The 56958-nt window shown below is 40.0% G+C and overlaps 2 protein-coding genes across 3 annotated transcripts in view; both read right to left on the bottom strand.

Moving 5' to 3' along the window:
• col14a1a (collagen, type XIV, alpha 1a) overlaps positions 1-7547 on the bottom strand; it is a 151009-nt gene extending 143462 nt beyond the window's left edge. The window contains exons 1-2 of the mRNA XM_039619618.1: positions 7393-7547; positions 5746-5861 (exon numbers count right to left, since the gene is read on the bottom strand). Coding sequence (XP_039475552.1) covers positions 5746-5839 — 94 coding nt within the window. The 5' untranslated portion in view covers positions 5840-5861; positions 7393-7547. The remainder of the gene's footprint in view (positions 1-5745; positions 5862-7392) is intronic.
• An 11107-nt stretch (positions 7548-18654) lies between these two features.
• deptor (DEP domain containing MTOR-interacting protein) lies at positions 18655-56504 on the bottom strand. 2 transcript variants are annotated; one of them, XM_031752140.2, is made up of 10 exons: positions 56054-56504; positions 55793-55882; positions 51272-51450; positions 48080-48203; positions 36688-36866; positions 31114-31296; positions 30174-30326; positions 26544-26614; positions 26076-26180; positions 18655-22355 (listed from the first exon to the last, which is right to left on the bottom strand). In XM_031752140.2, exons 1-10 carry the CDS (start codon positions 56065-56067, stop codon positions 22233-22235), a joined length of 1221 nt encoding a protein of 406 aa, XP_031608000.1. In that variant the 5' UTR covers positions 56068-56504; the 3' UTR covers positions 18655-22232. The 2 variants fall into 2 exon arrangements, with proteins under 2 accessions (XP_031608000.1, XP_031607993.1); XM_031752133.2 differs by having other exon boundaries at positions 55793-55885; positions 56054-56499.
• Between the last annotated feature and the right edge of the window lie 454 nt (positions 56505-56958).

The raw sequence follows: 56958 nt of genomic DNA, 5'->3' as shown, positions 1-56958 counted from the left end.
TGTGTGTGTGTGTGTGTGTGTGTGTTTCCTGTTTTATTTTGAAGGTCTGTCTCTTATGTGAAGGTGTCCTGCTTTGCTTCCCTGTCTCGTCAGTCCTGATTTCTCCCAGCTGTGCCCTCCTTCTGTGTCTCATTCCCCTCGTTACTTCCCAGTGTATTTAAACCCTGTGTTTCTCTGAGTCTGTGTCGCGTCGTCCCTCAAGCTGTGTGTTTCCTTGTGTGCCTCCCCGTCAAATGTAAGTTTATATTTCCCAGTTTAGTTTTGTATGCTTTCCCCCTGCCAGCAATAAAGCTGAGTTTTGAGTTCACCCTTCGAGTCTGAGTATCTGCACCTTGGGTCCTACTCCTGCCTGCCACACAGCGTTTCATGACAATTTCTGTCAAAGCAGGACCTCATTTACAGACCGCAGTATGTGAGTATCTTATCTTTATGTAAGTAATTTAGCAGATGCAGGAAGTCACCTGAATATGTAGTGTATACCTACAGACCACCAAAAGAAGAAAAATCCTCATTAACTCAAATTAAGATGCATTTACAATTTATTTATGTACAATCACGGAATATGATCTACGTGCTCTGTCGGTAACGAGGAGGTAAAATTAGAAAAACTCCAGCGAGTCACATCTCCTACAATCCAATGCTCCATTTAGTCTAAAGTGGCTGATGATTATGACAAGCTGGATTACCATCAGCAGCAGCCGCAGCGGAGTGACAGGGTGACAGTGGCCTTGGTTCAGATAATTTAACAGTTTTTTAAATTCAAAACAGGTTGTTCCATCTCATCCTCATTTTTTGTTTATGAATAAATGATTTCTCATCATTGGCTTCTCTCCCTGTTCATTATTTCTGAAATTATTGGCCCGCACTTTCACTCATACTAATTCACCAGGCTGCCCTCTAACACACACACATGCAGAGAACCCCTACACACATTTAGCATCTTTACAATGACTGGCTCACCCATCCACGACTGAATATAATGAATAAATGCTCGACTGGCAATAATTCCTATTTGTTCTAAAATGAGGTCAGAGTTCAGATTTAATCATGGCAGACATCCACCATCAGCACCATCTTTCCTCCATCTATTCTGCTTTTGCTGTACTGGAAGCATCTTCCCAGTGTCAGGTCATGGCTGGCATCGTCTTAGTTGGAGCAGAAAATAAAGTTTACATTTCCCTTTTTGTTACGTCTCAAGGTCAAGGAGAAAAAAGAAAGCCAGAAAAACAAAACAACAACAACAACCGTAATCTGCTTTGTTGCACACTTCTGCCTTTCTTCATTAGAAACAGTATCAGATGCTTTTTGTAAGTCTGACGGATGAGCATAAATCTACTATGTGCAGCAGAGACTGCATATTGTGTCCTAAAAACATACATTAACCACTAGGAAATAGTATGCCATCAAGAGGACATCTTTCAGCTCAACACCGGATGACAATGTCTGTGAGAGAGATTTATCTGGTCCTGAAGGATTAGTTCAGGTTAAATTTCTCTCAGTTTTTCAGACTTGCTTAGCGTCACCAGCAGGGCCCGGTGGTCATTTAGAGAAATGAAGTGGTCACCAAAACTGTTGGACAGACTGCCACAAAACAGTGAAGACAATATTTATGGTCCTGTGAGGAGAAACTCAGATGTTTTGGATGATCTTGTTTGTTTTCCTTTAGTGCTACCACATAATTAATGTCTTTAGCTTATAATGAAACATTTTCACTATGACACAGTACTTTGTGAATCTCTTGAGCAACCTGTCCTGGGTATATCCCGCCTCTCACCCTGTGATAGCTGGGAGAGACCCCAGGCCCTCGTGACCTTGAACTGGTTAAGCAGAAGAGGATGGATGAATGGATGGATGTGTGAGATAGATGAACCAATGTTGTGTTTAAACATAACAGAAAATGTATTTAAAATTTTAAATTGTGTCTTTTTTGATACTTTGTTACAAGAACACAATTTGTTTCCCATATTTTTGCAAAAGATAACACGGTTTGACAGACATAAATTAGTGTTTTAGCACCAACAAGATGATTTAAAGAGCTGAAAACTTGGCATATTGTGGCACAGTGTGCATTTCTCCTCGAAAAACCTGAGTAATTTGGACAAGAGGAGGACAAAAGAAAAAGCAGCTGGCCTAAAAACTATTTACAGCAGATGAAAAGTATCTGAAAGTTCTGTCTTTTAAGAAATAGCAAAAAGAGATGCATCTGGCCCTTGAGTAGATCCATCTAGTGTTCACTAAAGCCTCATCAAAAATGGTCTCAGTGGATGAATGGCTGTCAAGAAGCCATTCATAATGAAGGCGGACAGGAAGAACAGGATGAGGTATGCCAAATTACACAAGAACTGGACTGAAAATCAGTGGCAATGGGTCTGATGGAGTGATGAATCCAAATCTGAAATTTTTTATTCAAATTATCATCAATATGTTCAGACGAGGTCAGGAGAGAGGTACAACACTGAGTGTCTACAGCCATCTGTGAACAATACTGTACTTACAGAATCTACTAGAAAGTTTGCCTGAGAGGCTGTGTTGAGGACTAAAGGTGATCATAGCAAATGTTGACTTTCAGCGGATTAGAATTGTACCTCTCTGTTTTATATACCTTATATACTGTATTTCCTGGCTCAAGCACAGTGCCATACTTGTCTAAATTCTCTAACTGGCCTTCTAGTGCAAACAGTAGCACAAGGTTTCTATTTATCAAATCAACTGGTTAATTTAAAAAATAGCTGCAAAACTAAAGACATCTCCCAGAACTTCAGCTAAAAACTAATTAAAAAACCCAATATTGCTTTACAGACATCATCAATTTAATGTTAATGTTACCAGTAAGTACAGAGTAAGCCTACATCTGGACAACAAATGTGACACGTAACTCTTATTGCCTATTCACTGGATACAAATCTTACAATAAGCATATTTTTGGAGCAGACTTGTAGCAGACTAAAAAATCATGAGTACATAATTTACACCATATCAGTTTCAGCAGTAAGCTGTCATTTCATTGGTCTCAGAAAAAGTCACTTATGATGTAACTGACACTAACTTTTTTAAAATGTAAAAACAAGCTATACAATCACTGATATTAGTTTTATTTTATTCCAAAATAATAAACTAATATTAAGCAACAATGAGATTAGAGTATTATTTTCTGATAATACTGTTGAATGTTCAGTAATTTTCTATAATTCTTGCAGAAAAAGAAAAAAAAACTTGGTGGACCGGTGCCCTCATTAAAGGGACTTCCTGACAATATCCAGACGGTTGCTCTGTACATACAGACATCCTGCATGGGAAGGGCACATGCTAATCCTCAAGCTAAAATCCCCTCTGACCAGATGTTGCAGCTTACAGGGACAGACTGGGCACAAAATTAATGGCTATCACATGCTCCCTAATGAAGGGATTGAACAGGGCACAGTCCTGTAGTGTCTGGGAGGTCGTCCATGTTCTGCTGTGGTTCACTGGCATCAAATTAATTGTGTCCCACTTTTGTCTCAACTCTTATTTCTGTCCGTCTGCAGTGAAAAATGTGACCTATGGAACTATCGACACTGCAGAGGAAGATCTTTGACAAAAGGAGGCGGCGGTGGGGAATGGGTGAGGCTGACATAATGATAAACATACAGAGCAGGATGATGGAGAAGGTGTGGGAGAAAGAGAGCATAAGAGAAAAGAGTGACAACTTATCAGCAAAATTCCTGTTTTCATTTTAAAGTAGTTGCTATTTATTAGGGATTCCCAATGGTCAGACACAAATAGCCACGTGCTAATCAGTTCCAGCTTTAAAAGATGAGCTTTTAAGCAAAAGCTATGTAACCTCTGGAACACCACCCAGTGATTGACGCATGTTTAAGGTGGAATTCTTTTAATGTAGCTGTAAAAAGCAGATCGATAAAGGGATCGTGACAGATGTGGCTAATGAATTTTGAACGTCACAACCTGGAAGGAATATGAGCGGCTCACCCATACACACACACACACACACACACACACACACACACAAACAAAGAACATTCAACTAAATATTTCATCTTCCCTCAGGGTCATTTGAATATGATCACTATCTTGATCGTGAAAGGTCTGACCATCTGTACAAGCTTGCTAAATACACATAAACAGAGCCAACTTATGCACAAAATCCACTTAAACACACACACTGGCACACACACAGGCACACACACACACACACTCATCCACTGCATCCATAAGACTGAGTATAGAGCCTCTGGATCCATTAGTCATAATAAGCTGAAATCTACCAGTAATGCATCCTACAGCCATAGAGGAGATATCAGGTGGTAATATTTACCATCTGAATACCAATGAAGTACCACAACATGAATAACCTCATCGAAAAGGACTGGCTATCTTATAGACATGTTTAAATGTTTTCACAGGACCACACAGAGTTGTGTGAAAAACAAAGTACACCCTATGATTCAGCAGAATGTAGAGCCACCGTTAGCAGCAGAATATTTTTTTCACTCATTCTGTTAGAGATCTGCTGCTGTGCTTGGGATCATTGTCTTTTTTCATGACCCATTTTTATGCTTAAGCTGTTGGACAGACGGCCTCACATTTGACTCTAGAATACTTTGGTATACAGCTCAGTGACTGCAGGCTGCCCAGCTCCTATGGCTGCAAAACAAACCAAAATCATCACCCCTCCACCACCGTGCTTCAGAGGTGGTATGAGGTGGTATGCTGGTATGTCAAAAGGACATTGTTACAGAAGTTTTGTGGTTCGTTCAGATGCAACTAAAACTAAAGCTTTTGTTGTTGTTGTTGTTCTGTTTGTTTGGGGGGGGCTTGCAGTTTCTTTGAGAATTGCACAGTCGGACTTTGGGGTGAATTTACTTGGAAGATTGTGAGACTGATTGCTCCAGACCAGCCCACTGCCAAAGCTTCTGCTTTTATAAAGGTGCTCAGACTTCCTGATAGTCACTTAATGAAATGTATTTGGTTAGCGGGACCTTGATGATATTTACCATCTTAATTCCTGTGGTGTACTTAGTTTTCACATGACAGCGAAGAGTCCTGTGGAAACTTTCTTTCTGTTTGTTTCCCTGAAGCCAATGAAGTAAATGTATCAACAGATATTGGGGAGGACGAGCAGGAAGAGTCTCAGTATCATTCAAAAACACACACTGTTTCATTTTAACACAAATATGCTGATATATCCTCATAATGATAATAATAACACATGTTCAAGTGGATGCCATTCAGATACTTAATGTGATCAAAAATATGGCACAAATCAGACAACAATGCACATTTTGATGAAACTCAGGTTTGCTGAGGTGAAGATAATTGCAAAGCACACTAGAGTGTTATATACTGTGCAGCACATCATGCAGCAAATCATCCCAGCATGAAGCGCACTATTACAACGCTTTTATTAAAGCCCCTCTGAAGCGTGGCAGCATCAGCAACGGGGTGGCAAGTGTTGCCATGCTGCCAGGGTGAGTCGGCATGATGATATGAAGGTGATATGAACTAGAGCATGATGTGATTGGACTGAGCCCGCACGTCAAACAGCGAGATGATGAAGGGGGGGATGAGGGAAGAAAGGCGGAGGATGAGAAAGCACAGAGAGGTCAGGTAAGAGAAGGGGGGGTGGGTGATGTGGAGATAGTGGAGGTCAAACAGGTAAGAGTAAGGGGATTGGATGGGGTGACCTGATCGGGGGGATAAGGGAAATGAGAGAGCAAGGGGAATTGGAGAAGAGGAAAATGTGCTTACCTTGTCCCTGTGCCTTACTGGGGTAATAGGAAACAAGGGCCACTAACACCAGTGGAGCCCACAAACACCAACTGATCTGCCCCATTGACAACATCCTCACAACCAGCAGTCTAGACCTGCAAGGACAGAAAACAGATCAGCAAGAAAGAAAGAAACAAGAGGGGAGATTTAACTCCATGAATGTCACTCGGCCGCGGGGCGACTCAATGCTTCAGTTCACTGATCTAGAATCAGTTATTTTGTTTAATATCAACTTTTTTAACAGTTACAGAGCAGAAGCTTCACAGTCTACACTGACCACAGAGCTGCAGCTGAGCCTCCCGCCTACACAAAACGAGCCAGAGGCAAAACAGTGGAGCACTTTGTTGAAGAGAAGAGAAGAGAAGAGAAGAGAAGAGAAGAGAAGAGAAGAGAAGAGAAGAGAAGAGAAGAGAAGAGGTCAGACAGAGTGACAGTCAGTTTGATTGACAGTCCAGAGAGGGAACATTTCACAAAGCCATTGTTCAACCAAAAGAGCAAACACTTCTTCCCTATCTCATCTCCTCCTTTCACCCCTCACTTTTTTGTTCTCTCTCCTCCACATTACCCCTAACCCCTTGCCTCCTCTCCCACCTCTCTGCCACTCTTTAGTATGAGCACTGATGGACACACACAGATACCTTCTGATTTTCTCTTTTAGACCCACCTCACTACAGTCACACGTGTAGCTGCATGGATTAAAGGACATGTGAGCGAAAGAAGAAAAAAGTTCTTTGATGATGATCGATCGCTCTGTGGTGTTGAATGAGCAGCAGGTCTTTCATTCAGACATTGTCACAGAAGCAGAAAAATTACAATGCAAATTAATAAGAATACCTAAGAATGGGGGATTATTTGTCCTAGTTTTTCACACTTATGGAGAGGGATGGAAAAGTGAAACGACTTAACTTATAATAAATCTTTCACACACACGTACACACACATAGACACACGCTGACAATGCAACATTTTACACACACAAAAACTTCGTCGGGGCTGCTAAAGTAAGATGATTAGACTCAGAGGGAGCTTAAACGGTCCTCCCGCGGTCCTATGAAAAGCAAACCTCAGGCACCAAAGTTCCCCTTGTCTCCGTATTGGATTGATGGTGATGATAAACCGTCTTTTAATTCGAGGGGAAATTTTGCAACCGGTTTAATGCTTTAATTGAAGACCAGACAAAAGGCGTCAACTTCAATAAAATCTAGCAATTTGTTGCTTGATTTTTTTTAGACAAATACTAAATATAATAGGAAAGACCGAGAAAGACACGCGGATCAGTTAAGAGTAAATAATTTTAACACATCAGGAGTAAAATACAAACTGATTGTTTCGTAGGTGAAATTTTCCTTAGCTTAAGATATTGTTTTTAAACATACGGCAAATTACTTGTCTATTTTCCACCTGCCCTCATGCCCGCAAGTTTGATTTCATGACCGCAGCATGAGTGCGTCCCCGGTGATCATGCTCAAGTGCTCCCGACTGATTTAATTTAAGTTTCTCAGGCAGATTTCACTCAAACTATCAGACCTATTCAAATTAACCGATTTGGTCGAAATACTCCAGCGCCAGCAGCACACCTGAGACCGACTCAGTTGCCCGCACAATGAATGAAATCGCCTTTCATACCTCTCCAGTCATCAATTCAAAGCGTCCTTTTATCCCCCAAAGGAAATCCCGTGAATACCAAAGACCGCTCCTGCTTCTGCCTCCCAAAGGCTTCCTCTTTCTTCTCACTCTTTCTTCCCCTCTTCCTTTCTCTCACTCCTTCTCTCCGGATACAATTCGTTCAGTCCGGAGTGGGTGTTTCTCTCCTCGTTATTCAGTCATCCCTCCCTCCGGCTATTCCTCCCTGTCCCAACCCTTTCCTTCACCCGGATTCATCTCATAGAGAGAAAGAGAGAAAGAGGGAGACAGAGAGAGAGAGAGAGAGAGAGAGAGAGGAGAGAACCAGTGGCGCTGCGCAAAATCCTCCGCTGCCAACCTGCAGGTTTTAAATCGGCTTCAGCCCCTCAGGGTCCCTTATGTGCGCCTCCGCGGTCACGACGGGACTTGTCGTGGAGGACGTATCTGTAATCTGCGGCTTTAAAGGACCCACACGGTTATTGTGTGTGCGCGGTCTTTTTTCTTCTTCATACTTGTAGGGGGGGAAAAGTCAGTCTGAAAAAGGCTCTGTGCGCTCAGAGCAGGTGTCTGGCCATGCCCTGCTGCGCTGCCAGCTTTGATGTTGAAGGCACAATGACACAGGTTTTCACCTCAGCTCAAAACTGGAGTTTAAAAGAAAGAATCTGACAGGAACCATATGGAACATTTTAGTTTCACAGTTTCACTTTATTGCATCCATAGGCCTAAATGTTCAGCTCTGGGTTCGTGAACAAAGCTTGGAAATCACTTGAAATTCTCAAATTCAAATATGAGCTCAAGTTCTTCTGTGTCAGAAATTTGTATCTAGTACAAAAGATTTTCAAATAAATAAGTGCACAATGTTGGCTTAATCTAATTATAAGATTCTTAATTGTTCCTAACCTAAGACAGCGTCTCCCAAACCTCTGGGTGTTGACTTAATTTCAAGTTTGTAATGTATTATTATTCAGTCAGCTAGCTATTGGAATTAGTTATCCAAAATTGGATCCAACTTTAAAATGCCAAATTTTGTAGTTCCTCTGATGGCCACTTGAGGCCGACTACAAAAGCCATTCTCTATAGACTCCCATGTTAAAAACCCTAGTTTTATCGAATTTCAAGCAAGTTTACAAGCATGGTACAAAATAGTTTTGGCCTCTATAAATTCAATTCAGTTCAATTTTATTTTATTTTATACCACCAGAGTAAAGACCCTACACTCATACAAATAATCATACAGAGAAAAGTTCCAAGAGTCAGATAACCCCCTTTGAGCAAGTTCTTGGCGACAACTGGAGGGAAAAACTCCCTTTTAACAAGAAGAAACCTCTGGCAGAACCAGGCTCAGGAGGGCCAGCCATGCGGTGGCCATTCTCCCCTCACTCCCAAACATTTGGGGTTGAGGGGAGGAAGACAGGACAAAAGACATGCTGTGGAAGAGAGCCAATGTCTGAACTCTCAACTATGAACTGTTGGTGTCATTTGAAGCATTAGTTGAGCTATTATATGACTAATATTATGGCTTACTGTAAGGTACTGACCTTCCAAGAAGTTTGTGCTTCAGTTTTGTTGAGTGCAATTCAAGTATTTTAGTCTTTTACTTGGAACTAATTACTAATTTGGAGTGATTCTGTGAATTCCAACCGTATGGTTTATGACTGGCCTTCCAGCTTAGCAGATAGCATAGCACTACACCCTCTTGTGTCATACAGTGGACTTTAAAGCAGACCACAGTCCACAGTGTGCAGTATGGGTTTTTTTTTTTTTTAAGTTTATTTAACAGATATTCTTGTCAGCAGGGAAAGAGTGTGAAGCGGGGAAATCACTGGTGAGTAACAGTTCACTGAACGGGAGCGCTTTAAAAAGAATTCTTGTTCCAGTGAGCAGGAGAGAGTTGCAGACTGGGGTTTTCTAGAAGGTAAGGCAGTGGAAGGCGGACAGGTGAGCTTTAACTAGATTATTCCTTTCACAAAAACTAACCAGCTCGGGATAGCAGACGGTTTCTGGTGGGAGAGCTCCTTCAGCCGACTGAGAGAGTCATTAGGAAGCAGAGGGGAACGAGGCGTTTGTGAGGAGAATTCACAGGGAGCTTCAACAAACATCAGAGAGCCTGATACAACAACAATCTGGCGAGAAGAGTGGGCTCGAGCTGGTCCTTAAGTATAGGAAGGTAATGAGCTGACAGCACACAGGTGCAGAGTGGAAAGGCAGCAGGCTTCACTTGCAGGGTGGGTCTGCCCAAACTCCACCTGAGGGCAGGGGAAAGGAGAAGAGTGGATAGTTAAGAGAAAGAAGAGACGAGGGAAAAAGCCCTAACCAGCCCTGGACATGTAGTCCAGCTATGGTAACATCTATGGTCCAGTGAACCAACATCGCTGTGGTCAAACATAGAGGCTTCAGAGTGCAGCGTCTAAATCCAGTGGGTGACGCCTACATATACCTTTTATAAACAGCCTATGGTGCTTGATGTAGACTCTCAAGCACTTGAAAAACCTGGTTTCAGATAGATGACTGCAAATTTTTTGCCAGTTTACACAATGCTGTCCAAAATGTGACACATTTAGGTGACATTTTTAAATGAATCCTTTAGTTTTGACTTTCTTGCTGAGAAATGTGAATACTGATGCACGACTAATGTTGCTGACTAATGTTGTTTTGTCAAAGTCTGTGGTGGGTCACATTTATCCACATTTATGCATTCAAGGTGTCCTTTGAGCATGATGCACAGGATTATGGCAAAAGTCAGACGGAGTAGTCATCCCCACCTGTCATTTTGCAGGGTTCGGGATGTTTCCTGAAACCACAACCTTTACCAAAACCTAACCAAACAGTTTTCAGGGCCTAGACCTAATCAGTGAGTGAAAGTGAAGGCAAAACGCTCAAAGTAAGAATTAGCCATACCTGACAAAACAGCATTATATGATGAGAACATTTTGTGTTCTTCAACAAACTATTCTTTCAAACTAAATGAGCATTATAATGGATTAGCCAGCACCACGGGTTCCTCCATCAGGCTGAGAAAAAGACTTGAGCGCACTTTGAAATCCTGTTTATGCACTCAGCTCTGCTGCTCTTGAAGAAACTGAGGAAATTTGCCCTGAGGGCGGAAGAATGGGAGTCATGGGAAACTGAGACAGGTGAAATGTGCCAGTGGCTGAGTTGAAACGCTGAGCAGCTACACTCCAGGTGTGTCCCTGGGGTACATAAATACTCTTAGCACAGACATGCACGTTTTAGCGCCAAAGTACTGTCCAGATGTCATAAACACTATAATCAGGTGGATAAGGATTCTGCGTCCACGTCCCTCTCTCCCGTCCTCCCTTCCTGTCCTTCTGCTGTCCCCTCTCCCTTCATGTTTTCTGTTTGTAGAAGACCACACAGCAGACAAGTGCAGAGCGTGTAGACACTGCGCCACAGTGTCTGCTGTCATATTCAGGGATTGAGGTTAAGACATAAGGATAATAAATCAGTGGTACTTCTATAACTAAAAATTCCACAATATATTCATTATATATTCATATATTTATGCTTAAGGGGATAAAGTGCTTGCATGAACCTTTGTGTGAATGAGGATTGTAGTATAAAGCACTGTGGTTACTCAAGCTGAGTTAAAAAGCACTATACAACAACCAGTCCATTCACCATGTCTTTGTTACTCGTGTGAATAATTCAGAATGGAAAAGGAATTTGACAAACTGGTTTATTTACCAGATAAAGAGGCACTAAAACCAGATAAATCCAGCTTGGCTGTGATGTGTAATCCTTATTGATGTCACTTTATATTCCGAGTCCTTAGAGGGATCTGACTGACAGCTCTGCTCTACTGACTTACAGGCCAACGGACCTGAAGACCTGCCCGATGTATGAACCACAGCACTGTCCTCACCGCAGGTCCCTTTCCTTCTATTGATTCCTCTTGATGTCCTCTCTTTATTCACCTTGTTATCATCTCCTTTTTTCCCTTCCTCAATGTCCTTTTCCATTTTTTTCCTCCCTTTTCACCCCCCTTACTGATCTTTTCATCCTCCTTCTGTCTCCTCCGCCATCACTGTCCATCCCGACTGGGGCTTTGTTGAATAAATAAATCACTCACGTGGTGAAGTTGATCTGCAGGTCATTTAGCTCGGTGCCATATGGTCCAACTGTGATGCTTCATAAAGTTTTTAAAGTCACAAAACAGCTACTGATATCTGTAAAAACTGCATACACTCTACCTTGTGATAAGGACAGAGCCCGGGAGACTGCAGCACTGCAAGAAATGTTTCGTTATAAACCAAATAATGTCCACCAAATCGTCTACTTGTGGACAATTGCATTCAGATGGTATGTGAGAGATGTCATATGTCATAGTGTTATTCACACTAAAAACTGTTTCTTTTATAAAATAAAAGTGTTCATAAGGCACACTTAACCTCCAAGGTTTGTAATCCCCATAACAGCTGTTTTCTTTTGGTGATTCCTTTGGTCACTCGGCTGGTGTTTAAGACCTCCTGTTTACACCTGGTCGATGTATTGTAATAAAAACTGATTAAAGTACACCACGGTCTTTCGCGGTTCCTTTATTTTACTGTAATTGTTAGGAGCAAGCCGCCATTGTTGTTTAGACAAACAGAGAAAGGCTCACTTCCAGTGCTGTGGAGGATTTTCCCCAGGAAACACAAACCCCCTCATTTATGTGAATCAGCACATGTTTAAAGCTCGACGTGTGTGAAAGACGAATGTTCATTGTGTGGCATCAATCAGCAATGAGTAAGAGAGCCACGAATTTACTCACGCCCTTCTTTCCGAAAACAAAAACAGAAAAAAGAAAGAAGAAAAAGCTGGTTTCTTGAAAACATCCCTAAATAAAAGCACAACCTTTTTGCAGTTCAAAAGCTGCGACAAGAAGTAATGCTCATTAGATTCTGCATGTCAGGTCACACGCTCACACAATGCATAATTTCAACAACATTCATTCTCGTGTCTTTTTTCACACACAAACGGTGGCAAAAAATCTACAAACACACTCAAATTTAAACAACCACTTCCTCCACTTAGTGCTCTCTTTCCATTTCACACAAACACACACCTGAAGCCCGCTGGTTGACATGTTTAAGATGCAGAGATAACCTGAGGCATTGGGTCTTTGTTCTCTACCCCAGTGAGACAAAACAACTCATTGTATCACACACACACACACACACACACACACACACACACACAAAGCTACATTTAAACCAGCAGAAGAGCTTAATTTGTTAGTCTTATAGGCTTAAGCTAAAGACCAGGACAAGTTCAAATAGAGCTGACACATTCAAGGCCAAGCTTACGCACATGCAGATGTGTGAACGCCGGACACACACATTGCTCTTGAGCGTTGTGTTAATGACAAGCAGCAGGTTAATATGAGGGCAGCAGGAGACAGAAGTGACCACAGCCTACTGATTAGTCCACTAGCCACAGTTATTAGCAATCTTGTCATCTGCTACCAAGCCTGCCATTCTCAGTGCCGCTAACCGGACAGCTCATAAGGTCACAAAGCAGCACTTCATGGTGCAGCTCGCAGATAGAGGTGATTAACTCGTAAAGTTATTTATTTGAAAACTCTGGGCAAAGGTGGCTGTTTGAGTGCCTATGAGCTGAGGTATCTCATGCATGCACATTCACCAGAGCTCCTCAGTTCAAAGCTTTAGCCATGGTAGCAATTAGCATGAAGTCAAGTCCTAGCGCATGCTAAGTGCTAGTTAATAATGATGATATTCACTATCCTCACTGTGCATCATCAAACAGCCCAACAGAACTTCTAGTGTGGCTGCAGATGCTTAGGTTCTTTGAATGTCCAATTCCAGAAATGGAAAAACAACACAGACTGATATTAAAACACTGCATGTTACAATTTCACAAGAAAAGAAATCTGCATTTATAGTCAATCGTAGCAACTAAAAACAGTGTCTAATATATTGATTTCACTTCTCTGCCATTAACTTGTTAAAATACGTTTGAAATAGGAAATTCTGTGTGAGCCAAAGGTGACTTCTTGCCAGAGTAGCTAGCCAAATTCACAGAGCTTGCAGCCACAGCCCAAGAAGCATTTGGCAGGCAGCTAACAGTTCTGCTTGCTGTGACTTGTCCTGAGCTCATCCTGTGAGAAGAGAAGTGGAGGACAGGAGACAATTCACTTGAAAACACTGTAGTCATGCCTGAAAGCCATTCTGCTCATTAACCTGAGCAATCACTGAGGCATTGGGGTTTTTTTCTTCTCCTCTTTTCTTTCCTTTCTAAGTAATATTCAAAGGTTCCTTATTTCTCACACGATAACACAGATAACCTTTATTTAATTAAGGCAGTAGTCACACTCTTTGGCGCTCTGTGTCAAAAAGCTAATTAAACTGTTCCAATGAATTTTTCTGCTTCATTATTTCCACTCTCAGAAAGCAAAAAACATACAATAAAAATACTAGAAAAAGACTACATAGCACAGCAGATATTTATGGTTTATTCAGAGGAAATAAATTATTTACTAGACGTTTTTATATTCTTGGATATATTTTTAATTTCAAGGTATTTTGTATGCATTAATGCATTGAAAGCAGGGGTGATAAATGTGCAATGAATAACTTGATACACATAGGTACAATTAGTACAGTCATGGTAAAAGAATATTAGAGTACAGCCTCTTTAAATTCTAACCTTATATGAATCAGGACACAATACAAATAATCTTAAAAGGAGTTTTTTAACCTGAAATTAACAACAACACATGACATGTTACAATATGTCATTAGTTAAGCCAAAATACAGAAACAGTGTGTGAAAAACATAGTGAAGTACACCCTTATCATGGCTTCCATAGGAATTAGGAGGGTAAATAGCAGCCAATCCAATGAACTTCATTAAGTGGTTATTAAGTGATTTGAACACCTCTAAGAAAAACAGAACAAAACAAAACCTGAAGTTTTGGCAGTTAGCTGTTGTGGAGCATTTAATGTGTGTGCTAACACAGTGCCAAAGTGGAAATACATCAGCACTGAACTTAAGCCCTGAGAAACAGCAAAATACCCAAAAGACACATCTCAGCCTCTACAGGCCACTTAACATGTAAAATGTTAAAGTTACATTTTGACAGTTTGAAAGAGACTGAACAAGTACGGCTTATTCGGAAGAGCTTCCAGGAAAAAGCCTCTTCACTCTGAAAGCAACATGCCAGCAAAGCTTAGGTTTCCAAAGTTGCATCTAAACAAACTCCAAGACATCTGCAGCCATATCCTTTGGACGGATGACACCGAAGTGGAGATGTTTGGAATCACTGCACAGTGACATCTTTGGCAAAAACCAAACACCTCATACCAACAGTCAGCACGGTGGTGGAGGGGTGATGATTTGGGCTTTATTTTTTAAATCACAGGACCTGGGCACTTTGCACTCACCGAGTCAATCAAAACCTCCCCTATATACCAAAATATTCAAGGGTGAAATGTGTTCAACAATTAAAGCCTGGCTGAAACTGGGTAATGCAACAGGACAATTAGGCCAAACACATTGCCATCATTGTCAATGTCATTAAGCAAATCTACAACAGAATAACTAAAAAAAGGAAATAATCAAGGTTTTGAAATGGCCTAAAGTCCTCAACCTGATTGAAATGCTGTGACCTTAAGAGGGCTGTGAATAAATGAATGCCTACAAACCTCAAAGAACTGAGGCAACGTTGTAAAAAAAGAGTGGGCCAATATTTCTCTCCAGCTGCTTCACAGACTGATAAAGTCAAACAGAAAACGATTACTTCACATTATTGGTGCTAACAGTGGTTCTACAAAATACCAGATTATGGGGCATACTTGGTGTTTCACACACTACTTTTGGTTCAGTTTCCGTTAAATAAATATTGACAGGGTGTAACATATCATATGTTGTGTTCATCTGAGGCTGTTTTTACACAACTTTAAATCCTGATAACTACTAGACATATTTTTATGTCCTAATATGTAAAAATACTGAAAGAGTAGTTTCTCACTATTTAAATCCTAGAACAAAGTGAGAAAAGGCTTCTGGTGCAACAAATAATCCCAACACTTCATTCAATTCATTTTTTCATAAACCCAGTTTTGGCCCTTGCAGGATTTTCATCACTTTTACTCATAATCAAGGACACAGTGTTATAAAAAAAAATACAGTCTGAAAAGAAATATCGTTAAAACCAGCCCAGCAGCTTTCAATATGCTTCACATTTCTACTTAACTTTCCTATTTTGGATGCTGTCACTGTCACAAGAGAGATTTTTTTTATATGTATTAATGATTTGATTTTGGCTCTTCTGCTCTACCGGTGTTACTTTAATTGGACCAACTGGGCTTTTCAAGCCTGAATGTGATCTTATAAAGTAATTTAGACCACAGAGTGAATAAGTTAATCTCAGGATCTCAGAGGACTTGCATTTTTTTGTGTGTTGGCCCCAGCTGGACTCCCAACTTTGGCAGTACGACTGCGATCCTGCATCCACGATCGACGTCACGTTGTGTCAACACATTACTCTCCAAGGCCTCATGAACAGAACATAATCTGCCAATATAAATGTTCACCTCCTCTCCAAAAACATCACTCCTGTTTGCCACACATTTCTCCCAGAATAGAAACTTATACAATCACTGCGGTTTGTAAAAGTCGACCGTTTCAGATCGACTCTGTTAAATGAACACATCTGACGATTCCCTGAATCGCTGGTTTAAATGTTCTTACTCTGATCTCATTCTTTTTGTCTCATCCCCGGAGTAAAAATAAGTCCAGGTGGTTCTTAGGTTTCTGTGCCATGGCTTTTAATTTCCTGTGTATGTATCACTCTGTTTACTGACCAGATACACAGACAAACAGACACACAGTCAGAAGATTAGATGGAAAGATGAATGGATGGTGGAAGTGTGAAGGCTGGATGCCGAGCGAATCAATGGACGTGTATAAATGGGGCAGATGAATAAATGGGTGGGTAAGTGAAAGAAGCCGTAGTTGTCAGCCAGATTAGAAATAAGGGTGTTATGTGATGACAAAACTGTGGTGTAAGCAACATTTTTTTAATAACTCGCCAACATTTTTGCTTTATCAGATGAGGCGGAACTTGCAAAGAGAGAGAGATGGGAAATTTCACTCTGGAGAAAAGACTGAGGATTGATCGTTGATGGGATAACATGAGTCTGACTTAGGATCCAGAAAAAAAAACTATTTCAGATAAATTTATTTACATATAATAAAATAAGAGCAGAGGTTTTTAGGGGGGTTGGGGTTGCTCTTTTGTTTGTTTGTTTGTTTTTTAAATTGAGCGAGATGAATAAGAAATGTGAAAGAGGAATGAGTAGAAATCATCCAAATACTCTTTGTCTCCGCCCACTGCATTCACATATTTGACAAAGTTGTAAAAATTGCTCTACACTTTTAATAAAGTTAAACTTTCTTTCTTTTCGAAATCTATGAACATCCCCAAAAACGAATGAACATAATCAGGAGCATGACAGCGTACATGCTGTATAGTGTGATATAATATTACCCCCTGCTGGTGGCCTCTGTCAGTGCAGCTAAGAGAGGTTCAGTTGGATTAAAGAATAGATTTGCTTGTTTCAGATTAGTTTTTGTAGCTTAAAATTTTTACTCTTAGTTTAATTTAGTTTTAATCATTAGAATATGGATGGTATTTGCCAGGGACAGTCAAGAAGTTATCTCGAGATAACTTCAGGTACTGTATTGTAAACACTGCACCTTTTTGAAGGTAGCAAACAAACATCGATGTCGATCTACCATGTAGACGTCCCAGTCTCAGAAAACATTTGTACTAAACCTTCATCAGATGGGTGATATTGACAAATTTGATCAAACTGATAAAAGACCGAACCTAAAGGCTTTTTTGTATTTATTATTTTAGACAAAACAAACACTATCTTTAGTATTTCTTTCTTTAACTGTTTACACAGAAAGGTTGGGGACCATGTACTGCAATAGGGCATTGTGTGTGCTGACTCTGAGGCATGAAGGAAAACCAGGTCAAGTGTGACAAAGAAATACAGAATGTGACTTTTTTCTGCCTTCCAAGTTAAAGCTGGTATTTCTATGCAACCAGAACACATTCCACACTAGAAATTAGGCTATTAATAATAATGCAATTAAAACAGCTTTTAAAGAAAGATATGAGGTCAGCTAGTGTTACAGCCACTTTGTTGGGTTTACTATTTCACCTGCTTTTAAACTCAGATAACTAATCAGCCAATCACAAGGCAGCAAATCAGTGCATTTAGTCACATAGACATGGTCAAGATGAGCTGCTGAAGCTCAACCCGATCATCAGAATGGAGAAGAAAGGTGATTTGCGTGGCTTTAAAATTGGCGTGGTTGTTGGACTTGACAGATTGGTCTGAGTATTTCAGAATCTGCTGGGATTTCTCACATATCTCTAGGATTTACAGAGAAGACAAGTTCTCTGAGTGAAAATGCCTCGATTCCAGAGGTCAGAGTAGAATGGCCAGATTATTTTAAGCTGATATGAAGGGGAAAGTAACTTAAATTAGCAACTTATTACAACAAAGGTATGCAGCAGGGCACCTCTGAATGCATAACATGTCAGACACTGATGCAGATGGGCTATAACAGCAGAAGACCGTACTAGGCACTCTTCTTAGATTAAAACAGAAAACTTGGCAAAACTTCACCTGGTTTGATGAGTCTCAACTTCTGCTGTGACATGTGGATTGTAGGATCGGCATGGATGCATTTTTTTCTTGGATTAATGGCTCAGGCCCCTTAGTACCAAAGAGCATCATTTAAATACTACAGTCTACCTGAGTGCTACTGACCATGTCCATCCCTTTATCCTGCCAGTATGGACCAATATGTTTCCAGCACCTTGATACATTTTTAAGGCAGTTCTAAAAGCAAAAGCAAATCCAACCCAGCAAAGGAAAGGTGTGCCTAAGTGATCAGTGAGAGTATTTTTCAACACATGTGTAGCCAAACTAGCCAAAATGTAAGTTTAACTCTTAACAATGACCAGTAAACTACTCTGCCTCCTTAAGAGCTATGAGGTTTCTTTTTCCTACATTGCAGTGACACCTTATTCAGCCTTATTTGTGTAGTGTAAAAATAACTCCTCAATGTTGGATTAGGAATTTTTGTTTCTTCCAACAGAGGAAACAAGAAGAACTGGGCATATATAGCTTTATCTTTATTAAAAAGGTGATATTTAGTTGTAGTGAGACTAAGTGCATGAAGATGTTCAGACAGTCCTGAGGATGAAAACACAAGCACAATGAATTAGTCAAATTGGTTTATTTATTTAACACTTGATCAGCTCTTTAATACATTCGAACTTACAATGAGATGTACCTTTTTGTGAAAAACAGACTGCTACTGTCAGCTTTTGTTGTTCTAATAACAAACATTCAATCTCAGATAGCAGAGAAAAAAGAACAAACAGCTGTGCTGAAAATGTGTAACCTCTCATAACCAAGAATCCCCTTGATCTTATTACACATTAGAGTTTAAGTATAGAACCGGCAACAGCAGAAAAACGAAGACAGCGGTGATGCACGTTCTGTCAGATCAAATGACTGTGCATTTGTTATCTATACAACACTGATTGTCACTAAAACCGAAGCTGTGGTGACTTGGAGCAACCACCTTGCAAAGTTGCAAATGACTGAACAGAGAAGAGAATGAGAGGGGAAAAAAGAGGAGGAACAAAGTGACCACCATCTGTTATCGGCAGCAAAAACAGGTCTTAAGGCAAACGCTTTCGGTTAACAGTCAGCAAACTCATTTAAGCCAACCTGGCACACACAACCCCTTCAAGACTCAACACACATGAAACTTTCTTCTCCACCAAAGTGAGAGTAGAAAAGCGCTATATAAGAACCAGTCCATTTACCGTTACCATTTACCAAACTGTCATCTGCTTCTGTCCAATGAAACTGCATCAAACATTATCTACAGAAGAGAATCACAGATCACTTTGCAGATGGACAAAAGAAGAATTACTAAGTTACAAACTGCATAAAGATGAATTTTAATGAGAGAAAACAGAGAAAAATTGAATCCATACCAAGTGTAGATATTAACATCAAATATGAATGAAATCGCTACATCAGACTAATGAAAACCCAGAGAAGAAATTATTTTGTGCTTTGAGATTTTTTCTTTCTAATAAACATATTGTATGGTTGCAGGGTAAAAGCAAACTGCAAATACTTGAAAAAGTATTGGACAACATTAATATGGTACATTAACAGTACAATATATGGCATTATCCATGTAACAATGTGAGCGGATTACAGATTTTGAGGCACAATTCTGTAAATCTGAGGAGCTCTAACATATTCTGCAACAGCATATTCCAGCTGTTTAGATCATTGAATGAGTTAGGCCTAAAATCTGCTGTTGTACCTTAAATGATTTGCCAGATAAATCAGATCTATGAAGGAGTGCTTTAGATTAGAAGATAAAGCTAAATAAGCATGTATTTACAGCATTTCACTGCCTACCACATCCAAGCACATTAAGATAAATCAATGAAACATCGACTGAATTAATTACGTAGGACATATTTGGAGGTAGTTCACCAGGACATATTAACTCTACAGTTTGGCTGTAACAACTGTGAATATACTGTGGTAGAAAACAAAGTTTACATTTCTGCGTCTGTGTTTTTTTGCAGTAATAATTTCCTCCTCCGGACATGGAATACAGTTTAGTCTAAGACAAAACAAGGAACAAGTGTTGCTCAGGACTACAAACACATTGTGTATGAACAATATGAGTATCACTTATCCATGCTCTGTTTTTTCTAAATTCATGCTAGTATGTATAAACACAAGATGGCACAGTAGTAACATACGCGTGATCCTCATAATATTTAGAGGCTATAATTCAAGCCTGAGCTAATCCACTTAGCTTTGAGCTACATCAAGCTGATTCAAGGATTTAAAGATTCATTAGAACCAATTCTCTTATTTACCTTTTTCCCATTGAAGCACAAATAAAAGCTTCAGTGAAGTGATAAACCTGAAATCTAAAGAAAGAATTCCAAAGCAATGTTATTAAAAAAGAAAAAGATAGCATCATAAACAGTGAGGCTCATGTGGATACTTTACTCACGTTTCACATGTTTACTGGTTTACATCACAGTAGGAATACGATCAAAGTGTTTTGGCACAGAGCCTTCATTAGAGCCCGACTCTTATTTCTCTCAGTTTGAAAACTAATTTTGGATAATGAGGCTGTTTTTCGTTCTGAGTAAAGCCTGTAGGGTCAAAAGCTTGTTTCCACTACTACGAGAGAATTAAAAAGTGTCATCTGTAAGTCATAAATCTGTCTTATTATCTCAAAATTCAAGTTAGCTATCTCATAATTTTAACCTACTGACTCAAACTTATGAAAAAGTTCAACTGAAATCTTCCCAAAAAGCTGGAAAAAAGCCCCCAAAATGAACAAATAAAACGACTCCGTGGACCACAATAAAGGCAAATGCAATGTTCTTTGATTCTTAGGAAAACTGCTCTGTTTATTTAAAATGATTGAATATTCATTCATTGATGTGTAACTGCTTCGCATGTACAGATAATAAAGGAGAAAAGGATGTGGGGGAGGGGCAGGGGAAGTCATTCTTCCGCATTAGTTTCAAATTAGGGATGTCTGATTGAATCAAATTCCCCCCCAAAAAGGAAGCTTTAGTCAACCAAGTGCGTTGGTTGTTTTCTTCTTATCTTTATTATACACCAAACATCACATGATATGTAAAACTTAAAAGCTCAATCAAATGTTCTCTAAGTTTACATTAAGGCTGGTTGGTATGACTCCAATTAGAGTCATTTTTATTTTTAGTATTCCCTCTTTTGGCAATTCTTAATGGTATGTAACACACCTAGTGTTCACATCTAGTATAGGCAAGTATAACAGAAACCTCCGAATTCTTTTAAACAAACAGACAGTGACATTGTCGGTCACTGTCTATTTTCTAGGCTGCATATAAGGTTAAAGTGCCTAACAGAGAGCTGTCACGGGTAATCAGAATAGGTTACAAGGTTTTATGGGAGACAGCTTTTCTAAAGCCGGACTTCTACACTTTGTGTCTGTAAGTCTTTAATAGCTTTTCTATATACAATGTGCTTATTAATGTAGCATGTAAGTTTATCACCTTTATAACATTCTTAGCAGCTAGGAAAAAATCTACCTCAACATCGATTAAGTTGGTATTTTACATTTTCCATATGGCGACTGCAGGTGTTTGTCTTTTCCCGTGGAACATAATGGTTCCATTATGGCACCCCTGAAAACCCTGAAATTGCATGTAGTAGCAGTGTGAAGTGTGTCTTCCTGTCCTTCTCAGCAGAGGGCAGTGTCGAGACACCAGGAACAGCTCACTGGAGTAGCGGTTGCTTTCATGGCGCCATGAAATATTCTTCCTCATTTTCAGCTTTTTACTCTCTGATCCACGAGTTATAATGACAAAACTTAATTTCACATCTTCTCACATCCTTTTAACACTCAGGGTGAGTTTTCTTACTCCAAGCTCTTCCATGGTCTCTGGTTTGGTTCTGTGTGTCAGTGTGTGAGTGCGCGCGCCACGAAACCAAAGGAAAAAATCCAAAACAACCCAGTTTCTCCAAATATTGACTCGTTTGCTTGACTACAATAGCCTCATTTTTAAGCACACACACAGTTTCTTGGTTATCCACCTTGTTCAAACAATGCTGGAACAGAGCTAGTGAGACGTGGTTTCAAGTCTTCAGTGTTTCGCTCTCCATGTGGTTTTGAGGTTAAGTACTACTTCAGTCCCCACATTTTTTCCTGCATTACTCTTCTGAGAGGTTTCCTCTTGGAGCTCTCTTTAATGCTTACACCTCCTCCATCACTTCCATGACAATCGTCCGCGGACCAGTCAGGATCAGGTTGCTGACGGTTCGGTAGTCGTGACAGAGGACATTCAATCCGTTCACCGACACCACGAACTGACACACCTGGAGAAAGTAGACAGAAACGGGAGACGTGCTTGATCACCTTTAATGCCAGTCATAGAGAAAAAAGAAAAGAGGCAGATAGCGACATATTTAATTATAGCTGCAAAAAACTCCCCAGATAATTACAATACAGCCTGCAAGTAAGTGCACAATGCTGTACTTTCTGAGGCATGACCCGTATAATGGAGTGGATTAATCCTTAATCTTAATTTTTTTTTACATCTTTATTTAATATTCACTGTATTGATGTGCTATTATTCAACTGTATTTTTATTTTATCAACATAAATGTGATGAGGACTGTTCTCCCTTACCAACTTACAAGAATAAATAAATCCCATCAAAATTTGCAGCCCTATGTGATCTGATAATGGAGAAATTAATTCACCTACTTCATAATACAACCCACATGCTGAAAACTACAGTGCACTTACAATGAAAGTTACTCATACATTACCTAAAATTACTCACAATATAGTTATTTCTTTGTTTCCTATAAAAACCTGACTTTTTACCACATTATTCTGGCATATCTATCTTTAAGGGCTTGTAGGCAAATATAATTATATTGTAATTTCAAATAAAGTACATTGAAATTCCTTTTAATTACAGGGAAATTATACCCTCATTGCAAAGTTTTACAAAAAGCCATCAAGCCTACAGAAGAATTCGAATTTCATTCTACAAATCCAAAATCTACTTTTAAATCAGTTTTTACTTCTGTCCTTGAATGCAGAGACATTTGCTGCAATGAAAGACAGCCTGCTCTACTTTATCAAAACTGTGCTTCTCTCTGTATCACGTTTTCATCTGTAAAGCTCTGCTGTCAAAGCTTTTAAGTATAATCTAAAGCTGCCTTACAGTTCTTTGGGCTTTAAGTTGGGAAAGCACATCACTGAGGGGATAGTGTGAGTGCCCTTTTGTCTTGTTAAGTGTTCACTTATTAACAGACTTATTAGTAAGTCTGTTCTGTTCTTGCGTCAAAATTATAACAGTGAATCAAAGACACATATTATTAATAACCTGCCCCAGCAAAAGCTAATAAGTCCCCTACACTCTCATCTGAATACGTTTAAAGCTTATTTTAAAACACAAAAACAACCTAAAAAAAACTCGGAAGCTTTAAGTTGTGAGCATTCAAAGCAATAGGTGGCCATCTTTTATATACAGTCTATGAACAATTATACAAACGAGCATCTGGTCGTCCTTCACTTTAACGTGCAAGATTGCAAATGCTTCTGGGTTGTCTTTTTTTAAAGCTCAGCACAAGTTTCAGTGTCAACAAATGTAACCTAACACAGGTGTCAGTGAGCACAGAGCACAGTCATAGCTCAAAACTGTGAGCTCACTGATGTAAAAAATATAACTGAGGTTGAATAACAAGAGGTACAACATGATTGCCTCACTCCAAACCACTCCTGTCACGCCTGAATGCCCCCTATGTTATCGTCTAACCACTTCTGCAGCTGCAGATAAAAATAAGGCGTCTTTTCAAAACTGCCTTTTAGCTGCCGCTCTTGCAACATGATCCTGCTGCTGTGTTTTTTGCAAACTTTTAAACCACATACTCACTCACATAAGCACTCCCTGCTTTACTGGCCCCTAAAAGTTGTTTTTTTCTCTTCACGATGCCAAAAAAGATCGATTAAGAACAAAAGCACCTCATTATTCTGATATTTTAATAGCCCATAAATCAACCAAGTGCAGACAGCCGAGGGAAAATTGAAGAAAAAAAACTAACAGATAGTTTATTGACTGTGCATACAGGAAACATTATGCATGTAGAAAATTTCTTGGAATGAACAGCTACCTAAACTTGCCTGTTACACAGAAAAGTGAACACATGCAGAGAGAGGCCACTAGGAATATTCTCACGGCAATCGCTGCTCAGTGTTTTTCCAGCACTCCTAAATGTTTCCGTACTAGAAAGCTCAAAATAGGCAAAGGAAATAAGAGGAAAGAGAGATTAAGTGTGATGAAGAAGAGGGGGGGGGGGAAACGCCAGGCTGCTAATCCTATATAGCAGAGGAATTTAAGACCCTCACTGTAATCACACCCAGATCTCTACGGGCAATGCTGCACTATTTTCAGAGCCAAAGCAATCTTCTTCGTTCTTCTTTGTTTGGCCATCTCATCTTTATCTTCGGTTCCCTTAATTCCTCTCTTTAGTCTACCTTTCCTTCCAGTATCTTTAACTATCTTCAAACTACTCCCCATCTTATCCCTCCTCTTTCTCCCCTATCAAAACATTCCTTCTCTTGGACTGCAGGGTTGTTAATCTTGGCTGGACCTTAGCTGGACGAAATGTTTCCCCGTGCTGAGATGGTTAAAATCCCTCTCACAAAGTGAAATGACAGAAATAGGAACACATGCAACAGGTTAAAAGGCATGTGAAACGACTCGGCTGTAATCTGAGGACAATGACTTGCCACTTTTTTGGCCTTTTGCCTGGACTGTAGTTTCAACACCTTACAACATGACGGCCCCTCTCAGGACTGCGATCTTCTTTCATTAAACCCCAATAAAAACACTCAAGTGAGGTGGAACCTTCGAGGAAACGCGAGGAGTGCGATTAACTCCACGCAAATAAACTGGTGACGATGCTGCACACACCGCTGCACACGAGGAACTTAATGTACAAACCTGACACGATGGAAATCAGATAAAGCTAACGTAATAATCTGGTTTTTGCCGTGGTATTTATTGACTTAATGGGTATAAAGTTTGCTCAACACAAACAGATCATGTTAAATGTTTCATAAAGATTCCACATAAGGTCTTCATATTATGTCACAATTAAGTCCAAAATAAGTTTAACACACATGAAACATTCTGAGCGACGACACCTTTATGACTGACTTGAACCTGATGCATGTTTCTATGGTAATAATCAGCCGCCAGAGCAGAAGTGATATTATTTCCAGAGGCCGTTTCCTCTTTTAGTGCTAATACTCAAACTCATCTCCTCTACCTACTTCCTCCCCTTCCAGTTTTCATCTTCAGCTCATGTGTCTTTGCTATGGCAACCTTCCTTTCTTTCAGTCAGTTACACAAATTTTCTCCTTTAATTAGTTAAAGAAAACATCCCTGTAACAGAACAACTAAATGATGTAAAGAAAGTGATATGTACACAAGAAAGCCCTTTTGTTTCCATCGGTGACCACCCTACATGAGTAACACGCTATCAATAATTAATTTCTTGTTTTTCAGGCTCCTTCTACAATTTTTTCAGTCATTGCACTCTCTCCCCCCTCTCCATGTTGTGGTAAAGTTGCTGTGCTCTGCATTCCCAGGATTCCTTGCTGCCATTCTGTTGACATACCTTCATGGCAGCTGTAGCAGCACAGCTACCATTATCCTTTCATACTCCTTGATTTTTTCCCCACCCCTCCTACGGCACAATTGTGCCACTCTTTCCTCCCATCCTAGCATCCTCCTCCTGCAGGCTGAAGCTAAAAAAAGAATCCTTAAACTCTTGTTTAACATTTAAATGCTTCTCTGACAGTCTACAGACTTAAAGGAGCTGCCCTCTTGAAATCAAAATCTACAGCAACGATAATCCACAGAAGTGCAAAAAGCAAGTTTATGTCTCAGATTTCACCAAGAAGTGCGTGTAGTACATCTGACTTGTTTTCCATTGTTCTTCTCTTCATTGCATCTGATAATAGACGCCTGCAGGGGTTGATCATTCTTTCAGTTCACACATTTCTACCAGTCTTACCTTCATGCCAGCAGCTGCAGCAGGTCCACCTGGATCCACAGCCTGGATGTGACAGGGTTTGCTTCCTCGCACCACAAACCCCCAGCCCACAGCATCGCCTACAATCTGAGGACAACAGCAGCAGATGAGACGCAGAATACCTCACTTCTTTTCAATCCCATGCTCAGTGTTTAGACTGAATATGGGATTAAAAAGATAGCTTTAGATGGTGAAATAATGTACTTTAAAGTATTGCATGCACATTATACTTTGGATTTTTGTCATGTGATGCTCAGCTGAGACTCTTTGGTGATCACACTTAACTTAGAAAAAGAATAGGGAGGGATGTATGTGTGCTGTCTGCATACGCCCATGAATCATGGGACCTTTCACATATATTAGCATGTGTCTGTGTGTGTGTGAGGACATGTGTGATTGCTCAAATAGTCTCTGTTAGACCTCAGCTCTCTGTGTCTGTGTGTGTCATACAGTGAATGTCTTCTTTATAAAAGGTCCTCCTGGTCTCTGCAGCTCCTCTGGACTCACTTGTCTCTTCAGGACTGTTGAGAAAGACACATTAACACAACACACAATGTTACAGCAATAAGACGACACACTGGCATGGGCATGCGCAGAGGTCTATTTTTGGTTAAAAATGTTTGTGTGTGTGTGTAGAAACTATGAGTGTTGGTCACATGCTAATAATGTCTTTGAGGCACCCTGCTTCCTGAAACAGTATAGCTTTCCTTCCTCTAGTCCAACTTCCCCTAACCAGTACTCACATCGACATGACTCTCCACAAGGATCCAAAAGACTTTTGTGTCTTATTGATTAATTAATTAGATTGAATTAATTGGAAATGTTGTCATTTTAAGGAGGAAAAAGATCTTTCAATGCTCTTTACTTAATAACTTTTCTTAGGCTTGGTGATCGCATTATTACTGACTGGTGTGATTTATGAGCATTTGTGATGAGTCTGTGAATGAAGCTATAGCTGCTTTATGCTATGTAATGGCCATAAGTAATGATTTCCCCATATATCTTTGGTAACAATGTGCTTGTGAGTTGAGTATCAGCTTATAGTATGTTTAAGGAAAATTCTATTTAGGACAAAAATTACACACTGGAAGAAAAATAAAACATAAAAACACTTCAATAAAACCAAAGATATGTGTGTAGCTGTGCTTTTTAGTACATTATACAACAGATGGTTTAATAAACTCCATCAATCCTTTCTACCATTAATGAAATGTGTTTCTCTTAAGTCGCAATTCAGCAATTTTTTCACTAATGTTGGTGCTTCTTCAGACAATTTTGTGCTTTGTTCTTTAGCATTACTCTCTCTCTCCCTCTCTGTTTCTCTCCCATGAAGCGTCTGACCATAGTTTTCCAACTAAAGCCTCTCCAGGACATTAAACTAATTGATTTCCCTCTAGCTTTTCCCACTCATCTATTGGACATTTCCTTCACTTTATTGTTTTCCTTCCTTTAGGTCAGGTCCATTGACCTTTTCCATATCATCTTCCTTAAATATTTTATCAATATGGTGTCTCAGTCATCAGTCAAAGAAGCCCTGATTGGCCAAACCAAAGTTGTTTCTTCCAGTTTTGAAAGCTTTTTTATTGAAGATTAAGTCTAGACAGGTATTCATGCCTCACTCTGTTTGCTTTTTTCTAGTTTATATCCATGTGAATGTGAGTGCGAATGGTTTTCTGTCTCTATGTTTTAAGTTTTCTTATGCAGGGTGGTGTTTCAGTTCCTCATCTCCTATAATAGGACCTATCATAGTGCTGCATATGTTTAGCTTTTTTAAGAATAGCCAGATCTCCTTTACCACTGGAGAATTGGAGGGTCTAACAAACTCTTATGTCTATAACTTCTGTAAAGTAGAAAAATACAAATAAATACAAAAAAGTAAGCATCTTTCAGCCTTTGTGTGCACATTGAATTCAGATTTCAACAGGTGCTTAGTATTTAATAACAAACTATAAATTAACTCGATATGTGCAGCAAAAATCACTGACCAACTCTCAAAAATATACAGCAAAAAATGCAAACGTAGCAGGACATTCCTTAGAAAGCCAGTGGTCTGTGCTTGACAAATCACTTATGGTCTACATCGCAACACTTAATCTGATAAAGAAGAGGAAGTGAAAGGACCGCTAATCCTCTTGAGCTGGAAATTTTCATAATCTCTCTGTGGAATTCCGATCTGATCAGATATACAGGACAATTTCTCTTAATATTCTGTTATCTGCCACCTTTGTGTCATACAGGATGACAGAACCTTTTATTTAATGGTGTGACTTTAGAAACAAAACACTGGACAAAGTTCACCCCATTCATCTTATATGGAGTTTCTTCCTCCTCGTCTTCCTGTGATATGATGCATAATTACCAAAGTTAATGCGAAGCAAAAGCGAAATACCCTTACTCTGTGTGTGTGTGTGTGTGTGTGTGTGTGCCTTCCTCTTCCTGCTCATTGTGCACCATGAGCGAGTGCTAATGTAAAAGGGGGGGCTGCTGGCACAAAGAGACTCTTGTAAAGGACTCTGCTTGAATCAAACACATCAAAGGACACCTCAAAGTAGCCAAAATAAAACACTCAAAAACACACACACGGCTCAAGGGCGTCACTGCCAAGTTTTCAGATCTGCACAGAGAATTTAAAGCCGTTCATTTCTAAATGACAGGTATGATTGTCACTTTCCTGTAAGCAGTGCATATCTGTTTTCCACTGAAGTAAATGTGCGCCCATTAGGATTTTTCTTCAGCATGTCTTCCCACACAAAAACAAGCTAATTCACAGTTTGCGATAGAATAAATGTGGGTTAAGTAGTCTGTAATATGACCTGTCGTGAGTCTTCTATGTGTTTAGTTTTCAAGTTTGTAATCTGGATATTTGTCACTTTAAATTATATAGGATTTCAACTTGTCCATCTGACGCCTCTCTCACTGACGGCAGCTGATTCTCACGCTTCGTTTCCCTCTTTCCAACTGAGCAAGTCTGTTGCCTAATTTAGTAACTTTAATTTCAAAAAACACAAAGTAAAATATCTAGTGAGAAACCTGCTGTGCAGTGGAGGTCTTGTGTTCCTGCTACACAAACAGCTCTCTTTCTGTTTTTTTGGGGTTTTTTACCACAGGGGTGTCAAACATACAGCTGGCCTGGCCCCATGAGCGAAAAATGTGAAAACTGCAAAGAAATTTATTTTATTTTATCATCTTCTTACTGACAAAGACATCACCCATGACCTGGCTTATTGCAGCAAACTAACTAAGTATGAGATAACAGTGTTTTGTTTTAAGTGTTACATTAAAGAACAGAAAAGTTACAATTTTTCAGCATTTACAATAGAAATGTTTCTCTTTTTTGTTACAGTGAGTCACTGGTTAAAAGAACAGCACTACAACCTTTTCTGTCATTTTAAGCATTTAGTCATTAAAGTTTACGTCAGGGGACCTGTGCTGATTTTTTATTTATTTATGAAATATTTCTTTTTAGAATGTGGAAAAACTCTTTTCAAAATTTAATTTATTTTTCTTAAGAAATCTTATGGAATAAACATGTGCTTGAATTTCTTTACACTAAAAGTACGGGGAACAGTTTGTAGATCCATAAACGGTTATCAGGCAGGTTTACATAAGCTCAAACATGGCTTTGTGTGCACCACTACATAAAAAGGGTTTCGACACCTCTGGTTTACCACGTGACAGAGCTGCATGCAGCAGCACACAGACTGAAGCTGTCCACTGTGTAGGAGAAAAAGTCAGAAGTTCTTTGCTTCTCTGAGTGACCGCTTTAAAAATCCAAAGTAGAGCCATTATATTAAAAAATAACTTTACAATTAGTAAATAATATGAATCTGTCATTATGAACACACGACAACTAAAATCATTTGGACTTTTTCCCATTCAGTAATGAGGTTAGTTTAAACTATTATAATTGCCACTGTCTACTGAAGACTTCATTTAACTCTATATGCAGCATCTTTAAACCACAGCTTTAGAAAACCTGGCAGTTAAACTAAGATATAGTTCCTGCTCCATAGTTTTTTATGTTTAGGGCTGTAAAGTGGGGCCCATTACAAAATACACTCTATATCTATGTTATCATACCAGATTTAGGGTTGCAAAGGACAGGCGGACTGCTGCTGAGCGTAGGACTGCTGCTGTAATAACCACTGCTGCAATAACCGATGCTGCCACAGCTGCTGCTCATGCTGCTCCGACGAACTCCGACAGACACCTTTATCTCTTTTGTGGGACTCACTGAGACAGAGAGACACAACAAACTGAGTTGTTAGTCTAAAAGACAGCCAGAAAAAAGAGAAAGAAGGCAAAGCAGAATAAAGGCTTGATTTACAGTTCACCAGTGTGGCCTCTGGAGCTGCAGACCAATCTAAAGACAGGAAAAACCAGCACTACACGGAGCCCCTTACTTCATTCATATAAAATATTGAGCCTTTTCTCATTGGAATATATTGTGTAACCTCCTAAGTAGGTTAGACTTTTAATAACCATTCAGTATAGTTTTAAATGTGCATGCTTAACTTTCTCTTTGTTTTGCCATTTTTTGTGCCACTTTGGTGAGACAGAGACTTTTTGCTCTGCTCTTATGCCTAGTAACACAAACAGGGCTGCTCTGTTATCTTTATAAGGCAGACACCACCAAGGACACAGGTTATTGAGTGTGAATTTGGGTATGTGTGTCAACAGAAGATAAGACAAACTGGATAAATATGCCACTGAATCAAATAACCAGGGGCAATATTTAAACTGCTTAATAAGAGTAATGTTTCATGAACACATGGACACAGTGAAGGTTTCCTATGAAAGGTGAGAAACTTCCCAAGGTCTCTACCAAACATCTGCAAATACTCTCACAGGAGGAGCTGGGGTTCAGCAAAAGTTTGGATTTTTTAAATGTATTTTTTTTTACTTTTAAAATGACTGAAAGGAGGGCACAGATTATTTAGCTGATCTGTCAGTTTAGAATTAAAGGAAATAATGAAGCAAAGCTTTTATACAGTTACTGAGAGTCAGATGGAGTGTGCACCTGAGAGAAAGCTGGTGTTGCCTCCGTCAGAGCTTTGTTTCCGGAGACAGAAGGGACTGTCGTGGCTCTCGGGGATGCTGCGCCCTCGCTCGTGAAGAAGTTCCATCAATCGCCGACGTCGCCGGAAATTCATCCTGAACTGGTAGAGGAGCGGCCCATCAACAAAGTGATTCTTGTTGGTGACTAATAACAGGGAAAATGGATATGGAGATCATAAATATGTTTTGTTATGTTCTCTGGAATGTATAATCTTACTCCTATTAAGCCATGATCTAGAACCTCAAACACAAGTAACAATTTCCCTGGAGTTGAGCTAGAACACGATGACCACTGAGAGCACTGACCTCACTTATTTTGGCTGTGCTGATAAGATATGAGATATGAGTACAATTTTATCAAATTTTATCAATTTTATCAAAATTAACAAGCACGCCAAGGTGAAATTAACAAGCACGCCAAGGTGAAACTAATCACGTAAACCGGTCAAACTGCTGTCAATGTCACTGCTCTTACTGTGGTTTCAAAAGAGGTGAGATGCACAGTTTGAGAGAGAGAAGAGAAGCTGATTATGTCTTCTTCCTGGCTGAAGAGTCACATAATGCCCGTGTGATATCTTTGTTAACGCCCTCATAGTATTTTGGGGTTTTTAACCTTTTCAACCAACCAGCTATAGACAGAAACCCACTTTGAAACCCAATTTCCTGTTCCAGGTTATGTAAGTTAACCTATTCAAGCCAGATTATTGTCGTCTAGAAATGATTTCCTGTTAATACTCATCCACAAAACAATGCAAAACAGCACAATACTGTCAGGGCCTGGGTCTGTGACCCAGTGTTTTTGAGGTTTTTTTGTATGGTTGATTTCCTATGTTAAAATAATGTTAAATTCAGGTGTTATTCTTAAGTTAAGGGTGTAGTTGAGTTTTTTGTATTCTGTATTACTAATGAGATATGTTAAGTTCTAGTATTATTACTTCGGTTGAGTTTTTAATCTGGTTTATGTTTCTTCTATGCCTCCTCGTCTACGTAGGTTCTCTTTGTGTTCCGTGTCTCCCCAGTACGTCATGTGTTTCATGTCTGTGTGTTCCATGTTGTCAAGCTCGTGTTTTCATGTCTATGTCCCATTGTGTTTCTGGTTTTATTTTGAAGAGTCTTGCGTTCCATGTGCATTGTGTTTTGCTTCCCCTGTGGCATTCAGGTTCATTTATGCCAGCTGTGTTTCCCCAGGTGTTTCCACTTCCCCCATTACCCTTCTGTGTATTTAAGTCCTCTGTCTTCCTCTGTTCTTTGTTTGGTTGTCCCTTGTCTCAACGTCAAGTCACGGCTGGTCACAGAGTTTTATTTCTATTTCTTATGTTCATGCTCATGTTTTGTTTTTCCACATTCATGTTTCACATGTAACTGTTCTGTTTCATGTTATAGTTATAATAGTAATTTAGTCTTTATCCAGTTTAGTTTCGCCTCAGTACATTTTGCCTTCTTTTCCGTTGTTGACATCAGCCCAAAATAAACGGCTCGCTTTTTGTTAAAGATTCAGTTCCGTCTCTCCCTTGTCTGCTTTCGGGTCTGCTCCACAAACACACCGGCCGTGACAAATACAGCATTACTCCACACTGAGATAGCCAGACTATTAAGGTTTTAGTGAACCTGAAGTATATTTAAATAACTGATGTTTCTCAATGTCCTTTTACGGAGAAATAAAATGAGAGCTGTAGCAATCATTACAATTATGTCATTCCTCGTGCTACAAACGTTTTTCAGTTCTGCACGCGGGCAGACAGAATGTAAAACTGTAAGAATGACTTTCTGTTCAAAGATGAAGCTTACTTTATATACTTCTAATCACAAATAGCTGGAAGAAAATAAACAAGAGCTAAAAAGGTCTCAGAAGGTTAAAATATAAAGTAAGTTGTAAGAAGAAAGTCTAAACGCACAGGTGTCCACTAGTGCATGTTATGTTATTACGATAATCATTAGATAATGAACCTTTTCATAGTCACTTCTCATTTATCATGCATTTTTATGAGCAACACAAATTTGGCTTGTGGCCATGTCATGCATCATTTGTGGTGTCTGTCAGCTCAACAAAGTCCCTTTATTGTGTTTTTTAAAAGTAAAAAGCCTGTACTGTGCTTTACACTCATCTTCACAGACTGAGGTGAAATGCTGGTTTTTCTTATGTAATCTGATTTATCATGTAAAGCCTCACCCCTAGTGATGACAGCTGGCTCCTGGCTCATTGCCTGTTGCACAGTGATATATCAGCCCTGCTCTGCTTAATTTAAGCATTACCTGGAACTCTGTCATCTGCTTATTCTGCCTGTCTGTACCTCATTCAGAAGCACAGTGTAGAAAAACATTTTCCCCAGCGTGCCACACTAAGCACACTGACCAAACACAGGCTTTGGCCCAAACACAAAGTAGATCCATCCAGACCAACCATACATCGTACAGATGAATGTGTGAACGTGACTAGGGACCACAACAAAAAAGAACAGAAATCTGGCTGGCTTACTCTCCACCCCCTTTATAATGTGTTTTTCATGGGAACTCGGGGTGTGTACGAGTAAGCTATTTATAACTTTACTGCAACACAGTGTTGTTAAAAACATAGACAGTGAAAGGTCCACATATTATTTCTGTAATACTAGAGCACTTATTTTTACAAGGGGGACGGCAATGCTGTGTCTCTGTGACGGAGCAAATGAAGTTTTCTATCACCTTAAATAAGTGACGTAACAAGGCTGCTGTTTGTGTTTTTGTGCATGTGTGTGCGCGTATGTGTGGAGTAGCACCACTTTCCAAGTCCCAGTTCTTGAGAGATGGAAAATAGGAAGTGAACAAGAGAAAGAAAGAGAGGCCAGATGGACCTACTCTGTGATGACAGGCATTCAGGATGAAGAGACGCAGTAGCAAAAGGGAAGAGTGGGTAGGAATAACTTGATCATATGATAAACCACCTCTCCATCACTCATCATGTCTTTCCTCTTTCTTTTTCATCTGTAGGGTATCATTGCCTCTCTGTTTAAATCTGTCTGGATGGCAGAACATGGCAACCATGATGTACAGCAGTGGCATTTCAAAAACGTTTTGGTCCTTTTAGCTATCTACAGTCTGGAATTCAGACATGACGACCCCCAACACTGTTGAAGACATATTTTCCTTAATGAAAATATAAAGGTCATGTGATCTCTCTGCAGCAAGCCAAATTAAATCAGACATGAACGGGAACCAGAGAAATTTCATGATGCAGTTATGACCCAGCAGAAACTCATTCAGGGTCCAAATAACCATCATTCAGCAAAATGCCAACCTGTCATGGAAGCCCTGAACAAGAAATGCAGAACCAAACCCCCTGGAAAAATACTGCATCCACAGTGTGTGAGCCAAGCATGTTCAGGAAAATGTCAGTGACACTTTAGCAGGCCTTAGACGCACAGTCACAACTGGACACGATATGAATGTATATATCAGTGATCACCTCCACACAAAGTGTTTAAAACATCAATTTTGTCCACAAGGAAAAGCACTTTGAAATCAGTTGAAACCGACCTTTCAGAAAAACTCTAAAATAATCTCTAAAACTCAGTTTGTACCATTAAAAGTTCATGCATTACACTGATTAGATTACATCTGGCTGTAATGCTCTATTCTCATGGTTCTGGGTCATTTGGCCCAGCTTTTTGAGTTTTCTTGTGTTTTGGTGTCTATATGTATAATTATTATTTTCGTTTAACTGGTTAGTTTTGAGTTCATTCTTATGAACTTCTGAGTTTATTTATGATCAGTTTAGTTACTTTTTTATTAGGTTCCCTAGTGTTTTTGTCATCTGTGCCCCTCTCCTTGTGTCTCTGTATATGTGCATGTGTGTGTTCCTCATGTCTGGGTTTTCCCCATTTGGCTCCCACGTTCCCCTCCTCGCACTTATTCCATGCCTCCCCTGTCTGTCATGTACGTTCTCCCCAGCCCGTCTTGTCCTCTGTATGTGCTCAATAGTAAATGTCCACATCTCATCTCCCATTGTCACTTCCCTGTTCCCTTGTTAAGTCAGAGAGTGTCTTAGTCTGCCTTTTTTCTTGTTTTATTTTGACAGTCTCGTGGTCTATGTCTATGCGTGTTTAGTGTTGCTTCCCGTGCAGCGTCATGTTCGGTTGTATCAGCTGTGTTACCCATTTGTTTCCACTTCCCCTGATCACCTCCTGTCTGTATATATTGTGTGAGTTTTCCCCCGACCTTTGTCCCCACATCTGCTTTCCCCGTGGCTCTCCTGTGTCCCTCCCGTGTCTCCAAGGCTTCTCTAATACTCTGGTTTCTCTGTCTTTCCCCCAGTTCAGGCGTTCCTCTGTTTAGTTTGTTATTTATGTTTCTCCCCATTGGGTATATCTGCCTTAATAAACGGCACGCTTTCAGTTAATTCCTGTTTTCATTTTTTGTGGTCTGCATTTGGGTCCTCACATTAAAAACACACGATCTGCCTCGCATGTCGTGACAACTGCTTTTAAGTATTACTGTTCCTGAATTCACTAGTCCCAATGCAGTTACTTATACAACTGCATTGTTACTTCTTTTACATAAGTTCTTCTATTATCTGCATGATTTTTTTAAATGTTTCTTTGCATTGGCTTATACGCTTTTCATTGAGGATACTGAGGAAGAGAAGAGTGGTCTCCAACTGTAAAATGCAAAGTGTGCAAAGGCCAGAAACAACAATCCGCTGCTTGGAATACGGCAATAAATCTCTCCAAGAACCTTGCAAAGGTGTCGACACATAGCAAAGGACGCACGGAGAAAGCGATCCTCAAGCTGAGTGTATTTCATCACCAAGAAACAAAAGCTTGATTTTCAGCAGGTGACAAAAGCAGAGGTAACAGGGTTCGGAATGCACAAGGTTTCTATGGCAGCAACACTGTTGCCACAGTATTTTTATGTGTAACAGCACATGAAGTGAAAGAGCTTGTGTTCTCATTAGGAAGAGGACTTGTAATGCTATGTAGGCACATATATGGTTTAATAATATACATTTAACTGGCAATCACATGGGTGAAGCTGCATCTCAGACAGTGCAAAATAGCACAGAAGTAATGGAGTATTGCCCCAGTGCAATTAACTACTTACTACAAGTAATATATTAAATTAGAATAAAAATATGTTAAATTCCTGTAATGTAAAACATTACTTTTGGGGGGGATAAATGACACCAGTGTTACTCATGAGCTGTGAAATACATTCCCAGTCAGTGTGACACTATAATCTGGGTCAATTCAAAATGGCTAGAAGCCCAAAATGGGCAGTAATGAGTTTTAGGAGCAAAACTAATAAAGATTCCATATTTTAGGCACCCTTTAGAGACCATGTTAACCTAGTTTTTGTTGTTAGGTTTGAGGACTAGAAGGCCTACTTACGGGTATTTCCTAGAAAGAAACTGTAATTTAGGTTGGCTCTTTCTATGACACTAAAATGGTAAACTAGGCCTCCCTTTGTTGACTACCAATTCAACAAGGAAATAAATGATCGTACCCATTAATCAAATAACTGACAGGAGGAAACAAGGCCCTTCCCTTGACTCCGTCCTCACCATGCTGAATGATCCCATGTTCAAGAAGCCTCCGCCCCAGCTGTTCAGCCTCCTCCCTGGTTGGCATCTCCCCCTCCTGCAGCAGCCAGTCGATGAACTCTGAGGCTACCAGCGTCCGCTCAAACGACTCGCCTTCCTCCTCCCTGGTTTGCAGTAGGTTGTTCTCTGTGTTCATTAATCTGGAGAAAAAGAGAGCGAACAGATTAAAGAAGTGGAGATGGAATGAAAGAAGTGATAGTGGGGCGTTGCACTAAGGAGGAAATTGAGCCCTTTTGTTAAACTCAAGATGAAACTGCACACTTGGTGTTCAGCATTGGTGATGCAGTATGTCAGTATCCTTAAATGCTCATTTTAAAAACATTTTTAAATTTAAATTAAAAGGTGGGGCAAATTTATTTAAAGTTGCAATGATTTTACATAAAAGTCTCACCTAGCTGTTGGAAAATAAAGGAAGGTTTTATGGAAGCTACGACCCTTTGGTTGAGTGAAAAGTAAACTTTCTTCAGAGGTAGATCCCTGTGGAGAAAACCTTATGAACCAGCAACTCTGGTCAATTCTTCACTCTCTAATCTGCACTTTCAAAATGCACAAACCCTGTGCTGTAGCTGTCTCCAGATTAGCACTTCAGCCACATGAGCAGTGTGCATAAATTCAAGCCATTCCTCAGACCTCATATATCAAACCTACAGCTCTCGTCTGCACGATTACAAAGTAAGTACACTGAGGCAAACCTTCTAGATAAGCTTCACTGATAAATGGAGGGTTGTTTTGTGGAATCAACCAAGTTGGGTGTAAAGCAGGGGTGGGCAATTCCAGGCTTCCCTGCAGGTTTTAGATACCTTGGGTCAACACACCTGAATCACATGATTAGTTCGATGGAGAACTTCAGGACATGTTGAGGAGATAATTTAGCCATTTAAATCAGTTGTGTTGGTTCAATCAACATGTAAAACCTGTTGGGTGTAAAGGCACAAGAAGTAGATATAATTTAATATAGTTTCCACAAAAAAACAAAACACAAAACAAGGATTGCATTAAACAGGTGTTGTAGTCTGTTCTGAGTGGCACCCGGTGACAGACTCAAACAAAAACAGGCATGTGCATGCCTGTAAGGAGCAGAACTGTCGACTCGTTCGCTATCCCACTTTCTCAAAACCACATTCACACCTGTCACTCACACGCAAACTCTCACCAGCAATGCCATCAAAGAGCTGTGCAAGTTACAGAGGGCTTTCTGCCATGTACCTCTGCATGTCAAAACATATGCTTAAAATGAAATACAGCCTCAAACATACATTTTCTAAGCTGTTGGTCCTGTTCTGCTGGCACAAAATGTATTCCCACATTCAGTTTTAGTGGCTTATCAATCATTCACTGAGTGGTTAATATCACAGCCTGGACTGTGTATTACACACAGATATCATGCACGAATGAATCAGCAGTTTGGAGATTTGTATAAATACTCATAATATTCAAAGAACTTATTCAAAGAAGTAATAATTTCAACATCAGATACATCCTAAAGCTTTGGGGGATTTGGCTCCAGACTAAGAATCAGCCACTAACTTAACATCTGATCCAAGCAGGACAGAAGAACTAGTGATGGGATAATCTTTAAAGCTATATTAGTTTAACTATGGAGGAGACAGTTTCCGTAAGTCCGTACTGGATCAGCGACTCAGTGATGAGATTAAACCAGAATCTGGTGATGACAGACATATTAAGGAGAGCTCCTCGGGGCTTTTTTTTTTCTTTTTGTTTTGTTTTTTTTCGTAGAGTTAGAAGAGAAGATGCCACTCTCATGTCTGTGCAGTAATTATTAACTATTTCCAAAGAAACCATCAGATTAGTTTGGCGTAACCAAAGCCTCAAACCTCTACAGACAAGTGTGCAACTATACTCAGCCAGGAAATTGGCAACATAACCCAAATGCAAAAAGGCAATGGTATAATATGTAAGTTAATGAGCTTTAAACATACTGGCAGGTTAACTGTGCAATCCACAGTATATCATTAATCAGTAGTAGGCAAGTTTTACCTGGCACAGACAAACCTCCTACTCTTTCAGCATCTCGATGGAGACAAATTAATATTTGATTGGAAACAGAGCTTTAGCGACAAAACCATTAGTCCCCTGACAGAACAGCTTCTATGCTAAGTAACACAAATAGAGAGCCTAATGAAAGAAATTAAAGTAAATGAAAAACTAAATGAAATCCAACTCAGGTGCAGGATGTGAAAAGCCGCCTCTATAGAAAAAAGAGCACATTCATGCTCTCACTGTGGTTCATTAAACTTTGACTGACATCCACAGAAAACCGAGTCAAGAGAAGAAGTATGACGTCACTGAGTTGCCCACAGGGACATAGTGTTATCCTCAAATTTCAACCCTTGGGTTGAGTGAAATATAGAACAAGTGCAAGCCCAGTGTTGCTCAAGTCTTCAGTCATTTAAAGTCACTGGCTGGTTTAGATGCAAAATTTTGAAGGATTGGTGGCTTTACTGGAATATCTGCTATGGCTCACATTCGGGTCAAACATCATAATATGCTGTTAAAAGAAATGGACACAATGTTCCACAAGACCTGTTTACACAATGCAATTTAATCCATTTTAACAGGTTAAGTCAACAGATCGTGTTATTCTAGCTCCAAGGGACAGGCTCAGTGAAGTGAACTCTGAACTTAGAATAGTAACCACTTAAGTAATAGAAAGGACTGTGACGCTTTGCATACACATATAAATGGATCATGGCAGCATTAAGTGGAACAAGAGGAGTTACCACGACCCTGATATGAACTCAGAGTGGCTGTTCAGTCAGTTTACCTAACTCCGAGTGACGAACACTGAGACTTGGCATTTCCCTGCTTTTAAATTTAGTCTTTCATATGGGTGGGGTAGTGATGACTCTATGGCCAAAGAATAGCTTTTAAAGGATGCAACATTAATGGTTATGTAAGATGGGCATGGTGAAGTGGTTTGCACTGTTGTCTCCCACAAGAACCTAACTGGTTTGACTGTATCTTTGTGTGAGAGGAGGCCCTCATCGGGTATCCTCCTGGACATAGACAAAGCGCGTGTTGATTGACTGTCCTTCTTCACTGATGAATAAGTCTGCAGCGGGGTGCAAACAACCCAACAACGTGAGTCCAAAGGTGGTCTGTCACCTAAACTGATGGGCTGATGATGGGCTGATGACCTGTCCAAGGTTTAGCTCTTCTTAGGGTTTCTAAGAGAAATATAAAGAGAGAATACCTTGTTCTTGTACTTTTGGATTTAACAGCAGGATTTGACATAATTGATCACAGTATTTTTATTGGCAGGTTAAGGTCTTAAGTGAGCATCTCTGGATCAGCTCTAGAATGGTTTTCTTCTTACCTCAGATGGATTTTTTTCGGTTGCTGCTGACATCTTTATGTTCTCATCTGCCACTTTGTCATGTGGTGTAAACCCAAGGTGCAGTTCTGTTTGCACTACAACCACTTAAGACACATCTTGCGTCTCATATAATTGTTATGCAGATAATATCCAGTTGTATACTTCTTTCTCTCTAACGAATGTTGCAAAAATATCTGTCATTCAAGACTGTATTGATGCTATAAATAACTGGGTGACAGCTAAGTATCTTTCACTTACACTGGGAAGACTGGTTCTCTTTTGTGTTCCTGACAGCTTTGTTCCCACTGTGATCAACAACCTTGTTTATTTATCAATAAAATGACTGAACCCATGGTGTTCATTTGCTGATGTACATTTGACTAGGCTCTTCGTTTTGATAAACATTAATAGCCTTGTGTGTGACTGTCTCAGTCGAATGATGTCTAAATCAGAATTAGAAATGATTATTCATGGCTCTGTTTCCTCACAACTGGACTATTTTAATTTATTGTACACTGGCCTCAGTAAGTCATCTTTGAATCACCTACAGATGGTCCAAAATGTGGCTGTGAGGGTACTTAGTAGGTCCTCTAAGTTGTCTCATTTGAAACCAGTTTAAGATCTAGGTGATCACGTTCAGAGCTTGGTCAAATGCCTGCTTACATTACCAAACTCTTTCTCCCAAATATAAGGTGCAGGTCCCTGAGGTCTTCTGACCAAAACCCGTTGGTGGTTCCTTGTTATAGACTGAAAACTAAAGGAGACTGTGCATTCGAGCAACTTCTAAACTATGAATGCTCTTCCATTGAGATCTGTGGACTCAACTTTCAAAGAGCAGCTCAAGACGTATTCGTATAGACTTGCGTTTAACTAGTGGATATTGGTGTAGTTTTTATTATTTGTTTTGGGTTTTTTACTTCCTCTTTTTGTGAAGCACTTTGTGATCCTTATCTTGAAAGGTGCTATAAATTATTTTACTTACTTTACTCACATCCCATCTTATCATGAGTCGCGCTATCACAGAAAATGAATGGGATTGCAGCACTGAGGTGTGGTTTTTGGCTGAGCTGCAGGATACCAGGTGGGGCAGATTAATTCAGGGAGCAGTGCCAGGTGGAATGATTGGCTCACCTGCTATAAGTTGCTGATCAACTTCTCTCTTTTATGTAGTAGCGTGCAATTGCTGAATGGGGCAGATGCACTTATGTCCACCTTGTGGAGTTTTGAGTTTATGCAGTTGTGGCTACTTACAGCTTAATAAACTAAATGTATGCACTTCCTTTACACAGACTGTGTAGCAAACACATTATGTGAACGACACCCTCCAGTGCAAAAAAAAAACTTGTCATATCAAATAACCTTTACTTCTACAGTCCTAATCTCAGGCTCTTAAATGAAGCAGTAGTTTAACACCTTATCAGGACATCAGTACACTTTTGCAGTTCTCTACTTCAATCTTTTTTTGCCTCCATCCTGAAAAGTTTAATTCCTTTTTTGATTAATCTTCCTCTTTTAATCACCTATTATTATGACTTCCTACTCAAATAAGACAAGATTTTCCACCAGTGGAAATGTCACATCTCCTCTCAAACATAAAGCAGTGACCGCACTCACGGATATAACTTAGGACTGGTATGTTAAGGAATTAAAGGTTGTGTTTATCTGACAGGAAAAAAACAAAATATAGGTTAAGCATGATGGATGTCTGGAATGCGGAAAAATGGTCACCAATAACAGAAAGTATATACAATTTGCAGCTGAAGTAGAAAACATGTAAAACCACCAGTACACTGAGTGAGCGCTGTGGTTCCTTGAGGCTGACCAGGCTCAGACTGAAGGGCGGCCTTGGGAAAAGCAGTCTCTGCTTTTGAAACTGGTGTGTTTTATAGACTTAACAAGTACTGTGAAATCAACAAACATCGCTGCCTGTCCTTGTCTCCTTGTCTGTACACACTGATGTGGCAAACATTGATGTAAAAAACATGAAAAAAACACCTGCGTGAACGTGGGGAATGACAACAGCAGCGCGCAGACAAGAGATTGTATCTCACATCTTGTGATGTACCTAGATTAAATCTCAAATGCTGGCTAAGGTGATCTGCATCAAAGCTGTGCAAATGAAAGAATTTCTGTAAAATTTTCATGTTGGCACAGCGTCCTTCCACAGTCTAAAGACATGCATTAGGTTAGGATTTCCACATTCTCTGCGTTAGCTCGACAGACCTTTGTCCTGCCCAGAGTGTACCCTGTCTTTCGCCCTTTGACAGCTTGAATCCGGTCTTTAAGTCTGACGTCATTAGCCATGTCTGGGCCCAAACTCCGCTGCAAGTCCCTAAGTCAAATAATCACTGCAGCATTACTGAGAGTTGAAAAACTGTCTAAATTCTCTCATCTGTAATAAAATGATCAGTGTTGCTGCTCTACCAGGTGTAACAATTAATTTTAACGTCCAGGCATCCATGAAAACAGAAGTTATCATATTTAACTGAGTTAGAAGTTAGCAGGGAGTTAGCTCGCTAGTTTCCATCTAAATATAATATACCATGTTCTGACTGAGCGATATATGAAACAAATTAAAACGTAGAGCTCTGCTATCACTTCCAACATAAGTGAAGACAGAAAACTAAACAGCAGCGACGTTTGTAGGGTTACTGAAGTTGGGCTAGCTGGTAAATAATGATGTGTTATGTGATCGCTAGCGCGACAAAGCTATGTTAACATAACATAAACAGTAAAGCTGGAGGAGGAACGCTAACGAACGGAGGCCTTTTTTCCACTCGATAAAAGTTAATGTGAGGGTTCCCAATGATTAGGGGCAAATGCAATTGCATGGCAGGATGCTGTAAACGGACCAAATGTCAGTCAGGAGAACCACCGAGATAATCCATCCACAATACAAGGTTAGTCATTAATATACTGCTGCATGGGCTGGGCTGTAGTTACATCGTAAGGGTTTAAAAACTGAGCTTTAAAATGATTAGCGGTAATAAAAACCGAGGGACGCCGACAGTGATCACTGACTGTTTTTAGAGGCTTGCTGAGATTAAATAGAACAAGATACAAAGCATTAAAACATGTTAAAATCACATCAGCCTTATTAAATGCAGACTATGTTGGGCCCGGAAGCAGGATTCATCACGTCATCACTTAAAGACCGAATAGGCTCCAGCCCCCTATGACACCAAACAGCATAAGCAGAAGAAAACCAAGTAACTGAACACTGTTGTGTGTGCACCAATGGGTAAAAAACCCACCATCCGTCACCAAAGAACATAACTCACAGGTGTTCCAGTGAGGCTACTAGAAACTACTGCAGCTGTGAATGTATGTGAGGATAGAGCAGTGTTAGGCTAATCTCAAAAAGGCTGAAATTAAGCATACAGGTGCATTCTATATATTTGACTTGTTGCCAAAGGCAGCTCGAGATTAAACCGCCAACCCTGAGAGCAGTGGGCAGCCTGCTCTACCACCTCAGCCACTTGAATTCAGCTACTCAAAGGTAATTTATTATATCAGCGATCTACATGAGCATGATTATCCTCTGAAACTCTGGGCTCCAAAACTGTGAGGTCTGGGTGCTTTGGATGAGACACTCATCATAAAATATTTTACTGTAATTAATCAAAATTGCACATGACAGAATAAACAGTTTTTATCAAACAACGAGTCACTAACACTGATGTTTTTGAACCTAAAAATTTTCAGCTGCAACTCTGGATGGTATTTTGACCCTGAACAGGGGTCTCTAAGGAGGAAGAGGTTAAATTATGTAGAAATTCAGGCATAATCAACAAGAGTGCAAATGCACACACACACACACACACACAAACAGCGCATGATAAACAACGTTTTAGAGGGGACACTCTGTCGCTTAGGAACTTTTGTCAAAATAACTTCTTCTTGTGGTTTGTTTGCAGTATGTTGTTTATGTTGTTTTGACAGTTGATGGTATCACAGATCAATGAACGTGTGACAAGAACTGTTTATTTTCCAGTAGAAAAAAAATAGATGTGAAACTGGCTGAAGGAAATAGAAAAAAAAACACATAAAAAACATTAAAAAAAACTTTTTATGTAACACCTAATGGTCATGTAGTTTGTACAGTGGTGTGGAACAATCTAGTGTGAAAAATAAAATTATTAATGGCTGAATTCCACTGAGCTGCACCAGATTTATAAGCAAGCTGTTCTTCATGCTCACTCTGACACTGTTGTGGTTTTACTGGGCAGATGAACAGATCGAAGCTATTTTAATATACAGAACTGTGCAAAAGTCTTGAGCCAAACCGTTTTTATATATGTTGCTGGAAAAATTAGAAATAGGTGCAGTGATTTCTGGCTGCCTTTTGTTCTGTTCTCTATTAAGATGATCCCACACTGCTTCAGTAATGTTGAGGTCCGGGCTCTGAGGAGGCCAGTGGATGTCTCATGGTGTTTCATTGTCTTTTTATCTATTCAGGTATGCTTTTACTGTATTGGCACTGGTGTTTGGGATCATTGTCATGCTGAAATATGACGCTTTTGCAAATTTAGACACTTTCCAGTTTGTATTGCATGGTGGAACACAATCTGACGGCAGCTTTCTGAGTTTATCATTCCATTGGTTTTGCCAAGATCTTCAACATCACTGGCTGAAATGCAGCCCAAACCATGACAGAGCCTCCACCGTGTTTTACAACAGACCACTGTTGTACCTCTCTTCTGACCGCTTAAGGACATGACTTTCAGATACTGACACTTCTTCTTCTGTCCTCCACTTGTCCAGTTTCCTCAGATTTTAAGGAGTCACACCAAGTTTGACATACCAAGTTTCTAGCTAAAGCATCTTTAGGAGTCACTTGTTGGTATAAAAACACTATTTTATATCTGCCAAACTGCGTTCTCGTTGGCATTTTTATAGAAATGGGAGGAAAACTGGCAGATAATAACAAAGTGCCTAAAGATACCATGTAAAATTAGCCCTTTGTTAAGTTTTTGGGTATGTGTAGACACAACACTGGTTTATCCCTTGAGTTAGGTGGTAGTTTTATGCTTACATGACTCATAGCTCAGTGTTTTGTGGCTTAACAGACAAAAACCATTACTAAGAAAATAGTCAGAGACAAGGACTACACTGAAAATGAGTGAAAAAAGCAGCCAACATAAAAAATTTTTTAAAGCAGGATATAAGGGAATAAAGTGTGGCTCAAGACTTTTGTGCAGTATTCTGTTAGTAAAGCCTTCTTTTTCTACTGTGATAAAAAGTTTTCATGATCCTGGATTTTTGACCCAGCAATTTGGGTTTTGCACTAAATTCTTTATTAGTTAATGCTCATTTGGGCTCTTAGTTCGTTTATTCTGGACCTTTCTCTTTAGTCTGGGGTTTGGGTTTCAGTTAGTGTTTTGCTTGGCGATTACTTTGTGTAGGGGTTTGTTATTTTGTCTTGTCTCTTCTCTAGTCTCGTTTGTATTGTGTTTAGTTTCACTTCCTCTTGTCCCATTGGTTAGATTCTCTTCACCTGCACTTTTATTTCCTACTGTATTATGTATTATTATAATTATTCTCTGAGTCTGAATTTGGGTCCTCTTCTAACTCCATCCCATGACCGGTGTCTTCACTGAAAAAAAGATTTATGCTAACATGTCTTCCATCTTATTTTACTTGGTAAGCCTGGCAAGCTTTAACACAAACTATAACTGAAATTAATGAGCAGATAATTCTTGTACTAAAAATGCCAGTGCATCCTCCGGCAACCACAAATGTCTATACAAAATATCGTTCATCTAGAAATAAGGATGTTTCAACCATCTATTTTTATATCCACTTATCAAACTTGTGGGAGCCTAACCCTGAGGCCATAAGGATGAAACATCCTGGGCACTTTGAAGACGAGTGAAGACATTTTTGATGAACGAATGTGTGGTACAATGTGCTGTATAGAAGCCTTATAATAAAACCAAATTCCTGACAACTTGATAACTTCTGCTCTGGTCGTTGGTTCTCGTGTATCTTAAGTCTCATTCATTCCAGTTGCGTAGTGTTTCTACAAGTGAAGTGCTTACCATGAACTAAATCATAGATTGTTATGAAAACAGGAAGCGTAGGGACAACAACTTTCCCTCAGTGGGATATGAGTGCACTTTGCACTCAAGCACAAGAGACACAGAGATTTTTTTTTTCTTCTTTTACATTGCAGGACTGTGTCATAAGTGCAGCAGCGAAGCAATTCAACCACTAGGATAAGTGTGTGTGTGCGTGCGTGCGTGCATGTGTGTGTCCTGGACTGCACCGCGGTGATTACATAAACACATAGCTTTGAGGGCTGAAACGACAGATGTCTCCCCTTGGAATATTTCTTTCTCTTATGCAATAACTGTGTGTGTGTGTGTGTTGTCTCAGGAACACATAAGAAATAGGTCTCTGTTAATAACAGTGTGCCACTGTGTACAAATTAAAAGAGGCACAGGAAGACTACAGTGCATAAGTCCAAAAAATAATGCCACATATACACAAGCGAGAGGCAGAAAGGAAGAGTTTTGTGGGGGGTTTTATATTTATAAATTGTTAGTCTCCTATTTACTGGAAAAACAACACGGTTACAGAGCTGATCATCTTATTTGTGGCATCCCCCCTTTAAACCCAAGCTCTCCTCTAAATAAAGCTATGACTCATCTCTATATCCTCTAATTTTCCTCATTTTGCAGGATTTTATCACAAAAAACAGGCACGCTCATTGCAGTGTCCTCTAATCTAATTGAATCGAACTCACCAGCAGGACAAATTCTCTAATTAATGGGGGTGGTATTTCAGACGCACTCAATCAGCATGCTGTGCAGAATGACATAGACTCTAACAAAGAGATACAGAGAAGGACAGGAAATGTGTGGATGGAATGTGGCACAGCTTTCCAAGTAGCCATGCAGCTCCAAAAACTGAAACCACATATCAACATAAAGTCACAGTTCACCATTCATGCTATCAAATGCTTTCACAGCTACGGTCTTTAAAGATGACCTACTAGGTTCATTTCCAGCTCCAGACTAGAGAGGCTTTGCATGATGTACAGCACAAAATATTCCTTATTTATCTTGTTCTGAGCCTCGGTGCAGTCCCACAGTTTCTGGGAGGAAAAAAAACAAGTAATTTTGCTTCCCATGACCCTCCCTGTAAATCAGCTTTCTTCTCTTCACAAACAGGTTTGACAAGCAGCTAGTTTGAGCTACTGTGCCTAAAATGAGCCACACAGATAATACAGATGTTGATCAGAGAATTCATTTGCGGTATGTTTAACATTATGCACCAGAGGTTTAACATTCTGGGAAATTTTTCATTAACCTAGGAGTCAAATCGGGAAGTTGATGCTACTCTTGAGCTTGTTTTATAACTAAAGCTTGACCCAGAAGTCCATTTGCTTAGTGTTAAGAGCCAGATTTACTAACACACTGCACCAAACAAAGTATTGTCTGTATTTACAAAAAGAGCACAGTGAAAAATTACGTGCAATCGGTGGGAACTGTTTCTCAATGCCAAAATATACGGAGGGCAATATTAAATCAGGTATGCAAACTGATTTACTAATATTTGTGGCATGTATTAATGGAAAAAAAAATCATGTTTTGTTTTTTAATATTGAATCAGTATATGAAATGACTGCATCTTACCAGTTAAACTAACCACACCCATGAGCACTGTTTGGGGATGGCACACATTAAATGCTATTTTGTCCTGTTTAGTAAATCTGACTCTAACACTGGGAAAGGGTAAATGGCAAAATTAGCTCAATCCAGAAGCTAGAAAATCATCTCTGAAGTTTACTGATCAGCTCACCCGGATTCTGCTGGCTACAAAAAACTTCACAACTGGGAAGTTAATTACTGAGAGCATATCTTGTCACCTTTACACAGAGACAACCTGGTCTTTATGCAGATATAAGAACCTTCTAGCACTTTGTGTGAAAGCAAATGTTGTAAATGCAACACAGTAGCCTTAATGCTACATTTTAAAAAAGGTAAAACAGAAAAGTTTATTTGTTCATACTTTTCATAGATCCTCTGCCCCCTCATAAACACCTTGGCTTCATTATCCAGCGGAAATGTGCCGTCATCCTTCCGGAAGCGGTAAAACAGCTTCATGTCTTTGAAGTCCCGGTGCTCGTCACACACTGAACACAAAGAAAGGCAAAGAAAGTTAGATTAAAGGGCTCATCTGCAAAAACACTGCCACATTTTTGTTTGCTCTCCCAACCAGCCGAGATGTAGTTTACATATTTTTCTGTCCAAACTCAGTTACTAGCTTAAAATTCGTTTTTGGCAGACAGAAATGAGTATGTCAGAGGGATATCTCAGGCTGAGCAGTTTGGAGACAAACAGCCAAGATTCAGATAGCCTGGAAATGTACAAAGGAGGGATCGTGGATAGAGGAGGAGTAATAAAAATGAATGCTCTGCCTTCCAGTAATACTGTCCTTGTCAGGGCGGTGGGTCTGTGGCCCAGCATTTTGAGTTTATTTTGTATGTCTAATTTCTTATGATGTATTAGAGCAGGGGTGCCCAATCCCAGTCCTCAAGAGCTACTGTCCTGCAGCTTTTAGATGCATCCCTACTCCAACACAGCCGAATCAAATGGTTTGATTACCTCTTCTGTATGCCACCAAGTTTGGCAAAGGCCTGATAACAAGCCATTCTTTTGATTCAGGTGTGTCTGACCAAGGATGCATCTAAAAGCTGTAGGACGGTAGCTCTCGAGGACTGGGATTGGGCACCCCTGTATTAGAGTAATGGTAAGTTCTAGTGTTAATATTAGTATGCCTTAATTAGGTTTTGTTTAGTTAAAGTTTTATCCATGCTCCCTTGTTTGTGTTTTGTTTTCTGTTTCCTGTGTAAGTCTCTCGTCCTCTGTGTATGATTTTTAGTTATGTCAGTGCCTCGTTCCTCTTATCTGTTCCCATGTTCCTCTCCTTGCGTATAATAGTTAGTTTTGCTTCCCCTGTGGCGTCATGTTCATGTGTCAGCTATGTTCTCCATGTGTTTCCGCTTCCCTCATTACCCTTCTGTGTGTTTAAGTCCTTTTTCATCCTTTGTTCAGTGTCAGGTTGCCTGTTGAGTTCTTGTCATGTTTCCAGGTTTTTTCATGTCCATGTTTTTATCATGTTCAAGGTTTTGTTGTCTGTCTCTTGTTTCTAGCATTTAGTTTTTCACATTTTAGTCCTAGTTACTTTTGCCTCAGTATGCATCTGCCTTTTGTTTAGTACCTTTTCCCAGCCACAAATAAACGGCTCGCTTATTGTTAAATTCCAAGTGTCTGCATTTGGGTCCTCTTCCTCCCTCCACACGGGCTGCAAACCATGACATTCTAAGGGAAGCATGTATAATGTAAAATGAATTGGTCCTAGAACAAAACCCTGTGGAGCTCCATAATTAACCTTGGTGTGTGAAGACTCTCCATTTACATTAACAAACTGGAGTCTATTACATGTTGCTGTATAGTATGCTATTCTATTTTATCTTAACCTATCCTATTGTGTTTTTCTTAACTTTTACCGCTCTTAAACTTGTACTTACTGCCGTGACCATAAGATTTCCCAGATGTGGGACTAATAAAGGTTATCTTATCTTATCTTATCTTATCTTATCTTATCTTATCTTATGATTCAAACCACTGCAGCACAATACCTTGTAATACTTGCTCTAATCACTGTAATAAATTATTGTAGTCATCAGTGTAGTACACTGCAATGAGGTTAAGCAGGACAAGCACAGAGGTCATACAACTACTCTTTAAAGAACTTTTGAGACAAAATGAAGGTTGGTGATTGGCCTATAATTAGCTAAGACAGCTGGGTCAAGTTGCTCAAGACTCTAAATAAATGTCAGTAGTATTTCAAGTAGCTGTACGTAACAATACATGTTGTGGATGAAACAGCTAGTCAGGAAGAAAAGAGGAAGATCACAGAAGATCCATGTAGGTATTGAAGGAGGTCATGCAGAGAGATGATGTGACAGAAGAGGACGCTAGGAAGAGTGTAAAATGGAGGATGATGATCCACAATGGTGAACAGCCGAAAGAAGACCAAAGGTTCTTGCTACCAGTTCAGCGTCCGACCATGTCTGAATGATGTCCGCAAACTCCCCCATCATTTGGTGACTTATGATTAGGTTGTAAGCCAGCACTTATAACTTTATAAGTTATACATTATAATATCACAGTGGCTCTTACCTTTTTTAATTTCCAAGTTAAGTTTTTCATACATTTGTTTGCAATTTTTCCATAATAAGCATTTGGTGTATTTTAATTTTAGGCATGTTAACCTTCATTTGACAAGATGGTACAGAGAGTGGGAGAGTTTGAGGAGAAATGGTCTGGGTCGGACTTGAATCCAGGCCCCTGTGACATGGATTCTAGCCCTCAGTATATCACCTGCCAACACAGCTAGCTATAGCGCCACCCAGCCCATAAATTCCTGAGTTATGGCCAATGAGGTCACAGTGACTTGGCCCTTTGACTTCTGAATTCTAATCAGCTCATCATTGAGTCCAAGATAACACACTTGGCAAATGTAATGGAATTCCTTCCCTTTCTGTGGTACTGCAATAACACGGTGACACGAAGGAACCCTATCAGCAAAATCTATTCCAATCATGAAGTCTGTAAATATCTGCTGAATTTGCAGACATTTCAAAGAAACTGCTTTAACGAGAACCCCAAAACAATGCCTAAATAACAACATGGACAACTGTTGACAAAGAAACACTACAGGAAGTGGCTGTTAGAGAGTGACTGAGAGAACCCAGAGTCTTTAATGCAGGCAAACGCTGTCTTCATGCAAAGAAACACAGATGCACACAGAGAAACAAAAGTCGTCCTGATGTTTTCTTTCAGACTGTATAGAAGCGTTACAGGATCACAGACTGGGTTTTGACATTCATTCATTAATCTATAGCTTAGTTTCTATACGTTGGCTCTGTCTAAGTAATAACTTAAGAGGAAAAAGGCCTCTGTCTCTGTGGTCAAATGTGAAGCAGGTATGAGATGCTCCACTGGAGCCAAATTGGCCAGGAGACCCAGAGAATCATCCATTAAGAGGGACGGCTTGTTCCCAGAAAATGTCAGGAAGAAAACAGAGGGTGAGGGAGAGAGAGCCTTGCTGTTATAGAAAATGGAAAATCCACTCTCACACACATACACTTTCTCACACAAACATGCTCTCTCTCTCACACACACACAGCCCTACCATGGTGAATGATGCTCTGGTCTAAAAGTTTCTGCACAATCTTGATGGCTGTGTCTCGATCTGAAGCTTCCTTGTGTTCGATCAGCCAATCAATGAGCTCCTTAGCTACAAAGCAGTTCGGGTAAGTCCGGAGGTGGTGCCTCCGGTCCTTGATCACCTTCGCCTCATGGAGCCGCAGCCTGTAAACAAGTAGCAGAGGGGAAGAAAATTTGACTTCAGCACGATTCCTTAGAAATTAGACTAGAAATGGGATTTTGTTGTTGTTGTTGTTTGTCTTGCACCTGAGGAGGTGCATTGATTTTGTAACATATAAAGAGACTGTAATAACAGTGAGGAGTGACCAGAGCAGCATGGTGTGTCATTTTACACTCATTTTGCTCATCTTGTTCTAAAACAAACAAACAGCTAAGCACTGTTGCTGACTGCATGTCCTGATTTGGTTATCAATGCGAGGGTATCACATTTCAATCTCTAAGACAAGCGGCACAAAATTTAAAGTAGAATGAAAACACTTTTTCATGAAATTAGCGCAAATGCATATTTTTGGTTTAAGATGAAACACAGTATTCAAACACTATCTGCAGGGATTTATAAGGTTGATTGCATGATCATATGATGAACCTCTCAAGCCAAACTTATTTTACATCATGGGCCAGATACCGCCCACTTTGATCTTGAGATCAAACCAGTGAAACTCCCCCTTGTGTCAGTGTAAACACATTTAAACAAACATTTAAACCCTGAGATCTCTTGATATAAGAAATCAAAGTGCTAGTTCAACAAGTATATCTCAGTTTTCTGCATGATAGGCTTTGGTAGCTCATTCACACACTGTCCTGCATACATAAAATCTAAAGTTTTAAGTTTCTTGTTTTTAAAATGTGAGCGCACTGTAAAAAAGCAAATATGGACATTTCTATAGTAATTAGTGAAAAATAAGAACTTTTCTGTCATGTAATTGTTTATTTAATAACTTTTCTGTAGATTGGAAGACTTATTAGTACGAAAATCTGTAAAATGTATGAAAATACAGTTAAAAGTTAAAAATCAATGCACTGGTCAATGCATTGATCAGTTCACATATTCGAGAGCGGGTTGGATTGGAGCCTTTGCTGGGCTGCTTCTGGGTCCCTGGCCTTATGTTTCGCCCCCCTTGGTCTCGATCCTTAATGTGCTAGCTTCACAGAGACCTCTATCTGAACCTGGGTATTGTGAAACAGCCCACCAGTCTCAGCCAAGCTTCCTCCAGCTAGCTAGTTCCACTTCATGCTGAGTCTGTATGCAGCTGGCTAGCATCACACTGGATTAGCTATGACAGCATTAGTCCAAGCCGACCCAACTCTACTGCCAAGACTCACGATGGGCAAACAAGCTCCTCTGAAAAACTTGGAGACTTTGCATCCATGCAATCCTGACATCATCCTCTCTGTGTATATAGCGCCAGTCTAATCCTCACATAAATTCAACTCGAGAGGAAGCAGAAAGTAAAGCTGTTTCATTTCTTTAACTTGTGCTGAATCACACAGTAACAGGGAGAAGCTTTTCTCAAAGAGTCTTTGCCTGCTGGCATGCCGAGTCCAGGCTGCAAGCATTCATGAACACTTACTAACCATCAGACTCAGCCACAGTGCAACACATTCTCTATTCACAGCTATGAACTGGTCACAAGACTTACTACAACAGCTGCATGTGCCTGTTCTTCAATATAGCTGCTTCTGTGTCTGTTTTTAAGCCGTCTGCCTGAAACAGATCTGTTCTGTGATACAAGGAGTCAACACGATAGAGCACAAACAAGTGATAACATATTTTAAAACAGTCTGCTGTTATCAGTAACGGAAACTGTGTCATTCATGTTCCATGAGCTTGACTCATGATAAAGTGAGCTAACAAAGGTGTGGACACTGCTTGCTCTTACCAGCAAGGTGTAATCTTATACTTGTGAATGCTGCGGTTCTCAGACTGAAAGGGAATGTGACGTTTTTAAATCTCTCATTGCATTTGGTATGAGCAAACACTCCAGGACAAAGCTAAAAAAAACAAAAGGAGTTGCAGCCAAACACAAAAGGAGAATGTCAGACATTAAACTGTCCCGTGTGTAAGAGTGTTTCCAGGATTTTATTTTTTTTAAATAGGATGCAGCGAAAGGAAACCAAGAACGATGGGTCATGTTTAATCAGAAAACTCTATCATTAATAATATGAAACAAAACAAATTACAAATATTCACAAGCTACAGTGCTGTCCAAAGGTTTTGGCATTCCTTATCTCCTTACATTTTGCTTCCAAGGAGTCAGACCTAATTGTATTTTTTTTTTTATTGGTCTTGAGCAATAGTTCTCCAGGCTTTCTGAAGGTCTTTAAAAAATTTTCTTTGGACATTGGATGCTTTGTTCCCCTCATTTTCACTCTAGTCCTTGTATCGGAGGAACGTTTTTAGTTTGTGAAGCTACTTAACACTGACCTTTGAGTCATTCAAGTATAAAACAAATACTGTACATAAGAGAAAACTTAGCCAAGAATGAATTTTAATTGTATTTTTAGACACTTTGCAATTACCAGCCAGTTTTGCTCACATTTCTTTAGTTAAATATATGAAAAATGCCAAAGATAAAATTGTGCTTGTGCACCAACAAGGTGTTATTAGCTGAAGACTTTGCAGCATGGTGTGGAAAACTGGCAAGTGGTGATGCTAAAAAAAACACCCCAAACTATCCAGAACAGATGAAAAGTCTCTTAAAGTCATGTCCTTAAGAAATAGAAAAATAGAGAACATATAGCGATATCGGGGGTGGCCCGAGACCTTTGCACAGTACTGATTCGTGATTTTTGGCTGCCCTGTAACTATATGGTGGCCACAAGATTTATCAGCGAGGTAATGAAACCGGGTTGAAACAGTAACTATGTTTTCATTTCACTGAGTGTTAGAAATAAAGGACAGTGCCTGACACAATTTTTCCGACTTTCTATAGCCACACTAGCCACTGAAGGAGACTGCACTTAGCCACTGCACTGCATTAACCTAAATGTTAACATCAGCATTCCTAAATACTCAACAAGGCAACTTAACATGCTGATTGCAAGCAGAAATAATGTTTACTATATTCACTGAAGGTCATTTTTATATGCACACATACATACAAAAAAGCAGCCAAGAACAGTTTTGGTTTCTATTCATTCACTATCCATAGTATGTGAAACGCTGACCTGGCGATGGCAACAGATAAAATTCAGTTTATTCCTCAATGTTTGTCCATCCATAAAGCAGCCAACCAGCTTGATGTGGCACCAAAATCCATATGTGTATTTTATTTTATTTTAGTATCAATTTTTTTTGCAATCCATCAAATAGTTGAACTGTTCAAGTGTGAAGCAAAGCAGTCACAAAAAGACATGTTTAAAACCGTCAGGAAATAAGACTTAGGCCACAGAGCAAGTCTTACAAGCCACAACCTCGAGTCCTTTCCCCCAGAACAGCGGCATCTCAGGAGACCCTGGAACAGCCTCCCCAACCACCCAACCTTTCGTTCACTGACACTGACCACAATGCCAGCTGGCAATCTCAGTGTACAGCAGTGCCAAGGACACTGACACACACACACATGGTGAGCATATAATGATAAACAGGGAAAACTGTTTCAAGCAAACTGTTAACCTCTTTAGGAAGACTGAAGTGATACTACTTGTGGTTCTTTGGAAAGCAACATACTTTAAAACACAACCACAAAAACATACTTAGCCACATATTTCCATATAGTTCCGTTGGGGGCTGAAATTCCAGGCATTGATGCCATGCTTTACCAACTGAGCCTCTATTCATTGCTGGGGGTATGAAGTAGTAAATGGACTACTGGTTATGTAGTCTTTTTTTCTTTTTCTTTTTTTACAGTACAGTGGGTCAAAGGGTACAGCATGTCACTGCTAGCAGTGTTGGTACAAATCCCTGATAGGATGAATGGGCAGGGCTTGATAATGACACCAGGTTAGTAAGTTCATCATTCTGTGCGGGGCTCAAAGGGCACTGTATAGATGGAGCACCAGAAATGAATGCTGCAAAGCAGGATCCTGCAGATTGTGGACACTAAAGTGATAAAGTAACGTGTAAAAAATGCGTTACATAGTGGAGATGAGGAGCAGCAGCGTGAATGAGGAAGGTTATGCATGTGCAGATGTCTTTGTTTGGTTGTGCATGGTGCAGTGGGGCAAACAAACAAACAAAACAAAAAAAACAGGCTGCTGTACCCGTTTGCATGGTGAGGGAGCCACGTGATTGCATGATTATTAACCTGCTGTCAAATATCCTCCCAAAACCCGCTTCCCTTATTTACTGTCTTTGCCTTGTTCTTATACATGGACCCAAAACATGCTGAACTGAGCATGCATAGTAACTTAAAAACTGCTAGGAATTCCTTGCTATTAAAGCTGTCAAATCACGCGAAAGGTACCACAAACTTTGCCAAAAACAAGGTAGGACACTACACCCTGTGAATTCTACGAGAACGTGGAGCTGAACCGACCGACATACCTGAGCTGTTCCCCGGTGACAAGCACCTCGGCCAGCCGCTCCAGCTCGGCAACCTTCTTCTGCATGGTGTTCCCGATCCCGTCCATCTCTCTGCTGAAACAAGAAGCAAAGAGCAGGGGCGGTTGTGTTTCTATGCATCTAAATGTGCATCACCGCTTTTTAGGTGACAAACGCATAAAGAATCACCGGATTGGACAAAGGCGTGGAGAAGATCCGTGCGCTGATGACAAACAATTCACTGACACCTCGGTTTCTGCTTACCCTTCAAGCACCATGGAGAGCGGTGAGAGTAGGATCGCAGGTATTCCTTGGATGAGAGCGAAGAATTATTCCATCCCGGGAAACACGAGCAACAATGCCGGGAGTGAGACCCAAAAACAGTCCAGGCAGCGCCTCAGTGCGCCTGCAGCTTCATCAGCAACTCTCCACTTTCAGTTCCCTGGATTTAAAAAAAAAAAAAAAAAAACCCAAACAAGAAAATCTACTCTTACAGATCAGTGCATGCATGCATGCCCACTCCTCCTCGTAGTCTCCTTGGACCCCTGTGTTTAATCTTTGAATTGAGCGCTGGTGACAGCAGCGCTCTCTCTCTCTCTCTCTCTCTCCGTGCGGTGCTCGGTTTGTTTGTCCCCGCGTGTGACCAACCACACGAGCTGACTGCACGTTTTCTGCACGGAGCAGCCGGAGCCCATCCACAAAGCCCCCGCATTGGGAGGACTTTGCTGACGTCACTGGGGGAGTTCACCGGAGGGGCGGGATTACAGAGATGTATGTGTGTGTGAGCGTGTGCAGGTGTGCGTGCGTTCGCTTCTGGAAAGAATGAGGTAGGATAGGTGGGACATGAGGGGGTAATTTTAGCTACAAATTCGGGTTGTACACCTTCCTCCTTTGCATGTGTTCATGTATTTTCTAGAGGGAAAAAGGGCATTCAGTCATTTACAACTGTAAAAGCAACTGTAACACCTGTGATTTACACAAACTAAATTAGTAACAATTTGGAGCTTAATAATAAGATTTGTTTGCATTTATTCCACAAAATGGGACGTCTCCACCTTCTTTACCCGTTAAATATATATGTGCTATAGTGTACAAAAGAGGGGGGAAAGACAGATGGAGATTATGTAACATCCTATAAAGCAATTCAGTACAGACAAAGAATGCCAACT

The sequence above is a fragment of the Oreochromis aureus genome, linkage group 11 (assembly GCF_013358895.1).
Source record: "Oreochromis aureus strain Israel breed Guangdong linkage group 11, ZZ_aureus, whole genome shotgun sequence".
Classification (NCBI taxonomy): Eukaryota; Metazoa; Chordata; class Actinopteri; order Cichliformes; family Cichlidae; genus Oreochromis; species Oreochromis aureus.
Note: the sequence above shows the minus strand (reverse complement) of the source record. Positions and strands in the feature narration are given on the sequence as shown.

Excerpts from the sequence above, each read along its gene's own strand:
- deptor (XM_031752133.2), bottom strand. Across the intron at positions 51,451-55,792 it reads GTCACCGGGGAACAGCTCAG|GCTGCGGCTCCATGAGGCGA; the intron begins GTATGTCGGTCG and ends ACTTGTTTACAG. Across the intron at positions 48,204-51,271 it reads CCAGAGCATCATTCACCATG|TGTGTGACGAGCACCGGGAC; the intron begins GTAGGGCTGTGT and ends CTTTGTGTTCAG.